Genomic DNA, 62035 nt, shown 5'->3' with positions numbered 1-62035 from the left:
TTTTATCTTGTACAAACTTGTTTGTCGTTGTGTTTGCAGTGTTTCTGACTACATTTGTACACAGACCTATAATCTATAAATAGCTCATTAAAGGCGATAAAGCATCAGTTTTCAATGACAGCACAGCTTTTCACAAATTTTATTAAGGTAAAGGGGCAGTTCAGTGCGAGATATTGTCTTTTGGTAGGCCTAATGCTATTGAAGCCACCACAGATCAGGGTGTCTAAAGCCTCGGCCAGATGACACCGCAACGCGGGTTTTTTTGAATCCGAGTTGCAATAAAGTTGCAACCATACAGCATGTTTCAGTAAAAGATCATGTCCTAATGACAACGACAGGCTTGCTTCAGAATACACATTTCTTTATGTGAAGTTGTTGAGAACGAAAGTGATCGCCCACTCTTATCATGCAAATGACCTGTCATGCAGGGAGTCCACCAGTCTCTGACAGTGCCAGAAAGTTTCACATTTTTTTAACAGACCCAGCGAATTTTGTTTTCGATCTACAGACATATGCCATGGCTTGTTTAAAAGCTGAAGATCTTAGCTTTTTATTACTAAAAACGATACATGTCTAGCCTCTCCCATTCCGAAGTTATGTCCATTTTAAGCGACGGATAGTTTAACAAAAAATAGCGTCATTTCCCCCCTTTGTAGGCTAATTAAAGCGAAAGACGGTTTTATTATGCGCTTTACTCTCCGCAAGCGCGTACATAGCAGGTTCAGAATATCAGAATGCGCAAGCTGCATAATTGAACATTACTATATGCCACAGAGACAAGTTAGATACAACAACAGACTGTACTGAATCATGCTGCTTAGCACCATGCTTCGTGAGTTGCTCTTACAAGAATAAGCATGCATGCTGCAACTTCTGGAATATTTTGGAAGACTGTTCGTTATTTATTTTTGGGGTCGCCGGAAGATGTCCACCTTTGATCGTCAAATTTTGCATGACCCTCCCCTAACGAGCTTCAAAACTTTGATGACCCTCCCCGCGACGCCGTCAAAAAAATGCATGACCCTCCCCTATGGAGAAGTAGTAAATAGCCCTATTCTACCTTATTTTTTATTTTTTTGACAAACGTTGATTGACCAACGCTGCTGCTAGCTTACTGGATGTTATTGTAGGCGCCCTCTTGAAAACTATAGTAGTCTACTTCACGAACGCGGGGGCATTTCATACATTTATAATTTGATTTAGCTTATGATAACTTATGATAGCTCTTCGACACAACAGAACACAACGGGGTATGAATCTGTGATCAATTTTAGCTAAATGGAGAAGCGTTTCTGAGGCTTTGTTACATCAAAGCATACAAACAAGGTAGGAATGCTTTTTTCTAATAAATGTCCCAAACATTTTTGGATGACCCTCCCCTAGCCAGCTTAAAAGAAATTGATGACCCTCCCCTCAGCAATGAAAAAAATGACGTGACCCTCCCCTATTTTCTTCCGGTGACCCCGAAAATAAATAACGAACAGTCCATCACCAGGGAGTTTACAGTCTACATAACTGGTTGGCCCTCACGAAGTTGTAAGTCTGATGTATTTACTCCTTTCATTAGTTAAGTATGATGTTTTGTATGCAGGAGTAGCATGTCAAGTTACTAAAGGTATTTTCAAAACCAGCATCGCATAGTTGTTATTTTTCATTATGCTGAAGTGAGTGCTACGTGGAAAAATAGCTACCAGCTTTGCGCATGTGGCACCTTGTGTAGCTTGTGGAGTGACTAGAGTAGCGAATCATTGCCATTTAGGCATCTGTTGATTGTGTTCTACACTTTATGCTGCTTTTTTTTAATTTGAGAAGTTTAAACTAAGGTGTTGAATACCAATACCGGGCAGGTATTTCTCCCTCCTCTGGAGGCTGCTGCGCGCTCACCGCTTCTCCTTCTCTTTCTGCCCATTACGCCTGTTTCAACTAGTGACATACATAATATGCATTGCTGATAACTGTTTGGGTGCGCAGTTAAAAGATAATATGAAGCTTTGCTTCGTGTTAGTCAGGGTTTTTTTTTTTAAGATTTTGAACACGAGTGACCCACACTGGGCAGTTTGAAACGTAAAATATTGACCGTGGTAGAAATGAAAGAGTCTCCACAGTCCACACAAACAGTTGTCTGATGATGCCATTGTGCATGGAATTAATGTTGTGCGCAAAGCTAGTGATCACTGTGAAGATACCTCACTGTTTTTGGCCATGTGGCTGTGACGCAGATGTAAACAAATCCGTTTCGCCTGTAACAATGGCAACGCAAAGGCCTGCGTTACTCGATTTTCGCACTCTGGAACCCATTATTCAAAAAACTCGTTTTGTGCCACGTTTCTGGTGGGTTTCATATGGTTAACCCAGGGGAACGTTGTCACTGGCATAGAAAATCGTTCCCATGTAGCTGGCCCCTAATGCAGACACATCTCTGCCTGTGACTTCAGTTAGGCCTATTCAAATGCAAATGCCCCTAGCTGTTGACTCACGGCTGACTGCCTTTGCTGCATCAGTTCTTGGCACGTGATGATTGGCCCTCACCTGAGCAGACCCACCCCCACAAAAATCCTGAAGAAAAAGAACCCCTCAAATCTGCCATTTGAATGGAGCTGCACACCTAGCCTACAGCTGACCTAAACTGCTGGTAAGACCACAAGCCATGTGAATTACATACTGTAGTGCATAGAGCATTGTTTGTGTGCTTGCTATAGATAGATTTCATGTTTACTAACAGCGCGCCTGCGCACGGCGACAAGGGGCAGAAATTCTTCTACGGCCATAGAAAAACAGTATACAGCTCTGTTAAAATCTATGTGTGTTACTTTTTGTTATTTTGCTAGTTGCTCTCTTTTAAATAAAAAACGACCGGTACACACTCTCCCGACCCGTCCCCAATCGTAATTTTGCCACCTAGAGCCTTTCCTAGGTCTAGGTTTCATGATTAAAAAGGCAGGATATTTACAGTGCTAATAGCATTACATCTGAAGGCTGCCAATGGGCTGACACTGATGTTGGTAAAACGTGCTTGATCAAAGGTGACAACGTTTCTTCTCCGATGTTTTTGTACACTACATTGAGGAAAAGGGGGGAGTGAGCGAAAGGGCAAAGGATCTTGCTTGGATGTAAAACGATCATTCATGTGCCATAACAGGAGTGCTTACAACTTCAGGCAGTGTGCTGTTTGTGCTTGGTGCAGACTTGACGAGATACATACAAAATGTATCTGCTTGTGCGACTTTTGGCAGATAGTTGTTCATAGAATATATGTTCATACACTTGATTAACCGGCATTTAAACGGAAAGGCGACCGTACCAAATAAATAACCTGGTGAATTTGAACATCTAATAACTACACGTTAGCTAGCTAGCTAGCAGCGAACGTTAGCGTGTTAGCTGGACAACTAACCACTACCTCCAAGTCAGACATGAGTCTCCCATCTTACATAAAATGTACATTTAAGTTGAAAGGGGGGTATTGTTGAATATACGACCTGACATATAAACCATTTGAAACAGTACAGCTTGCTAATGCTACCTACCGAATCTCAATAAGCCTTGCTAGCTAGCAAGCGCGCTACATTACCTGAACAAAATCAGCCCATTTCTGATGTTGCATTGCTACTAGATCTCAAGACTCTACTTAGAGATCTATTGTCCGTTTTTCATCTCCTTACAATTGAAATACAAAATGTAGATTAATCTACAATAACTTAAACATCTGTGTCATAACAACATTGCAATCGTTTATGCTAGCTTTCGCTAGCTAGCACCACCACCAGTGTGTGAGCTTGCTAAAGCAAGTTACCAGTTTTAAAACAACTAGGATCTAATTACAGTTGGAAGTTGGCAATTCGGTTATTAACAATATGAATGCCCTCTCCAGTGTGTAATCAATAGCATCATTAAGACAGTGCTTAAGTCTGTTACAATAACAATACATCAAAATGCTATGGTGCAACAACCTGCTTTATCACAAAAAAACCTTTAAACTCATTAAAACCTACATTTCCTAAAAAGCGGATGCCCTGTACAAGGTATACAAATCATCCCGATCACATAACTAACTCTGCAAGTACAGTTGAAAATAGATCAGCATCTTAAAATCCCACTTTCTTAGACAAGTTATCCACAGCGTCGATAGAAAACAATATTGAACTGCGCGGCTTTCTGCCCCTCGCATGCGCAGTTGTTACCTTTTGTTACCGTGTGACGTTGCCTGGAAATCTATCTATACTATATTTGTTGTTGAAAGACAGTTCTCAGCAAAGGACGTGACACTCAGTTGTGTGTGTGTGTGTGTGTGTGTGTGTGTGTGTGTGTGTGTGTGTGTGTGTGTGTGTGTGTGTGTGTGTGTGTGTGTGTGTGTGTGTGTGTGTGTACGGTATGCAGCAGTGTTAGGGGAGGGGGTGTATTTATCTTTCCTTTATTTATCGATCCATTTCCAAGTGTGTGTGTGCGTGTGTTGCAGCAGGCTGTGTGGAGCTAGAGTGGCATGGGGGTGGGGGTGTATTTCTAGTGTAGATTCATTTAAGTCTTTAACATGCATTGTAGTTCATTTTATCCATTTTAGTATACCAGCCACAGGCACAAGTTGCCATCAAACTTTCCTGCTTGATTGAATGCAATGCTACTGTCATACTGTGTATCTTCTTAACTCATCAACAGTTTTAATCCTGTGTGTATTTTTGTCAAGTATGGTTGTAAACTGAAATTGTGTGCTTAGGGCTTCCGTACACCGGCTCGGACAAAGTGTGGCGCACTTTTGCTTCCGTCATAATTCGGACCGCCAAACCAAATTTCACACGAACATTTATTGATAGTCAATGGGCGGCGCCGACAAAATGGAACTCGTCTCTAATTGCTATCCGACATCGGCCAATGTCCACGGACATCGGCGCCAGTGTGCGTGGTTCTATTGAAAACAATGGAATCGAATTTTAGCTGAGCAGTGCTCAGCACTTTGTCGGAGCCAGTGTGCGGAAGCCCTTACATTTATGTTGGTGTTGTAATGTTGTATCTAAATTTGCCCACTTTTCATTGCAACAGGTACAAATTGCTTGCATTATAATATTGCATGTTACTGCTGTACAGGCTGTACGAGACTCAGCAAGGAGAGACCAGGCTCAGGCCAACCGTAGCTCACGCCTTTCGTGAAGTTTTCACGAAAAAAATGGGGCAAATAACTACAAACTACGTGGTGCATTCACGTTATTGCCTGTTTTTCGTGGTTGGGCAACGGATAGGGCTCCTCAGGCAGAAGACAACACCATGGACCTCAATACATTCCACACCTGGTGGAGATGGACGAGTGACCTGAGATTTCATTTTCTTTTCAGATCTACACCTCCACCACCATCATGTACGTTTTTTGAGTTATTTGATGTGTTAACATGGGTTTATGTTTTGAAATTATATGCATAAGAAGCCCACTATAAAAGGAATGACATTAGTGTCATCTTATCCAGATATGTCAATGCCTCACAGCTGTGAAGCTGCCACTCCCTCCCTAACTCATGGCACAGTACCCAGCCATTAGACATCGGAAGAATTGTTTCGGAAGATTTTGAGGCACAAACATCATCCATTCAAAAACATATGGAATGGTTAAGAGGAGGGGACTTCTGGTATTGCTGGTGTTATAAAGTGTATGCGCTCCGTGTACTTGTTGATGTCCATACAGCAAAAGTGTTTTGAACTAAAATGAATTTCATCTCAATTCCACCTGTAGTCCTGGAGGAACAAAATAAGCCCCTTTTGAGGATAACAGAATTCATAAAGTAGTAAGTAGGCCTACTACACATATTCACATACAGTATGACGTGTATATTATGTTCCTACACTAAAATGAATTCTATCACAAATGTACCTAGCCATGGAAGAACACATGGGGCCAATGACAAGGAAGATGGAGGTTATGGAGAGGAAGTCCATGATTTTGAATTCTGCCATGGCTTTGAACCTGCCATGACCTGCTGTTGTTTCAGTACAGCAGAGTTCATGAGCTGGGGGAGCTAGACAGAAGAATGGCTCAACCAGAAATGAGGAACCAAATGGTAACTAGAAATGCATTCTCACAGAAAATGCTGGAAGCGGGCTTGCCTTTGGGGGCAGAGATGAAACAAAGTACTATTGAGAAAACAAAGCTAAAAGAAATCTTGGAAAAACTCCATCCACCCAGTCAGAAGTTATGGGCCAAACAATTCAGCCATCTTGGATTCAGCCATCTTGAAAGTGTTGTAGCTCTGCGTTTTGGGGATATACTAAATGACATACATGGTATTTTAAGTTGGCTAAGGAACACTGCATATGATATAATTTTGAAAATCAACATGGCTTCGAGCGGAATTCGAACTCACAACCTCCATATCTGTAATCCAACCCCTTTGCCATTGATATTAAATGACATATAATACATGATATTTGAAGTTGGCTAAGGAACACTGCATATGATATCATTTTGAAAATCAACATGGCTTCGACTGGGGTTCGAACCTCCAACCCCCATATCCCTAATTCAGCACATTTGCCATTCATACTAAATGACATACATGGCATTTTAAGTTGGCCAAGGAACACTGCATATGATATAATTTTGAAAATCAACATGGCTTTGACTGGGATTCGAACCCCCAACCTCCATATCTGTAATCCAGCACATTTGCCATGCATACTAAATGACATACATGGCATTTTAAGTTGGCCAAGGAACACTGCATATGATATAATTTTGAAAATCAACATGGCTTTGACTGGGTTTCGAACCCCCAACCTCAATATCTGTAATTCAGCACATTTGCCATCCATACTAAATGATATACATGGCATTTTAAGTCGACCAAGGAACACTGCATATGATATAATTTAGAAAATCAACATGGCTTTGACTGGGATTCGAACCCCCAACCTCCATATCTGTAATCCAGCACATTTGCCATGCATACTAAATGATATACATGGCATTTTAAGTCGGCCAAGGAACGCTGCATATGATATAATTTAGAAAATCAACATGGCTTTGACTGGGATTCGAACCCCCAACCTCCATATCTGTAATCCAGCACATTTGCCATGCATACTAAATGACATACATGGCATTTTAAGTTGGCCAAGGAACACTGCATATGATATAATTTTGAAAATCAACATGGCTTTGACTGGGTTTCGAACCCCCAACCTCAATATCTGTAATTCAGCACATTTGCCATCCATACTAAATGATATACATGGCATTTTAAGTCGGCCAAGGAACGCTGCATATGATATAATTTAGAAAATCAACATGGCTTCGGATGGGATTCGAACCCTCAACCTCCATATCTCTAATGCAGCGGCATGTGGGTGGGAGACGTGACGCCTTGTTTTTTCGTAACATTGGTTAAAAACCTACAAAACTGTTATTTTCCTTTAAAAAACAAATGTCAATGAAAGAAGGTGTGGTGCATTATGTTTCATATTAGTCATAGATGAGAAGAAACATTTTTGTTAAGATTTATGTAAAGGTTTATATGTCAAATTTCCTGCGGTGTGACTGTAACATTAATGAAACAATATATAATAATATATATATAAATTAACCAACAACATTTTGAATAATGTATGAAGCATTTGGCATGATTGCATAAATCTTAACTTTAGATTAAGATATGTGAATGTGGAAAAAACTCAAGACAGTAATATTAACTACAAGTTCAATTTCGTAACACAAATTGCGTCCTGTGGGGTGACATGTATGTCAATGTTTGTGAATGGGCAGCTGCAAGGCCAACTATAAGGGTCTTAAAGATTGGCTCCTAACCAGTCAGTACCTCAGTTATTGGAGAGTGCTGTGGAAGTTTAAGGTGACTCTTAACCTCTTAATATGTTTTCATATTGCAATCTTTCTGTCACGCAATGCTTAGGTTCATTTTATGGTGTCCTGTGGTGTGACTGCTCTTATAGGAGGAAAAAAAAGTTTTTTTATTAATGAAAACACATATTAAGATTAAACACAATATCATTATATCAAGTTAGCATGAGCTCAGATGTCAGTCATGTATACAAAAGGATTAAAATGGCCATAATGCAGTGAATTCCCTGTGGTGTGACTCCATTTTCCTGCGGTGTGACATGCCTATGCTTTGTGTTGATGCAGGACACATTTTCCCAAAAATGGTAAAAAAATAAGGTGAAATTCCACAGACCACTAAGTGCTTTATTTTTTTCATTTTTTTTTCCAATTTTTATCCATCATTTTTTTCAGGAATTTGAAAAACTTTTTTTTTTTTTTGCGTTACGCCCTTAAACGTCAACCACCCATGTATTACCACTAAGCCAAGCAGCTAGCTGTCATAAACAGTCCAGCAAGACTATATTAGATTGCATTGAAGAGCTGAACAATAGACTTCTAGAATGGCTGCTCGCACCTGCTCGTTAAGAATAGAATCTTGAGACAGTGGCAGTTAAGATGGAATCCTTCATTGGGAGCACCTGTTCTGATACTAACTGACAGTTAGTATTGAGCCTTTAACAGGGGAGAAAATGAGAATGAGTTTTTTGTCTTTACAACATCGTTGTAAAAAAACTAAAAGGAGTTGGCACGCGTCCTTTTCACAGATCGGAGTCATGCTTGTGATCTCTCTAACAGTCTTTGAATGAAGTTTATAGGTTAAATTTTTCAGGCACAAATGGACCTCCGTGTGGGACATGCGCTGATCTCTTGAAAAATGCATTTTTCGAAAGACTGGGATTCTCCATAGAGCCAGGCCTGTTTTTTTTACAAACCTGCCATTTAAAAAGTATTGGGAGTTGGGAGATGAAACTTTGACAATTTGGAGACATCCCATAGAGCTCGCTAACAACGCATCAACTAAACTTCTAGGTGAAAGTGTTGATGTTTTATGACCGAAAAAGCCTCCTACACTCTAATGTCTAGAGTGGCGGAACCTTGGTTCATGAAGGTTCCACCATGGTTTTCAATGGGGACCCAGGCTTTCACAAAATCGCCAAAAACGGGAAAACGACAAGAGACACTGAGAAGCCTATAACTATACGCGATCTCCAAGCCGAGCCGGTCATTTTAGTGTTTGAACGGTGTCTCTATCTCGAAAGGCGTAGGAGGAGATCCATTTTCTATTTTTGCTGCCCCTGCACAAGACCAATAATAAAATAAAGAAACAGGACTTAGAGATTACTATAATCGGGCCTTGCTCTGCAAGGGCCATGCTCTGCATGGTCCTTGCTCCGCAAGCCCGCTTAATAAAGAAACAGGACTTAGAGATTACTATAATCGGGCCTTGCTCTGCAAGGGCCATGCTCTGCATGGTCCTTGCTCCGCAAGCCCGCTTAATTATTTTGGCATAATTATGTGAATTATGTGTTGCTGTATATAATGTATAATGTACTGGTTTGTCTAATAAAGATAGACCACATAATGTTTTCCATATTAGTTTTCATATTTCATTTTCATCATCTGCTTTAATTTTTGTAGACCTCGGGAAAGCCTGGGATGGGCGAATACGGCAGCCGCTGTCCGCCGTGGGTGGCTACCCACACACCATGTCCTGGGACATTACAGCTTGAGGAGGAATAGAGCGTGCATGCATTCCAGAACCTGGCCCTTAGCAAAGTTATAACAGGTAAGATTAGCAGGTATATTCTCCTTAAAAAAATATCTGTGTAAATCTGTGTTATGCCAAGTTTGATTCAGATTTAAATGTGCCACCTTTCTTTACATCCATTTGCAGAGACCTACAGACGTAGAACGTCTATGTCCTGCGGGAAGCAAATATTGGGCATTGGGCATTGGGCATACTCTGAAATTTGGACTACAGAGATGGTAAATTAAACTTCAGTGTGTCTTTTATCAATCACTGAATAGTCACAATAAGCTAATTAAATTAAACATTGGTAGGCTACCAAGTTGGTTTAAACTTTTTGTTTCTTATTCTTTTTAGGTCAGCTGGTCCTCAAGACTGAAAACACACACCAACATTTTTATTTTCTGTATTTTATTCATAGTTTTTATTTATTTATTTATTTTACTTTGAGCCTTAATGGCATTTTATGATGAAATTGTAATATAATGTTGCACTGTTCTCCCCCATGTTGAATTCCTGATATTTGTCAATTAGGCATTCCCTCAGCCTCAAGACTGGAAACACATTATATGCACTCACATCCATTTTTGCCATTTTCATTCTTAATTTGTGCATTTTACATTGTTTGCTTTTGTTGTTTGTTTGTTTTTTGCCTTGTTTGCACTTTATTATGAAAAAACATTGTAATGTTGCACTGTTACCCTCTTACCTATGTTGTATTCCTGATATTTTCCTATTAAACATCATCATCCTTCAACATTTGCCTTGTCATTTCAAATGCATTCAACATTTTAATAATGAATTAGGCCTACAAACTACAGAAATATGACAATGTTATGGGCATGTCCCATTATGTTGTGATATGTCTGCAGCTTGTAGGCCTTATGGGAAATAGCCTATGCAAGAAGGTTACTATACTGTTGTGTACGGTTGGGGGAACAGCAGGAGCACGTCTAGGGAACCAAATATGTAACCAAAAAGGTTATGGGAACCACATGGGAACAGCAAGGGAACGAACATGGCATGAACACAAACAAAGGAACGGTGAAAAAACGTAGATGAACCGAACGGGAACCATACAAAAAAACGTTCTGGGAACAAAAAAAAAACTTTCCTGTTAACCAAATTATAACCATAACAGACCCAAAAAACAACGTAAAATAACCGGGAAAAAAACCAACGCCTCATGTTCCGGGAACATTCTCGGAACGGAAAATTGTTAGTAGGGAATCAATATGTGTGTAAGAACATGTGAAAAAAAACAAAATCGGTCAGTTTGTCAAAGAAGACACAAAAGATATGAACCACAATACACAGTATGCATCACACCGTGCTTTTCAATTATATAAAGAACAAATACTGACGGCACAAATGTCTCTTCCCTCAATAATCCCACGTCACATATCAATCAAGCAACTGAGCTCATGTGGCCACAAAGGGGCGATATTGTACACTGACACATTCGGAATCCTTCAACTCAGATACAGATAGCCAACCATAGTCTAGTCATGAATTACCTGGCAAATTGCTGCTAGGCTATTGCAATGGGATCGCTACACTAAAGAACTGTGTCCCATATCTGTCCCTTTCATATTCATAGATTGAGAATTGACAAATGAAATACTAATATTTTACTGCGTGTTTTAAAGGTGCCCATATGCTTCAAGTCTGTCGTTACAGCGCAACGACGGTCAGCGAGAACAGATGTGGCGATGTGAACACTCTTTCATTACACCTTTTGCATCGTTGGACATGTCTCCAATCTTTTTGCATGTTGACTGTGCCATCACCATTTCATGTTTAGGCAACAATGTGCACGATCAGAACAATGTAGGCCTACATATTGAAGGAACATTGTGGCATGATTAAAGTCAGGAACTTCGTACCACACATGTAGGTAGCCTAGTGCAAAAGGAAAATGCCTCATTTCTCTAAGCATACAGACACTGTGGATATGCAACATAATACACGGTGTGCAATGGCATATGCCCCTGAATGAAACGCTGACTAAATACTGAAGGCACAATACCTATTCAGCGAGCTGAATAAGCCTAATAATGTAGGCCCTAGGTCCATATCAGGGGTGAGGTAACATAGCCTACACGTGTAGGCCTATTCAAGGGGAATATTAAGGGACCTTGAACCCACAACCTGCTGAGTGGCAGGCATGGCTGCATCCAAGCTATGCGCTTCATGGTGTTTGACCACATATCTCGTCGTTGTGCACCCCATCACTTCATATGCCTAGGCCTACTTCAGGAATCAAGGACGTAATGATGCTGGGAGAATACATTCAATAGCATATGGTTTATGTAGATCTGTGCCCACATGTTAGGCCTATTACACCCTCCCATTCACTCAATTCATTTTTTGGAGCGAGAACAGGTTGCTTACAGACAAACGGACGGTGCCCACGCCGCTGTTGCTGTGCGAGGAAAACAACGATTGTCTCGGATGCTAAACGTGACCATTAAACGGCTTGCTGAACAAGAATGATATTTGCTGCGTCATGTCGAAGATAATCAAAGACATTCTTATCACAATGGGCTTTGTCATTCACTCATCGTTTCATCTCTCCAACATTGCCATGTTCACCGTGCAACTACCCTGACATGACAATAGGTATCCTATATCTTCCAACTACACATATGACACAGCAGCGCTTTTCATGGTGTAGTTTTTCTGGAAACAGTACACTTTACTGTCCCTTCAATATGTAGACCTACATTGTTCTGATCGTGCACATTGTTGCCTAAACATGAAATCCTGATAGCACAGTCAACATGCAAAAAGATTGGAGACATGTCCAACGATGCAAAAGGTGTAATGAAAGAGTGTTCACATCGCCACATCTGTTCTCGCTGACCGTCGTTGTGCTGTAACGACAGACTTGAAGCATATGGGCACCTGTAACACGCAGTAAAATGTTAGTATTTCGTTTGTCAATTCTCAATCTATGAATATGAAAGGGACAGATATGGGGCACAGTTATTTAGTGTAGCGATCCCATTGCAATAGCCTAGAAGCAACAGATTATTTGCCAGGTAATTCATGACTAGACTAGGCCTAGGCCTATATGTGGTTGGCTATCTGTATCTGAGTTGTAGGATTCTGAATGTGGCAGCGTACAATATCGCCCCTTTGTGGCCACATTAGCTCAGTTGCTTGATTGATATGTGAGGTGTGGGATTATTGAGGGAAGAAACATTTGTGCCGTCAGCATTTGTTGTCACGGCGTGATGCATACTGTGTATTGTGGTGCATATCTGTTTTGTCTTCTTTGACAAACTGACCGATTTATTTTTTTCATATGTTCTTACACACATATTTATTACCATGGTACCTTATGCAATAACACTTCACTTTGATGTGAATTATTTCCAGATGTACACCGTGAAATGTTATTCTTTTTTGGACGCATAGGCCTACAGCTGTGCGCCGTGCACCTAGTTAAGTTGTTACGGTGATGGCACAGTCAACATGCAAAGACATGACACATGCAAAAACATGTCTATGAGAAGTCCCATTGTGAAAATGGTTTTCTTTAATTATCTTCGAAATGACACAAGAATGATCATTCTTGTTAAACATGTCGTTCCATGACCAGGTGTAGCGTCCGACACAATTGTTGTTTTCCTCGCACGACAACAGCGGCGTCGGCACTGTTCGAAATCTGTAAAACCTGTTCTGGCTTTGAAAAAATGAATTGAAGTGAATGGGACCGTAAAGTCCAGAGTAGCTGCGGGTTCAAAATTCTAGCTCAGGATTCCAGGAGAGCAGTCCCCTTGTGGTATTTTCCACTGGACAAAAAGTAGAAAAATAGGCTACAAGTTGCCGAGACTGGTTGTCTCAGGGTAGTGAGTAAGTAGGCCTATAGGACTGGTGTCAAGCAGGCCGCAGCTTCCCGCAGCTACCCGCAGCTACTCTGGACTTTACGGTCCCATTCACTTCAATTCATTTTTTCACAGCCAGAACAGGTTTTACAGATTTCGGACTGTGCCGACGCCGCTGGTGTCGTGCGAGGAAAACAACAATTGTGTCGGACGCTACACCTGGTCATGGAACGACATGCGTAACAAGAATGATCATACTTGTGTCATTTCAAAGATAATTAAAGAAAACCATTTTCACAATGGGACTTCTCATAGACCTGTTTTTGCATGTCTCTCATCTCTTTGCATGTTGACTGTGCAATCACCGTGACAAGTTAACAAGGTGCACGGCGCACAGCTGTATGCGTCCAAAAAAGAAGAATAACATTTCACGATGTACATCTGGAAATAATTCACATCAAAGTGAAGTGTTATTACATAGGGCACCATGGTAATCAATATGTGTGTAAGAACATGTGAAAAAAATAAATCGGTCAGTTTGTCAAAGAAGACACAAAAGATATGCACCACAATGCACAGTATGCACCACACCGTGCTTTTCAATTATATAAAGAACAAATACTGACGGCACGAATGTTTCTTCCCTCAATAATCCCACATGTCACATATCAATCAAGCAACTGAGCTAATGTGGCCACAAAGGGGCGGTATTGTACGCTGACACATTCGAAGTCCTACAACTCAGATAGGCCTACAGATAGGCCTACAGTCATGAATTACCTGACAAATTGCTGCTAGGCTATTGCAGTGGGAGCGCTACACTAAAGAACTGTGTCCCATATCTGCCCCTTTCATATTCATACATTGACAATTGAATTGACAAATGAAATACTAATATTTTACTGCGTCTTTTACAGGTGCCCGTATTCTTCAAGTCTGTCGTTACAGCGCAACGACGGTCAGCGCAGATGTGGCGATGTGAACACTCTTGCATTACACCTTTTGCATGTTGTACATGTCTCCAATCTATATATGATTGACTGGTGCCATCTGCTGGCCTCATAAGGCTGCAGCGTAAAGCTCGAAGCAGAACGTGAAATGATGTCGCCCCTAGGCCTACAGATAATCATAGTTGTGGCCGAAGTATTTCTGTTGCATGTGATATTTTTGTGAATGACTATTATTGTAATTTCAGCAACATTCATTATTACTATTACGAGGAGTATTATGTAGCCTAGGTGGTCCTATGACTTAGTTTTGATTGAAATGTGCCGTGCGCTTGAGAAGCAGCAATATGTAGGTGCCCCCCTATCTGTCCAGCATGTCATTCAGGGACACTGTGTGGTTCGCACTGCGTGTTTTTGTGGTGAGATGTGTTCAAATTCGGAGGACTAAAGCATTTTTTGTGTTCTTGGTGTGTTACACGGTAATAGCCTACAGGTTGCGTATTACCATGTCGGGACAGTAAAGTTTACTGTGAAAAACTACAACATGAAAAGCGCTGCCGTGTCGTTGTATGTGTAGTTGGAAGATATAGGATACCTATTGTCATGTCAGGGTAGTTGCACGGTGAACATAGGCAAAGTTGGAGAGATTGAAACGATGAGTGAATGGCAAAGGCCATTGCGATGAGAATGTCTTTGATTATCTTCGACCTGACGCGGGAAATGCCATTCTTGATCAGCAAGCCGTTTAATGGTCATGTTTAGCATCCGAGACAATTGTTGTTTTCCTCGCACAGCAACAGCGGCGTGGGCACCACCCGTTTGTCTGTAGGCAACCTGTTATCGCTCCAAAAAATGGATTGAGTGAATGGGAGGGTGTAGGCTAATAGGCCTACCATGTGGGCACAGATCTACATAAATCAAGTAGGTAGGCTTCACTCAGGTTTCTTGATAACTTTTAAGGGTGCTGTCCCAAATGAATACTTAGAATCAAAGAAAAATAAAGAAAAGAAAAAAATTGATGCAAGGTGCGCCCCCCTTTTCTTTGATTTTGACTTTTAAGGGTGCTGTCCCAAATGAATACTTAGAATCAAAGAAAAATAAAGAAAAGAAAAAAATTGATGCAAGGTGCGCCCCCCTTTTCTTTGATTCACAGATCTACATAAACCATATGCTATTGAATGTATTCTCCCAGCATCATTACGTCCTTGCTTCCTGAAGTGGGCCTAGGCATATGAAGTGATGGGGTGCACAACGAAGAGATGTGTGGTCAAACACCATGAAGCGCATAGCTTGGATGCAGCCATGCCTGCCATTCTGCATATTGTGGGTTCAAGGCCCCTTAATATTCAATTTGAATAGGCCTACACGTGTAGGCTGTGTTACCTCACCCCTGATATGGGCCTACATTATTAGGCTTATTCAGCTCGCTGAATAGGTGCCTTCAGTATTTCTTCAGCGTATCATTCAGGGGCATATGTAGATCTGTGAATCAAAGAAAAGGGGGGCGCACCTTGCATCAATTTTTTTCTTTTCTTTATTTTTCTTTGATTCTAAGTATTCATTTGGGACAGCACCCTTAAAAGTTATCAAGAAACCTGAGTGAAGCCTACCTACTTGATTTATGTAGATCTGTGCCCACATGGTAGGCCTATTAGCCTACACCCTCCCATTCACTCAATCCATTTTTTGGAGCGATAACAGGTTGCCTACAGACAAACGGGTGGTGCCCACGCCGCTGTTGCTGTGCGAGGAAAACAACAATTGTCTCGGATGCTAAACATGACCATTAAACGGCTTGCTGATCAAGAATGGCATTTCCCGCGTCAGGTCGAAGATAATCAAAGACATTCTCATCGCAATGGCCTTTGCCATTCACTCATCGTTTCAATCTCTCCAACTTTGCCTATGTTCACCGTGCAACTACCCTGACATGACAATAGGTATCCTATATCTTCCAACTACACATACAACGACACGGCAGCGCTTTTCATGTTGTAGTTTTTCACAGTAAACTTTACTGTCCCGACATGGTAATACGCAACCTGTAGGCTATTACCGTGTAACACACCAAGAACACAAAAAATGCTTTAGTCCTCCGAATTTGAACACATCTCACCACAAAAACACGCAGTGCGAACCACACAGTGTCCCTGAATGACATGCTGGACAGATAGGGGGGCACCTACATATTGCTGCTTCTCAAGCGCACGGCACATTTCAATCAAAACTAAGTCATAGGACCACCTAGGCTACATAATACTCCTCGTAATAGTAATAATGAATGTTGCTGAAATTACAATAATAGTCATTCACAAAAATATCACATGCAACAGAAATACTTCGGCCACAACTATGATTATCTGTAGGCCTAGGGGCGACATCATTTCACGTTCTGCTTCGAGCTTTACGCTGCAGCCTTATGAGGCCAGCAGATGGCACCAGTCAATCATATATAGATTGGAGACATGTACAACATGCAAAAGGTGTAATGCAAGAGTGTTCACATCGCCACATCTGCGCTGACCGTCGTTGCGCTGTAACGACAGACTTGAAGAATACGGGCACCTGTAAAAGACGCAGTAAAATATTAGTATTTCATTTGTCAATTCAATTGTCAATGTATGAATATGAAAGGGGCAGATATGGGACACAGTTCTTTAGTGTAGCGCTCCCACTGCAATAGCCTAGCAGCAATTTGTCAGGTAATTCATGACTGTAGGCCTATCTGTAGGCCTATCTGAGTTGTAGGACTTCGAATGTGTCAGCGTACAATACCGCCCCTTTGTGGCCACATTAGCTCAGTTGCTTGATTGATATGTGACATGTGGGATTATTGAGGGAAGAATCATTCGTGCCGTCAGTATTTGTTCTTTATATAATTGAAAAGCACGGTGTGGTGCATACTGTGCATTGTGGTGCATATCTTTTGTGTCTTCTTTGACAAACTGACCGATTTATTTTTTTCACATGTTCTTACACACATATTGATTACCATGGTGCCCTATGTAATAACACTTCACTTTGATGTGAATTATTTCCAGATGTACATCGTGAAATGTTATTCTTCTTTTTTGGACGCATACAGCTGTGCGCCGTGCACCTTGTTAACTTGTCACGGTGATTGCACAGTCAACATGCAAAGAGATGAGAGACATGCAAAAACAGGTCTATGAGAAGTCCCATTGTGAAAATGGTTTTCTTTAATTATCTTTGAAATGACACAAGTATGATCATTCTTGTTACGCATGTCGTTCCATGACCAGGTGTAGCGTCCGACACAATTGTTGTTTTCCTCGCACGACACCAGCGGCGTCGGCACAATCTGAAATCTGTAAAACCTGTTCTGGCTGCGAAAAAATGAATTGAAGTGAATGGGACCGTAAAGTCCAGAGTAGCTGCGGGTAGCTGCGGGAAGCTGCGGCCTGCTTGACACCAGTGCCTATAGGCTAGCAACTCTAGCATGGAGTTAACATGAGTGAAGTATCATGTAAGGCATAAGGCCCCAGAGTACTTCATTTTACACATGCATGTTACACTGAACGCACAACCTCCTCACATTTCCCTGCGGATCATGTGATTCTAGCGATATCTTGGCTGGCTGGCTACATCGGACTGCGGCCGACTCCAGTGGTGCGGGCGTTCGTCCTTGTCCTTGGCAACACGCTGGGTTGCCATGAAAGATTCCTGGAGCTGCTTAGCCCTCGTGTGACCCTGGTGAGGGGGAACTCCCCTGAGGACAGCGACGTCATCCTGGCTTTCTGTCCCATCGTCTCCCGAGTCGGAACCAATATCGGAGCGGCGCTCAACAAAATTCCAGGTAGACTACATGATGAGGCAGTGTACTCAAATTGATTGATTGATTGATTGATTGATTGCTTTGTCCGTCACATGGAAGGCAGCCTGGTCATCTCTTTGTCTCCTCAGTTCAAACAGAGAGGAAAGAATAAAAATGTATTATTTCCTCTCTAGTTCAAACATCTTTCTTTGGAATTCTAAACAACTTTGCTAGACTCCCAACTGCTAGGCTCAAAAAGTTTCCCCTTCAGAACGGGTTACGAAAAAATCTAATTTGTGTCTGTTTTTTTTCTTCTTCAACAGAATGCAAACCAGCCGTCCTAGTGGTGTTCAAACATACCTTTGACAAAGACTATGTTATCCCAAACACTGGCCGGTTTACTACGGAGAGGAGGATTCCGACGGTGGACTGCCTGTTCAGTGACAGTGGCCTCCTAGCCACTCCTCAACATGATAAGGCCGTTGAAGACATGCTCACCCACCTGAAACCGTTTCAGGGTAGCAAGAGGGTACGTTTCGATTTTGCAACTAGTGCAATATTTTCTAGTATGGCCCAAGTACAGTCTTTTTGCAGCAAAAAAAATAAAAAAAATTCTGGAAATTCAAAGTGGCGGACTATGAAGATCCCCCTTTTCATGTAGGATGACTGCAATTTCCCCAGACATAATGAATAGTTAGAATTTGATGGTGGTGGTAACTAAGCATTCATGAAAAAGGTAACATTAGTGAATGGGTAACGTGAAGTCTGGAAATACACAACTAAAAATCTTACACAGTGCACCTTTAAGACAACTCGACAGCTATGGCACATCACATTTCCCCTTAGCCTGGCATGACCCGCCCAAGATACATCTTTTCATTCATATTCACAATTTTACTTTCTTCTGATAATATTTTTTTGGGGATTTATTTGAAAAAAGTTATTTTTCATCTCTATTAAATGGAAATGTAATTGTGTCTTGCATTTACTATAGCATACAAGAGCCTTCCCTCTGCACAAACAAGTGTATACTACAGATACATCCAGGGCTTTGTGCCAGAATTTTGTACACTGTCCAAATTTTGCACTCTTCCCTGGACAAACACACCGACTCGATCATGGAAGCAAGTAGCCTGGCAAGCCAGACTAATTGTGAGATTAGTTGTGAATATTTAGTCTGGCCCCAATCAATGAGACATCGGAAGATTGTTGATGGGAACCACCCGTTGTTTTTCAAACTGTGTCTGTGCCTTTTGGCCAACGCTTTGTCGTCACTCTCTCAAAACCCTGTCCGCTTTGCATCCAAAGATTCAAAACAAATCAAAAACTAATCTCCTGCGTTGTGATTGGTCTGCCAGTTTCAGGGCATGGGGCATTGTCTGAGGCTAGACCCACTCGCAGCCAGGCAAAAATCATTTTGGCCGCTGGCGGGTAGTTTACTAGGCTAGGAAGCAATTAGGCATCAGTAGAGAACTAACTGCAATAGAATGGATGAAAACATAATATACTGTAACACCATACCACCGTACACATTATAGTAACAACACATTTTTGTGGAGTCTTTGTTTTCCATGATATTTATTTTAGGTCGATCAGAACAGTTTCTATGTTCCTGTAACTCCTCTGCCTAAATGTACACTGTTGAATCACTCCAGATTATATTAATCTGTCAGATAGGCCTGAATTGTTTTTTTTTTTCTGGTCTGCTTTTTGCTTCACAGGGACGACACGTGTAACCTCAGAGGACAACCAATCCCAACTGGGGCCAGAGCCGATTCTAGGGTAAGCTGGGGCCCCAAGCGAAAATTCAAAAGAATGAACATTCGCAACAAATCGCCACTAATGTACGTTTGAAGTCTTAGCTATTATTCACCATTCACAGGCTTGGGAAGCCCCCAAGCAGCTGCCTGCCTAGCCTGATGACAAGATGCGCCTCTGACTGGGACAACTGAGACGCGCCAATCCTGCTAAGTAGAGATGGGATTTATGGCTCTTTTTCGGGATCCAGATCTTAGTGGCTCGTTCCTTTCAAAGAGCCGTTCAAAAAACTGGCTCTTTTGGCTCTTTTTTAAATTATTTATTCAGTGTTAAAAATGTAATATTTTGACTCCTCCTCAAGGTAATGTTGTCCAAACAACAACTGATTATTCTCCTGCTTCTAAAGACCGTTTTTGCCTCTCTTTGAGGCAAACAATTGTGTGTTTTCCCAAATTTAATTACTCTGGTCGAGGTCACGTGCTTAAAATGAATGAAAAATTAACGAAATAAAGGTCGAGTGGCTCCCCCAGCTGTGATCCGGTTCCCATCGTTCACTTCAGAGAGCCGTTCAAAAGAACGGATCGTTCATGAACGACACACCTCTACTGCTAAGAGAGAATAGATATTTATAGCAAAAAAAATATCATCACATTTGATTATTTTCACGTTTATGTGGTTACTGCACCTGAAAACTCAACATCAAGATGTATGGGATGCATAATATATGTCAAAAATAAAGGAGTTTCGAGTTTTCTTTAGAGTAAATTATGTTCAAAATGTATCATCGACATGTTTTCTTCATGTGTTTTTGCAATTGTTAATGCGCTATTAGTGTATAGTGCACGCATATACTATGTTTTATTTACTCAACCCAAAAGGGCCTATGCTACTCCTTTGATAATCTTGTATGCAAAAAGTAAAAAGTTATGGCTGTCAAAATGTACAATAAAAGTGTCTGCTACAGCCTAAAGTATGTGTAATGTTTTTTTTTTTTTAAATGTCCTTTTACATTACATAGCCTTAACAGTAAGCCATATACAGTAAATGTTTTAAATCCACACAACAAATAATAACATTTTACATTATTCTGGTGACAACCTGTGCATTTGGGAAATCTTCCACGTTGTACCTTTACATTGCTACTCAACCATCAACGCAGGCAGACCTTAGAGCAAAGTGGAGGGTGTTACTGAAAGTTGCATTCTAGAAGAGGCAAATGAACAGCATTTGTAAATAACTTCCCTTATCCTTTGAGCAATGTAGACTAAGCATCCAGTAGGTGGTGAATAACCAATACTCTTGCTGACTTGCACAGCAGTTAAACTGAGCATGGTACTTCACACCAGACATTTTGCTGTGTTAATTTAGCACTTCGAGAGTAGGACCAACCATATGTTTTTTTTTTTACTCAACTCTACAAAGTTGAATTAACACTGGCCACCACATTTACTGTGCATGTAGGCTACAGTATAAGCTACATGCATAATGTAGGCCTACAGGGACATGTTACCCAAATTCTGTCCTTGCTCAGCTGTCGCCCAGGAATTATCATCCTTTCATCCAATAGCATACACCATCTAGTCTGACGTCATCAGGAAGTAAGCGCTTTCACTTTCGATTTGACAAATGGCATTTCATTTGGATTCCCTTTAAATTCACGTGGAAGAAGAGAAGAGAAGAGAATTCTGTTTAAAGAGGTGGGTTCTTCTTCGCATATGAGATATGACTATGAATGGAAGGTTTGTTTGAGGTGGCTATGAGCTGCGCATGTGATTTTTAAGAATATTATAACGCAAAGCCGCTAGAGTCTACATAAACAAAAGCGTGTGCTTTTCTCCACAGGATGCCGAAAAAGAAGCTGAAAGCATTTGTAATTGAAATTGGTAAAACACTTGACTCTGGACCGCAGTTTGTGGAACGTCTGTCCAAACGATTGGAGGAAGTTAAGACCGATCAGTACGATGTTGTGCTTGCAATCTGCCCCATCGTTTCTCGAGTGGGTACGGACATTGAAGCTGCAAGGAAAGTTTTTGAAGGTGGGCCCAGGCTGTAGCCTAACTCCTTTAGGAGTGTTCGCAGTGAGCAGTTAATTTGGATTTCTATTAATTGGTTTAATAGTCAATAATGTCTTGCAATATTGAGTAAACTGTTTCTTCATTTATTGTAGATAAACGTCCCACTACAAAGCCCATCATTCTGGTGGTACTCCACCATACACTTGACATACATTATGTGATACCAGATTGCAGCAGATATGTAGGAGACCGCGTGTCATTCACAGTACATGCCCTGTTCCATGAAGATCACGGACTCCTCAAGAACTGTGATGTGAACACACAGGCAATAAATCACACATTGAAAGAACTAAAGAAGTTACAGGTAGGCATGCAGAGGATTGGGATTTGTCTGGTCTTTCATTTTAACAAAAGCAAACAAATCCTACCTGCATTTGCAGTTAGGCCATATGATGTGTTTATTTTTAAACGATATGATGATCATGAATCACTCAACTTCGAAATGAGTAAAACAAAGTAGGCTATATATTGACAAAGACAGGTTTTAAATAATATTACAATTTTGTAAAATGTGTTTTGTCATAGAAAAAGGGAAGTCTCTTCAAGAACATGTGCCCGCATATTTCATTCAGAATAAAGTGAGTTGCTTTTAAAATCTTGAATAACTACCCTTTAATGAGATTGTTTAGGTATGCTCTTTTAAACTGTCCATATTGTGTCTAAAGGGCCATCGTCATAAACATAAACATTGGTGTGATTCTGTCCTCAGGAGGGCGAAACCGAAGATGAAAGGGTTTGTAATTGAAAGTGGTAAAACACTCGACTCAGGACAGCAGTTTGTGGAACATCTGTCGTACCGTTTGGAAGAAGTTAAGGCAGTTGGTGAATGTGACATCATACTTGCAGTGTGCCCCATCGTTTCTCGAGTGGGCACAGACCTCGAAGCTGCAATGAAAGTTTTTGAAGGTAGTGGGCTGCCATTAGTTATTTCACACTGTGTCCATTTAGGAGTTGATTTTTATCCAAAGACCTGAATGAGAATCTTCTTAGACATTTTGTTATTGGTTGATGAAAACAATTATGTCTAACTACCTGACACGACTTATTCCTTCATGCAATTTTCATTGTTTCTTCCATTTATTTTTTGTAGATAAATGTCACTGTCCCACCCCAAAGCCCATCATCCTGGTGGTGCTGCATCATACATTTGACATAGATTATGTGGTACCAGATTGCAGCAGATATGTAGGCGACCGCGTGGAATTGATAGTAAATGGCCTGTTCCATGAAGATCACGGACTCCTCAAGAACTGTGATGTGAACACGGAGGCCATAAATAAGACGTCGAAAAAACTGAAGGAGTTTCAGGTATGTATTAAGGCAGGATAGGTTGTCTATTCTGCAGTTTTTGTCAGAACACTTGCTGTGTAAGGGTATGTATGTTTACTGTACTGTTCATCATGGGGGAAGTACTATTACATTAGAGTAGTTACACAGTTAATTGTGTTTTTATCCACACAGAAAGCGAAAATGAAGAAGGATGACCAGAAACAAGATAGTAGAGTAGAGTAACTTTATTGATCCCCGAGGGGAAATTCAGGTGTCAAGTAGCTTACATGCATGTAAATGCACATAATTCCCACATGGACATTTAAGACGCATATAACACACAGGTTAAAGGGGTATGCCACTATTTTGGGGCTTAATACAGTTAAAATCGTTGGCTGGGGTTTATACAGGTGGTAAAGTGTCTTATTTTTCATGTTAAGCGTTGTCTTGCTTTAAGACAAGTTAAAAGAGGGAATATGTCGCTAAGCTAGTGAAAGTCAATAGATCCGTGTAGCATCCTACAATGCTACACGGATACATTGACTTTCACTAGCTTAGCGACATATTCCTTCTTTTAACTTGTCTTAACGCAAGACAACGCTTAACATGAAAAATAAGACACTTTACCACCTGTATAAACCCCAGCCAACGATTTTAACTGTATTAAGCCCCAAAATAGTGGCATACCCCTTTAAGTCAGGGATGGGAAAAATAAAAGCTAGATCCCTAAAGACGGTGAATTATTCTCCTGTGAATTTTACTCCTGTGCATAATGTATTTGCAATCTATTTTTTGGAAATACATTTACAGCAAGTGTGTGTGGATGTTGACTTTCAAGAGAGGACTCCAAGACAGAAATACCTATACCATTAACACCTTAGCTTAGGTTATAAAGTTAAGTTTGTGATTTGTTTTCATACAGAAACTGAAAATGAAGAAGGATAAGAACAAAGATGAGAAACCCCCAAAGACGGTAAATTTTACTCCTGTGGGTTTATGGGACGACAATCTGAAAAGGATACATATTTGTAGTAACCTGCCCTCCCATACGTGTAGCTGTTTTCATCTGTTGGTCAACGTGGAGTGCAAAAGCCTACTATAATCTCTTGAGATACAGTATACAGTGAGATATTCTTGAGATACAATATACACTATTATTGAGCTTCTCACAGTCCTATCATTCTGTGGTCAGTTGCATTTGAGTTACCTTATACTGTAGTAGTAGGAGAGGTTGACATATATTTCAAGAGACAAGATTTAACAGCAAATGAGCAACACAGCTGTCCTTCGGACTTGAAAATAGACCTTAGGCCTGCACTATGAAACAGTTTTACTGTGCTGTCAGGGTGTCTTGATCATGTGTGATATAACTTCCTGATCAACGCATACTACAAAAGTTTGGCAGGTTTAAATCTAGGTATCATGACGATTTACACTGCATCTCAAAACTCCTATGAGCAGATCATGTTCTTGATTACATTCCTGAGGATTAACTTTTCTCTTTTTTCACCCCCTTTTTCAAAAGTATTTTTTGGGGCCTTCCGGCCTTTATTAGGCTCGTTCTTGACGAAGTAGTGCTGCTTTTGCTAAGCAGCGAGTATGCACACTTTGCCAGTTTGATGCATTGTGGTTAGAAAGTTCTAACCAGAATGCATCAAACTGGTGAAGTGCGCATGCCCACTACCTAGCAAAAGCAGCACTACTTGGTCACAAACGAGCCTATTATTACAGGACAGTGGAGAGCAGACAGGAAATGATTGGTAGAGAGAGACGGTAGAGAGAGTTCCATTGGCCCATTGTTTCCGGGTTCTATTATTGCAAGGGGGAGGGGGGGGGACCTAGGCAGACCTAAGGCAGACCTAAGGACTGTTCTATTCAGTGCTAAGAGTATTATGACACGCCCCTTTAGGCAGACCTGAACCTGGTCATGTTAGGTGCCCATAGCAACCTATTACATTGGCATATCTCTATATACTTAAAGAATCTCTGGAGACGGGGGAGGGCCAGGCGCCCACAGCGGTTGAACTTGTCACATACAATAGCGCCAGCGTGGGGGCAAGCAAGGGCTCTTGAGTGTGTGTTCTCTTGTAGGCCTCTGATTTATCATGGAATCATTAGGCATGAGGGGACAATTGACTGTATGCACTCTAATTGGTAATTGGTTACTAATGATAATGCAAAAAAATGTCATGCTGCCCTGCTGTGGCTCAAAAGATAGGGCACTGTGCTGCTACGCCGGTGACTCGGGTTCAATTCCGCTCTGGGTCCTTTCCTGAGTCTCTCCCACTCGCGTCCTGTCTCCCTCTCATCTGTCCTGTCACAAATAAAGGCAGAAAGTCACTATTTTTAGAAAAACAAAATGTAATATAGTTTAATATAATGCTACACAACATTACAGGTCACATTTTTGATTCTTTTGAGGATAGAAATGGTCACAGCCTCCTTCAGCAATCCATCAAATAACTTTGAATAATCTTAAAATAATGATTCAATTAAAGACAACTTCACTGTCGTGCGCCTATTGTTTAGCCCATTAGGACTCGGAGTGTCCGTGGCAGCTGCATCGTGATCCGGACCGGACCTCAAATAATTCAGCAAGCTTTTTAAAAATATATATGAAAAGCATATTAAAATTAATAACAAAGCAAAACAAAAACAAAAAACTGGTAGCCAATGACTACCATCCATGTGTTATTACAACTTGCAGGCCTAATAGGCTACACCTGGCAGGCGTAGACATCGTGGACTGGTGCGCTCCGATTGCCTATCATACTGTAGGTGACTTGTAATGACAATGAGCGCATATTAACAATGCGGACAAAACGTTTTTTTTTAAGCAGTTGGATTGAATGCACCAAGGCTTTTACCACTGTGCAGTAACCTATAGGCCTACTTGAAGTAGTTCTATTATCTGGACAATGTAAATATCTCCATCCTCGAAATGTGTTATCTGCCTGCCTGCTGTTCTGTTCCATGCCGCCTGTCATGCCGAGGTGATTTGATGACGCGTCCAATCAAATCACCCAGCAACGTTCTAATGGCATTGTAGTCGTTATTTTTTCTTCCGGTGATTTGATGACGCTTCAAATCACCATTACTAAAACAATAAATAGCTTTTATATTCAATATAAAGATATTATATCCAGTGGCTACATAATCCCCTGTTATAATGTGGTCTAATACAGAGATAGGGCACAATATTGTTTGAAAGGTGAATTCCGCTTTAAGGGTGGATCAGAGCAGCTTTGCATGGTCTTGCAGCTATTTTTTCTGCATAAGCATAGGCTGTTGTATTACATTTATTCAGCAGATAATTTGTTTTTGCTGGTTTGCTTTTTTCACAGGCTTGACATTGATGCCCTAGAGGACAACCAATTCCAACTGACATCATAGGAGCACCAATGCAACTGAGAGCAAAGATATGCCGTAAAATCATAACTATTTTGTGGTTAGAACACCTGGGGCCTATACTACAGAGCTGGTTCAGGATAAGTTAAGGTTAAGTTAAGAGGTAAATCATCTAATAGAAGGGCCTGGAGTTCTCATCGTCTTAAGAAAAGCTCTTGTATTAGATGATTTACCTCTTAACTTAACCTTAACTTATCCTGAACCAGCTTTGTAGTATAGGCCCCTGATGACATACCTCGACATCAATGGCCTTTGCATTGTGATTGCATGGGCTTCTACCCAGTGCATGGTAATTTTAAGGAGAAAAAGAAGACAATCCGTACACTTCAGGTCTATTTTTGTGCAAAGAAGCTTTACTTGACTTGCAAGCCTTCGGTCCTTAGACCTTCATCAGGCAGCAAGTCAAGCTTGCAAGTCAAGTAAAGCGTCTTTGCACAAAAATAGACCTGAAGTTTGCGGATTGTCTTCTTTTTATACAGAAATTTCTACTGAATCCTGCACCTTCTAAACAGATGAGCGAAGGCCTATCACAACTTAAGGAGAAAAAGAAGAAACAGAAATCGTGTTTTCTTTGGGGACAAACTCCATTCGGAATGTATAATAGATGCCATGTCTTACGCACACGTATATATACGCACGCGTCAGTGAATATCCTCTGTTACTCAAATTGATCCCAGTCAAAACTTTGTAGCCTACCAAAAGTACTGTACCTATTTTGTTTTCATATTAAATAGCATAAACAGCAATATACTGTATATGAGACTGTTACTTTGAGCAAATTGTGTGATTTGTGTAAATCCAGACAACAAATAATCTTTGCTCAGATGACAGTTTACGAATAGGGAAGTCCTACACATTGGACTGGATTTCTATTACTGCTCTAGGCCTAATTAAGCTCAAATATATCTCAGGCTAAATGCTTTTGCAAAGTCACATGAGCCAGTCAGAGAGGCTGTATGTGTAAGACATTAAACTCTTAGAATCTCTACCCATGTATGCATGTTGTATATTTCAGCATTGTCTCTGTACTATTTATTCCTGTTTATATTGTTTTATATCCCATGTTACATGTGTTCTATGCTTGTAGCTTACGTATGTTAACCCTCTGAGGTCTAAGGCCTTTCAGAGGCTTTTAGGCTGCTTGCACCACCCTGACATTTTCAAGTATGTTCAACTAACAGTAAGCATCTATGCAAAAGTGGAATACCGGTATACATGTATGGTTGGATTCTGAAAAGCCTGACAAGAAATAATCTGAAAGAAAATTGGATGTCATACAAACATGTTTTATTTAAATTGAGTATAAACACAACTGTACAAAAAACAGGTTTCAGAGGTCTTCAAAAAGTGCAAGAAAACACACAATAAATATATCTAGCCAAGACTTTTGAAGTTTGAATCTTGTAAACAAATGTGTTGGCTGCATAAAAGTAAAATCTTCATGTGCTCTGATAGCACACACCCCTGTCACTCTCTTTGTCCTGTGGCAGGACACTGTGTTTTGCCTAGCTGAAAGGGGCGTGTTGTCACCTCTGAATAGCCACTCAAGCGCTGGTACTTTACATGTGAATAGCTATAGGTGTGGCTGCTACAGGCAGAGAGTACAGAATATGCGAAGATTTCTTTTCACTTTCTTTAAATTGGGCCAGCTATATAATTTATTTAATATATATATATATATGAAATCTGGAAGGTCTGAGGTTTCTAATGGTGTGACTTATATGTTTCAATGACAAAAACTCACAGAGTTACAGATTTGTTTTTGGAGACATGTCAAATTGCCCTCTGAAGGGCATTCAGTCCTCTGTGTGTTAAAGGACACCCATCATCTCCCTTGAACTGAAAAAAAAACGGTTTTCTCATGGCTACCAGTAAAGTAACCTGAACCTGAACCTAAAGCCTTATGTCCCTTCCAGGACACGTTCCAGTATGTTCCTCCAACACAAATTGTATAGCCTTCTGTTCTGCTCACATAGGTTGATCCTTGTCCAAATAGTTTTCTGTCCTTGTGGAAATGTTGTGGTGTGGTGGAACAAGCTACCAGATAGTGGCTACAGGGCCACCTCTATTCAGTACAGTACATTACACTTTGGATTTTATGCAAAGCGACTTACAGTCATTATTTTACAAGGTTAAAGTCCCTGGAGCATTGTGTGGTTAGGTGCCTTGCTCAAGGGCACTTCAACCATGGATGGAGCTTTGCAGTAGGAAGAGGTAAAGGTGGGATAATTGAAACATACAACACTGATCCCCTCCTGTTATCCTTGGGGTCTATTTGACCCCATTCAACGTTTAACATCTGAAAAAAACATGAAGTGCATAATTCTTTTGCTTCATCTTTGATGACTTTTCCTAAATACAGTATATGGAGTCAATGTGAAAAAAGTTGCCTGGTTAACACCAGACCTAATCACAAGTGAGATTAGGTCTGGGGAGTTGCCTATTGTAAATTCCATATGGGGCCGGAATACTTGGCTATTATGACACACTGCCCTGCTCTCTGATTGGGCAGAGAAACTGTTAAGGTCGGAATGCTTGGCCATTATGACACAGATCCCATGATCTTGTACGTTATGAGTCATCCTCGCCATACTGTCTTTCGGATCGAAACGATTGTGTAGAACTAAAGGCAGTATGGGAGTTCCCAGGCTATGAAAAAAGTGAAATTTCCACAAAAATGTTTTCCCTAAGTGCTGTACACGTTTTGGTTACATCTGTGTTCCTTGGGGTCAATTTGACCCCAAATTATTTTAAGTGTATTAAACATATATGGAACATCAATATTTTGCTAATACATGTTCCCATATGTCTAGATTATGTAAAATACATGAACATGAGTTATTTAGAACAGAACATTTTGCTTTATTTAGGGCTAACTAACAATATATGTATGATGTGGACGAGGGCCAAAACTAATTCAAGGCAACTTTTTGGCAGTTGTTGCACATTTTCACCTACATTACATTATTACATTACATTGCATTTGGCAGACGCTTTATAACCAAAGCGACTTTCAAAGAGGACATAATCAAGCCAACATCACAAGCAAATACAAAGTGCACAGGAGATATACAGAACAACAAGTGCAGTTGCAAAGAGGGGTTAGTTTAAAAAAAAAAAAAAATAAAGACACACACACACACACACACACACTAAACTAAACTAAACATCATGTCAAGAGTCTGCCCTGGGGCAAGGCCAGTTCAAGCATTAGTCTAGTAGATTCTCTCGAAAGAGGAAGGTCTTTAGTTATTGGTTCACTGATTTTGTAGACATTTAAGTGGCTGGCAATGATCACGGATGTAACCTACATCTGAGGATAACAGGAGGGCTAAGACCACCTCCCTAACCATTAGGCCACAGCTGCACCTATCAACCTTCAAAAAGTGTGTGAAGACTCATCCAAGACAGTTTTCCCCTAAAGCCTAATCATCTGTACTATCCTTAATTTGCCTGTGTACTCTGTATTTTTGCTCACACATCGAATGTTAAATTGTATGTAAAGTGTCCTCATTTGCAACTTGGATAACAGCAGAGTGTCTTTTTCAAAGTTCTATTGATGCATCCTAGACTGAAATAAAAGGGTAAATGCCCTGCTGTGTACACTTGTCTATTCCTTCGAGCACTCAATGCACTTTACAATGTATGCCTCACTCATCCTTCCATACAGCCATGGAGGAGGCTGCCACGCCACAGGGTAGGCCTACCATCCTGCTACCAGGCAGCCGGAGTAAAGGGGGGAGAACTAAACCATTGACACCCATTAATCTTTGTTATAAATGTTCATGAGCAGCAGCATGATGAAACGAAGGCAATGTATGGCTATTCAGTATGTGACTATATGCCGATGTATAAAAAGGGGGTCTCCTTCTTTTCCTGCCCTATTCTATGAGCTCATCTGAGCATGGCACCGTCCGTCACATTGCTCTGCCTCTATTAGCTTATCTGTCGCCGTACTGGATATGGACAGAGTAGATATGAAGAGTTCAGATGCAAAACTTTCTTAAGTGCATTGTTGATGAGTTAACAAAAACAGACTGTATTTCTATAAATTTAATAAACTTAAAAAAACAGACCTTCTAATATTGTTTGGGCTTGACTTGCCTTAGCCTACTGGATAATAATATTGGCTTTTTTGTGATAAATGTATTATTCATTATGGCTGGAGTTTGGACCTACCGTCACCATGAAGAATTCGCCACACTTCATCCTTTTATCCAATAGGCTAATGTTTTTTTTATATCTTTCTTTATTTATTTTATTGTAACAACACATCAAAGACAAACACTGGAAAGGCGGGGTATAGTGCAAAAAAAACCCTCAAACAATTAACCAAAAGAGGGGAAAAAAATATCCAATACTGTACTGTAGGCCTACTGCAACTCTACGTCTTTGACTTGGCGTCATGACGTCATCAACAAATAAACCAGTTTCACTTTCGATTTCGCGAATGGGGTTGTTTCACTTCGTAAACAAATTTGATGCGCCTCACAGGGATTGCACATGAAAAGGATTCCGTTTGGAGAAAAGGTCAGGTTTTTCAGATCTGAACTCCTCAAATAAGAAGGTATTCATTGGATGAATTCATAGATTTCGGATAGGTTTAGCAGTGCATATATTGAGACATTTTTACGTAACACGACGTTGCCTAAACATTCGTGTCATTGTTTTCTTCAGGATGGGAAAAAAGAAGCTGAAAGCATTTGTAATCGAAAGTGGCAAAACGGGACTGCAGTTTGTGGAAGGTCTGTCTGACTGTGCAAAAGTAGTTCAGAAAGTGAATACATGCGATGTCGTGCTTGCAATCTGCCCCATCGTTTCTCGAGTGGGTACGGATATCGAAGCCGCCATGACCTTCTTTGAAGGTAAGCCGCAGTTGAAAAAAAGTGAAAGTGAAAGCCCATTGGGAAACTCCAACTCCCATTGTCATTGTGACACAGCACTTCACAGCAAACAAGTGAACACTGCACACTGTAGGCCTACACAACGAAATTGCATTTATGCCTCACCCGTGCAATTGTTTTTTTTTTCCTGGCGAGCGTTTCAATTTAGTGGTTGATTCCCATTTCTTGTTTTGGTTAGAAAAAAATCTCTCAGATGTTTCTTTTTTATTTTGTAGATAAATGTGCTGCCACTACAAAGCCCATCATCCTGGTGCTGCTGCATCATACATTTGACAGAGATTATGTGGTACCAGATTGCAGCAGATATGTTGGAGACCGCGTGGTCTATTGTTGATAGTAAATTGCCTGTTCCATGAAGATCACGGACTCCTCAAGAACTGTGATGTGAACACACAGGCAATAAATCAGACACTGGAAAAACTGATGAAGTTACAGGTATGCTATGCAGCAGAGGAATGGGCATCCTGATCCATCACGGTGCTCAGGGCTGCTGCTAAGGTTTTGGAGGCACCAAGCATAATTACATATAAAAGTTATAATAATAATCTATTTATAAATACATGTTTTGCAATGTAATTTAACATTTTCATTACGTGTTTTAGTTCATCTCAATTTAAGAGGGCACAATCTTTCTGGGCAAAGTGGTTGGTGTCCCAAGCACTCCTAAGCACTCTGTGTACACTGCTTATGTCTAGCAGTGGCCCTGACTGTGCTACTGGGCACACTATTCTTCTAGTGTGTTAGGGTTAGTTTTGAGCTATTTAGGCCTGTCAGTCACCCAATGTCATGTGATTTGTACAGAAAGACAAAAAGAAGGACAAGAATGAAACCGATGACAGTGACGATGACTGCAAAGGGGAACAGGTGAGCTTTAGCCCCCTCTACATGGGATATTTTTTTTAAATTAATATGCGTATTGTGAAACTTTGTTTATGTGTGAACAAGAGGCCAACACGTTTTAAACAATATCCATATGTGTAAACAGCTTCTGAAAAAAATCTTTAAAACTACAAGTTACTGAAAGAATGTACAGGTCTAAAAAATAAGTTGGTACTGTAGCAGTGCATTGCATTTCATAGCTATCATGGCAATGCGATCTGTACTTGAAATATGTATTTACATAATTAAAATGCATTGGATATGTCAATATAATTTAATAATTCCTTGATTGATTCTCCTCTGTCATTTGTCCCACAGAAGAATGATGGGGCAGGACTGACACCACATCAATCACGGCCAGACTCTCAGGGCACACAGACTCAGGAATCAAGGTTAGAAGTCAATCAGGGCCGCGTTTCCCGATAACGATGGTTCTTAGCCTTACGTGTGTCGTTAACCAGTGATCCTACGAATGTTCTTAGATTTCCTACGACTGTTTCCCAAAGACACTCGTACATGAACGCGCGTGCACAGCCTCTAAGATCATTAGTAGCGTCGGTCTTAAGGATCGCTGTCCACATATGTGGTGCTGAAGTGTCCTCGGAGTGAACTGCGCCGTCATGCTGCTAAACCATTTACAAAATGTAAGGCGTGTGTCAGTATCAGAAGTTGTTTTCTATGAGGGTGGGACTACATTTGTAGCAGTTTGCAACTATCGACAGGAGTTATTGTTGGCAAATGAAATAAAATGCACACACACAATGAAACCATGCAAAACTATGAGCTTTGCCTTTAAACCAGACAAAGCGTGTGCAGTTGGCTACCGTGCTTAATATTTAAGAAGACAAGTAGGCCTAGGAGTTCCAAATTGGGATGCGCATTTGGGGAGCGGCGCGCAAAGTACCGCGCACTCAAGGCTTTAACAACTGTGAGGAACATTTTGCACGGCAGTCTGCTGTTATTAAAACAAAAAATCTACACGAATCCCCATCGCTGCCTTTTTTTATGTTTTATGTTTTTTATGTCTTTTCTGCGTCGCCTTCCCTTTCTTAGGGTACTTGAAAATGAAAGAGGGCGCAACGACTCGCTGACCGTTTTTCTTTTTTTTTAATGTTTCGGTAGTGGCCTTCCGACATCACCACTCTTGTCTCTGGTCGCCGAAGCCCCCTATTTATTTTGCGTGTGGATGCCTTGTTCTTGTTCACGAAGCACCCACACAAATTATGATTGATCACAGTTTAATAATGCCCTGATTTATCAAACACAGCTGAACTATATTACTTCTCTATACTCTCTCACTCATCTTTCCTTCACTGTTACCGTTATATTCTATGGTTTCAAAGCACCATTAATGACATTTTATATCCTTTGACAGTATCTAAAATCAACAGCAAATATTCATCAACAATGCATCAAAGTATACATTCTAATGGCCAATAAAGGAATAAGTAATTTGAATACACAATATGTAGGCTATCTAGTCAAACAACAAAACAAACAAAAAAATGTACTACCAGTTGTTTTAAAAGCTATTTCTCAGATATCTAGTCCTTTGGTGTGACCTGTTTGTCCTTTGGTGTGATACTCCAAAGTGTCACACCATAGGACTTTTACCATCACACCATAGGACTTTTGAGCTTTTGAGTTCATTTAAAGCCATGTCGTTGCCAACTGAAATACAATTTCACCTTTAGTAAGATGCATTTGCATACATCAACATAAGAAAAAAATATAAAAAATATACAGTATTGTCAAAATGTATTTTATGGCTGTCACACCAAAGGACTACAAAACTAACACATCTTGTGGTGGCAAAACGTAATTGATTGATTGAAAATCCACCCTTGCCATTGACTTCTTAAGGGTCTAAAGTCACAATTTATGCACGACTGGAGCTTAAACAATAGATAATTATCCACAGAATTACCCAAAAATGTGATGTCACACCACAGGATATTGTTTTCTGTGACAAAGTTTCATAAGTCCATATGGTCTCAGAATAACGGGAAAAAAATTAAACATTGCTTCTTGCCAAAATAGACACCTTGAAAAACATGCCAGGATTGTTTAGAGAAATGACTGAGCTTTGATTATTTATTTAAAAATGTTATAACATGGAGAACCAGGCTTGCCTCAGTCACACCATAGGACAAATGTGGCATTTGATTCAAAATTAAGTATACTTATTTAAACTCTGGTTTTATTACACATTACTTTTTCACAACATGGACACTAGTTTGATCATTTAAAACATTGACAATTTCGAAAGCATGAATTTACTTAATTTTAAGAGCCTGCGACAGCAAAATGTTCACGTCACGTCATCTACCCATATCTCCGTAACGGTGAGAGGCATTTTTTTCTAAGCTTGCCGGTTGACATGTGGCGTGACTACAAAACCCCGCATGTGGCTAGGCTAATTGCCTGCGAAAGGCACCAGGCACCAGTCCTGTTGTTTTAGTGAAAGCCCATTGGGAAACTCCAAGTGAAAGCCCATTGGGAAACTCCAACTCCCATTGTCATTGTGACACAGCAGTCCACAGCACACAAGTGAACACTGCACACTGCACACAACGAAATTGCATTTATGCCTCACCCGTGCAAGGGGGCAGTGCGGTGGGACGGTACCGTGCTCAGGGTACCTCATGGAGGAGGATGGGGGAGATCACTGGTTAATTACTCCCCCCCATCAACCTGGCGGGTCAGGAGTCGAACCGGCAACCTCTGGGATGCAAGTCTGACGCCCTAACCGCTCACCCATGACTGCCCCAAGCTGTACAATAGCGCAAGCTCAGAAAATGTGTCAAACTCGGATCACTCGGACATTGATATGCCCTATTATTAAATGCGCACACGGTTCACCAGTGCTCCTCAACGTTTTCCAAACTAGTGCTGTGAGAAGGAAGGGACACCACAACACACCTCTCTCTTCCTCTTAATCTCTATTTGCGCTTATGCGCCCAAGAGAGGGAGTCATATTTATCTCTCCAATCGCAAAAGTTCACAGACAACAGTGTTTCGTTACCAACTTTTTAGTAGTACTTTTATCAGAAAAAAGTAGTTACATTACTGCATCCCAACACTGATAATGTACCTTTTAGGTACCCCTAGAATGACCCATGTTTACCTATTCTTACCTGTCAAAAACTCTGCACCGCGCATGGGGGGACACCCCTCTTCCGCACCAACCCCCCCCCCTCTCGGTCGCTTCGCTCCGTCGACCACTACGCTATCATTTCATCCTAGCTAGAACCCTGTGTTGTATCTGCTGATGTTGCACAACTTTTGGGATGATATTTGGAGGATGTTAAGGATTTTTTTTAATGTAAACGAATCCATGTCCCCATTAGAATAGCCAGTATATCTGAAAAGACTGGGGGGTGGAATGCAGGGCTCATGGGATACTGACAAGTCAAGGGTAGTTCAAGCAATAATACTGCATGTTGAAATTGACAGAAATTCTCCTTCAAGTTGCTACAGTAGGTTCCAAACCCAGATATGCCTGCCTAAAGCCTTCAGGATTGTACAGGTAGCTGTTAATACCTGCTGGGCATTGCTGCCTGTCGCACCTCCTCTGGTGCTCATGGGTCAGCGAGAGAAAATAAGACTTGTGACACAAACATCTTTATTGTATCAATTACTAGACAAACATAGGGAATACACATTCATAATGTATGCACAGGAGGTGCCCTCCTCAACCACCTTCGCAGGTAGCTGTAGCCTTATGCCAGAAGCAGATGTTGTCAGGTGGTGTCCAGCCTTCTCTACGGTGTTTCGGCCCTGAACCACAACACCGCCAACTCCAGCCGGTGGGCCAACAGTGACAGTTAACATCACTGTCATTCCAGGCCGCCAGAGAAGGAGAAGAAGAATAATAAGAAGAAAAAAGAAGTTGAAAGCATTTGTAATTGAAAGTAGGAATCACTCAAGATAATGGAAAAAAGGAGGCGCACACAAGACTTGTGTGAAAAAGTGTATTGAAGCCGAAATTAAACAGCAGGTTAACTGGAGGAGCTAGTCCATTCTCAATGTCTCCAGTACTTTGTTGGTCTTTTGTCATTCATTGGAAGTGGGAAAACGCTAAACGCAGGACAGCAGTTTGTGGAAGGTCTGTCCGAACATGTTATGTGGAGGAAGTTAAGACAGTGGATTTTGATCATGATCGCACTACTCTGTCATGTCAACATGGAGCACTGTGGCAAAATAAACTTTCCAAAAAGGGCATTTTTTTGTCCATTAGGGCAAACAGGCAGGTTCTTAGCACCAACTCGTCCCTATCTGTGCATGCCTATGGCCTGGTCTGTCGTTTTAACAAAACCAAAATCCTACCTGCATTTTCAGATATGTGTTTATTTTTAAACTACATGATGAAGTTGATGATGATGATGATGATGATGATGATGAATCACTCAACTTCTAAATAGATAAAGCAAACTAAATGCTTATTCACACGGACAGGTTTTAATTATTACAATCTTGTAAAATGGGTTTTGTCATAGTTCTTCAAGAACATGAAGCACATTTCATTCAGAATAAAGTGAGTTGCTTTTAAAATCTTGAATAACTACCCTTTAATGAGATTGTTTAGGTATGCTGTTTTAAACAGTCCATATTGTGTCTAAAGGGCCATCGTCATAAACATAAACATTGGTGTGATTCTGTCCTCAGGAGGGCAAAAGGGTTTGTAATTGAAAGTGGTAAAACACTCAACTCAGGACAGCAGTTTGTGGAACGTCTGTCATACCGTTTGGCAGTTGATGAATGTGACATCATACTTGCAGTGTGCCCCATCGTTTTTCGAGTGGGGACAGACATCGAAGCTGCATTGAAAAAAATTGAAGGTAGTAGGCTGCCATTAGTTATTTCACAGTGTGTCTATTTAGAAGTTTATTTTTTCTTGTTATCCAAAGACCTGAATATCAGTTACAGTGAGTCCAATATGTATTTGATCCCTTGCTGATTTTGCCCGTTTGCCCACTAATAAAGACATGATCAATCTATAAATTTATGATAATATGTATTCAAACATGGAGAGACAGAATATCAAAAAGAAATTCCAGAAAATAACTTAAAATAATATATTTTAATTTATTTGTATTTAATTTAGGCTAATAAGTATTTGACCCATCTAGCTAAAGAAGATAAAGTGCTTTGTGGCAAAGCCCTAGTTGTCTAGCACTGAGGTCAGATGCTTCTTTTAGTTGATGACAATGTTTGTGCATATAGTAGAAAATATTTTTGCCCATCTGTCTTTGCAGATTATCTCCAAAACATTAATAGTTTGTGGCTGTACCTTGGCAAACGGGAGGTTCAGTTCCCTCCATAGAATTACTATAGGGTTAATATTTTGAGACTGTTTAGGCCACTTCACGACTTTAATATGCTTCTTATTGAGCCACTCCTTCGTTGCTTTGACTGTATGTTGTGTATTATTGTCATGTTGGGAGATCCAAAAATGGCCCACCCTTCAGTGTAGTGGTGGAGGGAAGGACGTTTGCCCTCGGGATTGTACATTACATGTCTCCCTCCATCCATTCGTTGACGATGTGAAGTTGTCCTGTGCCTTGGCCAGACAAACACCCTCAAACCATAATGATACCACTTTCATGTATGATGGTGAGGAGGGTGTTCTTGGGATCATAGACAGCAGTACTCTTTCTCAAAACACATTGAATTGTGTTAATGCCAAACAGCTTGATTTTGGTTTCATCTGACTACAGCACCTCCTTATCATATCCTAAACCAGCCTGATGTCCGTTGGCAAACCCCAGGTGGGACTGCACAGGTTCCTTCTGGAGTAGAGGTACCATGTGTGCACTACAGGATTTTAAACCTCTGTGGCATTAAGTTCTACCAGTAGTTTTCTCAGTGATTTTGGTCCCAGTAGCTTTGATATCATTGCCTAGTTCATCCCGTACAGGTCTAGGGGACTTTCTTTCTGTTCTCATGGTTATCAAATCCCTACAAAAGGTCAAATCTTGTATAGAACCCCAGACAGGCTGATGGATAGTCATTTCGTATTCCTCACATTTTGGAAGAAATGCATCAACAGCTGGTTCATTAATACCCAGTCTCTTTCTTGTGGCTTTGCAGCCCATTTAATCTTTGTTCAGGTCTAAAATCTTGTCCCTGATATCATTTGACAGCTCTTTGGTCTTTCCCATGATGGTGAGGTTGGAGTGTGACTGATTCACTCATACTATGGACTGATTCTGCTGATTAAATGTGTCTTTTATGCATGTTAGTATGTACAGGTGTCTTTCATTCAGATGACAAGTTGATCGGAAGTGCCCATCTGGTCTGTGGGCCCGGAACTGTAATCAGTTGGCAGGGGATCAAGTACTTATTTTGCTCGATGAAATGGAAATAAATTCATATATATTCTCTTAAGTTAATTTCTGGATTTTCTTTTTGATATTCTGTCTCTCCATATTATAACACATATTATCATAACATTTATTGACTGATCATGTCTTTGTTAGTAGGCAAACCAACAAAATCAGCAAGGGATCAAATACTTATTTGATCACTGTATGTCTAACTACCCGCCTTGACTTATTCCTTCATGCAGTATTCATTGTTTCTTCATTTTTTGTAGATCAATGTTCCACCACAAAGCCCATCATTCTGGTGGTGCTCCACCATACACGTGACAGAGATTATGTGGTACCGGATTGCAGCAGATATGTAGGAGACCGCGTGGCATTGATAGTAAATGGCCTGTTCCACAAAGCTGAAGGACTCCTCAAGAACTGTGACGTGAACACACGGGCAATAAATGACACATTGGAGAAACTGAAGGAGTTTCGGGTATGTATTAAAGCAGGATTTGTTTCTGTTTTTTGATGTACAAATCCTAACTCCGGTGAAGTTGGGACACTTGGTAAACTGTAAATCGAAACTGTACATCGAAATAAGCTAAAAATAAGCTAAATCACAAGCAAGAACATTTCAAAATGAATTTACACCGATTGACAATATGGTATAAGACCATCACACAGAGGCTGAGTCACTCAGAATTGAAGATGCAGAGGGAATAATTACCATAGTTATTACATAAAGTTTTGTATTCCCTTTGTTTTACCATGACGTATATATGAAGAGCTTCTTTCCAAAATGAGATATCCACCATTTCTGACTATTTTGCATTTTAATATTGGAATTGACGGTTAAGAAGTCATATCATCTACGTGTATGTGTAACTTCCTGCCATTCAGATGTTTTGAGAGCATACTTTTTAAACCTCTATAAAAATGCATTTTGCAATGCAAGTCAATGAAATGCCCAATATAAAAATGTCAATTTCCCAACATTCGAATCTACAAAATGGATATACAGTTGAGGACAATATTATTAGCCCCCCTCCTGAAATTAGACATTTCTCTTGATTTCTCAGTGAGAATGGCCATTATGAACCGTTTCTGTTATTCTGGAAACAAATACACTGATGGAAATAATGTCCAATGAGTTGAATTAGCATTTTTTTTATTGTTACAATGAGTTTAAACAAAAAAGGGAAAAAATGAAAGGACAAAATTATTAGCCCCCTAATCATTAATAGTCAATATGACGCCATTTATGAACCAAAACTGACAACAGGCATTTTGATCAGTTGTTACCTAGGTTGGCACATACCCCACTAGGGATTTTGGCCCATTTCTTCACTGCAAAGTGTTCTACAGATGGTGTCACTTCAATCTGCTCACAACATTACCGTACCGTGGCAGCGTACCGTGGTCATTACACCCTGTGGCCATTCGGAATGCGGGGGGCAGTATAGCACTGCTTTTGCAGAGCAGCGTCTGCCTGTGTTTGTGCGTCTGTTTGTGCTTCCGTGCTTGTCCCTCCCCAAGTTTTAGTAGTAGTAGAAATACAGTCAGCAAATTGCATGTTTTATTTAGCATTGGGTATTTGATAGGGCATTTGATAATAACACAAGTGTGAGCCCTAAACAAGACCACCACGTGAATTTAAACTCGACTTTTTTTCTGTCTTGCATTCACCGTCTCCCAATCCGCCCCTAATTTATTTCGGCACTATTCAAGTCAGGAACGGGTATCCTCAGGATACAGAGTTTGCATGCCTACAATTTGAACCGGTAAAGACAATTAAAACCGAGTCAATCAGACAGGAACACCATTGTAATTAAGTGTGTCCCGTAACGCCAGCATGAGAGAGATCGAATTTTAAATTTGGCGACGACATTCTGTCTTCAAAACTGGCATCGGCCGCTTCCAATTTAGGACCACCATTATTCAACCGTTTCCACAACCTCACTGATCACAGTTGCTTCATCTCTAACGCCAGGGCTAAGAATAACGAAAATAGCAAAACAGAGTAGGCTAATAAACCGTAATGGAGAGACTGAGGAGACATGAAATCAAGCGGCGGAGTTCGGACCATTTTGAGTGGACCGATGTTGCTTGCTTTGTGTATCAAGCAAGCCTGTCTCATTTGTGCGATGAGCACAAAAACACAAATTGAACCACTCGTATAGAACCTATATGTGTGTGAGTCAAACAGACATGAACAACATTGTAGCCTAATGAAGTAGTGCCCCGTCACGTCAGCATGAGAGAGGTGATTTTACATTTGGCGACGACATTCTAAAACTGGCGCATTGGCCGCTTCCCCTATTGCAGGCTATTACCTGATCTACACTGTCGCTACCACAAAAAAACAAGGTAGCACAACTTAATACTATTACTAGCCTATATATCTAGTAAATAGTAGGTTGAAGACGGGGTATTATTGGTGCACTGCTTTTTTTGCGAAGCAGAGTAATCTGCTTCAGTGTAGCTCATTGTACGTTGATCCCTCCCTCAGTTTTAGTAGGCTACAAGTGGAAAGAGTCAGCCAATTGCGCGTTGCACGTAACATTGGGCATTTGATAATAACACAAGCGTGATCCCTAAACAAGACCGCCAGTCGACAGTGTTTTGTTTTTATTATTCTGTCCTGCATTCACCGTCTCAATTCCGCTCCTAACTTATAAGTGATGACTGTTAATTATTTCTGCACTAGCCTATTCAAGTCAGGAACGGATATCCTCAGGATACGGACTAATAGGTTGAAGACAGGTTTTTTTATTGGTGCTTGTGAACATTTCATCCTTTCAATGCGCTGTTGTGCGCGATCGACGGGATTCCGGTTAACTGGGGATGTGATGGACTGCACACGTGACAAGACATCTGTTACACCAGGTGTGGCTAATCATCTGTGATTAGGACTGCAAATTCAGTTGCTTCGGTGGAGATTCGAACCAACAATATGACTGGGGAACTATGACTCCTTCTTCGGAGGCTGGATAACCTGTCACGCCACGACATGTCACAAAAGGCTGTGCAGTGAGTCCCGTGCACTGCACTGCACTGCTGTAACCCACCCCCTCCCCCACAGACAAACATTCATGTTCTGAAAAGTTCAACACGTTCTGAAAATTTTAGCCGCTTTGCATTAAGTTTTCGAGCAGACACTTGTCCACGGTGACGCAACATCGAAAGAGAAAAGCAGAGACTGTTCACAAATAACTGAATAAAGATTTCATTTAAAAAAACCCACAGCATTTGTATGAAAATGTGCTGGGTGACCACACTGCCTATCCAGATGCACGTATAGCAACAATGAGAAAGAGAGGGAGAGACGGAGAGAGAGAGCGATTAGCGGCGTATCTGTGTGTGTGTGTGTGTGTGTGTATGTGTGTGTGTGTGTGTCGGGGAACATTTGAAGTGAAAAAACAACCCTCCCCCACTTCAGCATCAGATGTTGGTGGTCTACCACAAGTCAATCCTTGTTTACCCGACTATCTTGTAGCCTAGTATTCATGAAGTTCATAAAGCCATAGCCTAATATCGTTATATATAGGCTAAGATATCAAAAATCCCTCCGCATTTCTGCATTGCCTGAGTTCATGTAGGCCTAGGCTAAAACAACTTTATTTAGACCTGACTTATTTAGCTTTAGCTTTTAGCTTGGTATTAGCCTTATTTATTATCGTATTTAGGCTTTAACGTAGGCCTATTTTACAAAATATCGAAAGAAGGAAAAGAAAAGACAGACAAGTTGAGGCTTACTGATCGTAGCCTATTACAGCAAATCGAACATGCGCTTTATGAACACACTAGCCTGAGGGCAAACATCTTGTTGGCACGATTGAGATAACCAGGCCATGCCAGGAATTCAACTACCTTGGCACACACTAAAATACTGACAGGTTACAATTGCTTCGATCTTCGGAGCGCAGTGGGTTTCGTGGGTCCGGGGGGATGGGTGGTGATGGCACGCTTGATGTATTTTTTCCCCACCCCTGCATGCACGCACGCGGACACACAGGGTCGGGACATTCACCACCACAATACCATGAGCAAATGACTGAGTGCGGCTAAATATGCCTGTTGCATAGCGTAGCCTAATTATTCACACATCACGTCAAGTCACAAATTAGTAGTCTCTTGCAGTTGACCTATGCCAAATTAACGTCCTCCCTGTAAGGCAGGTAGAGAAGTCGGCTTAGCCTATAGCCAAAGTCTATAAAATGTAGCCTATTTTTTTGTAATTTCCAATTATCTAGGCTATGTTTACGATAACGATTTGTTGCGCTACGACGGTGCTCAAGACAAGTTGGATCATAGTCATCTCAAGTGCTCCCATTAAAAAACGGCTGGGGTGTTACACCGGGAAGACCGCCGTCTTCTCTTTGCTGCCTAAATTGTAAGTTTAAATGCCTCACCTCCAAGCAGCACAATCGAAACTATTGGCTATCTAGCTTGTGAGTTTGGCTGGTATCCAACAAGGAGAGTCAATTGGCATTAGGTCTTGCGAAGAGTGGAAAGAGTTACGTTACAGGCTACGTCGCGTGTGTGTGTGGGCGAGAGAGGGAGAGAGAGAGCGAGAGAAAGAGGCGCTTCCCCGCAGAAAGGGCATAGCGATGTCTCCAAATATTAGACAAATGCAGCTTATTTTAGTTAAGTAGACATCAGGGAAGTATTTTGCTTAAAAGCAACGCCGACCTGATTGGTTCGAGTCAATTGGCATTAAGGTCTTGCGAAGAGAGCAAAGAGTTACGTCGCATGTGTGTGTGGGCGAGAGAGGGAGAGAGAGAGAGCGAGAGAGAAAGAGAGAGGCGCTTCCCCGCAGAAAGAGCAAGGCCCAAGTATAGCGAGCGCTCCCAAGTGCCACCTGGCGGTTGTTTGGGTACACTGCAGCTAGGCCCGGTACGTACCGAGGTAGACGACGTGGCATTACCTCAGCAAAGGGTGTGCATTGTAGGGGGACCATCTGTAGCTGGTCCAATTGCATGGATGCTGAGCATAGACAATTGCCACAGACTCTCAGTGGGATTGAGGACTGGACTTTGAACGAATCATTCCAGTATCATGGTTTTAGTGTCCTTGAAGAACCTCTCAACTAATTTAAATGTTTACTTTGGGTTACATTGTTGTTGGATGACCCAGCAATTCAGATCCAGACCCAGACTCCCTGTGTCTGAGGTTGAATAACAGTCTAAAAACTTGATGCCCCCACCACTATGTGTAACTGTGGAAACTGCTTAGTCTTATTAGACCAAAGAAGCATTGGACACCTGCCTAGATGGTTGTTATTGACCTGCCTCACCGGGAGGTTTTATTTCAAGAAAGACAGCTGTTAGGGCTTGTCATCATATTGGGCTTTGGGGCCATCATCACAGAAGAACCCTTTTACTAAAGGCGGTGCATATCTGTTATTGAGCTTTACCTATGAACATTTCAAAGTCAAAAAAGAGTTTTGAAAGCCTCTTCTTTCATCTGATGAGATTCAATTGCACCTGCTTTGATGCATGAATTCTGCTTCTGTCAGGTGAAGAAAGGGATAGTCCTTAAAACTTTATAACATGGTTTCCACAATTAAACATGGTGGTGGAAGCATCATTCTGTGGCAGCCTCAGCCACAGGAAACCTTGTTTGGGTGTACGGCACCATAAAAACAGAAGATTATGATAGGTGACCATGCAAAAATATGCTCATAGAGGAAGCTAAGATCTTCACTGGATCTTTCAATAAGATAATAACCCAAAACTTTCATCCAAAATTGTTCAAATGTTCTTCAAGGTTACTAAAACCATGATCATGTTGTGGTTCAGATCTCAATCCTTTAGATAGTCTTTGAGGAGTGCTGAAAATGAATGTCCATCCTCAACATCCATGCAATTTGGACCAGGTTAACTATTTGCAATGAAAAAATGGGCCAAAATCCCTGGTAGGGCATGTGCCAACATAGTTAACAACTAATCAAAGTGCCTGATGTCAGTTTTGGTTCATAAATGGCTCTCTATTGACTATTAATGATAAGGGGGGTATTTTTACCCTTTTTTGTTTAAACTCATTGTGAAAATGGAAAAATTCACTCATTGGACATCATATCTAATATCTCCATCAGTGTATTTGTTTCCAGAATAACAGAAACTGTTCATAATGGTCCTTCTCACTGAGAAATCAAGAGAGATGTCTAATTTCAGGAGGGGGGCTAATAATATCGTCCTCAACTGTAACTCATTTTGGAAAAGAGCTCCTCATATATACAGTCGGTCCCCCTACAATGCACACCCTTTACCGAGGTAATGCCACGTCATCCACCTCGGTACGTACCGGGCCTAGCTGCAGTGTACCCAAACAACCGCCGGGTGGCACTTGGGAGCGCGCTCGCTATACGCTTTACCACGTGGTAGTCTCTCTCTCTCTCTCTCTCTCTCTCTCTCTCTCTCTCTCTCTCTCTCTCTCTCTCTCTGGCCTACAGCTTACCTATTGCAGCGCTCCCGTGTGAGCTTGGACGTCCAAAATGTTTATTACCATATGGAATATTTTACGATGCTGACGGCATATTAATATATGCTCATATTCACCAGCACGCACCGATTCAGCGGATAACAACATGCCTATAAATTGTGTGAGAACACCTCCAGGAAGTAGGAAGAGTCATAAAAAGAATAGCCTAAATAATGTAATGAATTTTATTTATTTTTTTTAAATGATGATCGGATGAATTGCATTAATGTGCAAGCTCTGACAAAATGCAAATTGAGTGTAGCCAGAAGCCATACCGATTATCGCATCGCAAGATTTGAAACGTCTAATATTGCAACTCCAGACTTGTTGTCTGGCTGTGGATACTTTTTTCGTTTGGTAAAAATTACTGAGAGTGCAATACACCTCACCGCAGTAACCTAACAGCGCTTCGTTTGAGCGTGTAAGCGTTGGCTTTTTATCTCACATCGCCAACAGCTGGGGCGATAACCTAACCTACACTTCCCTAATGAATTTAATGTTGTCACATTGGCAAAAATTAGCAAGCGACTGATATTGCTGTTTTCGTGCTCAAATTAAGTGTAACCAACTGTCGGGTTATGTGTCGCAGGTGAGAAAGTGCGCATTTTTCCAGCGACACCTCTCCTTGTTACCAAATACCCTGGAGAGTACTGTACACCACAAATAGGCCTACGCCAAGACACAAATATTGAGTTTTAAAATAATATTTATTAACTAACAGAAATCTAAAAGAGTCCCGGGGCACCCCAAATCTATACAAGTCCGAAATTCCAAATTTCCTTGGAGATCCCCCCCACAGTCATCCGTTCCGAAGGAGGCAGAGGAGCGGTGGCCAGGTGTCCATCCATTGCGAGGCTGGGGAAACAGGAAGAGCTTGGTGACAGTAGGCTTGATTCCATAGGCAGTCCAAATGACACTCACTTCCATAATTAAGTAGGCTACGCAGGTAATCGCTGCACTTATTCCACGTGATTTACAACACTGCACTCGCTAGTCTAGGTTAAACGTTAGGGGTGAAGTTGCACAGCACTCGCACACGGCACGGCTCACTGCAAACAATGTGTGCTGCGATTCACCTGGGTAGGCCAGCGGTGTTAAAAGTGAGTCCAAGTACAACTGGGTTTGGAGAGAGAGAGAGAGGGGAAATATATGCTGGGAAATATATGCAATGTCATCTCATAATCATGGAGTTCCTCATGCGATTTAATCTGGGTCAGTCAGAAATGCATGCACCTTGCGCACCGGGAAGTGTGTTTTTTCAAACAAGAAAACTGGTTCATCATATGCATGGCTTAAACTGACTTTAATGTTTGCCAACGTGCTATAGTTTTCCTCTCATAATAGCACCTGGCGACTGTGACCACAGTTAGATGACCTCGCGCGCGTAAACCCATTAAAATATAGCCTAGCCTTCTGTGGCTATTCAGAGCAATATGAACCAATCAGGTCGGCGTTGCTATTAAGCAAAATACATCCCTGATGTCTACTTAACTAAAATAAGATGCATTCGTCTAATATTTGGAGACATCGCCTTGCTCTTTCTGCGGGGAATTAAGCGCCTCTCTCCCTCGCTCTCTCTCTCTCCCTCTCTCGCCCACACACACACACACACACACACACACACACACACACACACACACACACACACACACACACACACACACACACACACACACACACACACACACACTGTTTGGAGAGGACGCATTTAAACTGTAACAGTTTAGGCAGTAGGGGAGAGCAGGGACTCATGAAACTCGGGACGAATGAAACACTGCGATTTACTCGAAAACTTTAACATAGCCTATCCGAAAGTATGAAAAGTCAAAGTTGTCAGGTTTACAGGCAAAAGGGATTTAAGTGTCAGTAGACACTGTCGGGACGAATGAAACACCCGTTTCATCCGTCCCTCTCGCCCATTGACTTAAAGCAGGATCAAAATAAAATGGGAGCACTTGAGATGACTATGTTCCAACTTGTCTTGAGCACCGTCGTAGCGCAACAAATCATTATCGTAAACATAGCCTAGATAATTGGAAATTACAAAAAATAGGCTACATTTTATAGACTTTGGCTATAGGCTAAGCCGACTCCTCTACCTGTTTGAATTAGTGCAGCCTTACAGGGAGGACGTTAATTTGGCATAGGTCAACTGCAAGAGACTACTAATTTGTGACTTGACGTGATGTGTGAATAATTAGGCTACGATATGCAACAGGCATATTTAGCCGCACTCAGTCATTCATTGGGTGAATGTCCCGACCACAGACATCATATAGGAAGACTAGATGCGTCGTCCGCGTTCCCGTCATGCAAGCCGAACGTCCGCGCATGGTGGCCATGTTAAAGCAGCCTTCTGGCTCAACCAGTTGCAGTGAGTTTTGGGTGTTGTATACTCTTCAGATGGCCATAATTCCCTCAAATTTATATCGATTTTCGAAAGGGTTGTTTTTTTATACAGTATAAAAAATTCCAAACGAAAGTATATGTTGATACTGCATAGTGATGAATATTCACAATATTATTATATTATATTACAGTATATTATTATGTGCATAGGTCTAAAATCATGTATAATATAGTTCAGTAGGCTTATTCATGTAATTAGCCTAAATAGATCCCATAAACAAATGCACAACGTAATCTTTTATATTTTCAGTAAAATAACAAATAAACGTTCACTTGTAGTATATGCTTTGGTTTCGACAGCTCCACCCTGTGTTCAAAATCAGTCGTGACGCTAAAGCCATCCAGATAGAATGAACCTGTTGCGCTGTACATCTCTCTTCCAGTACGTCATCTCTGTCGTCTTTAATTTGGTGCAATGAATATATCCATGCCGTCAACGTAATGCACAGCAATGGTTAAAATGTGTATTTGCTGTAGGTCTATCTAAATGTTTGGACAAATAGGTTAAGTGGGAAGCATAGGTCTATTACTCTCCTGGGCGTTTTACCCCAGTCTACACTTAAGTTTTAAGGAGCCCTACCATTTATAAACACGTGTCAATATTTCAGCGAAGCAACAGAATACATTTTTAAGTATCCCAACGTTTCAACTCTTCAGTTTACTTCAGGTGTAACGGAGGGTCTGTGGAGAATTTAGGCTGCTCTAATATGGCCGACCTGCGCGGACGCGCTTGAAAAACGCGATGACGTATCTAGTCTTCCTATATGATGTCTGTGGTCCCGACCCTGTGTGTCCGCGTGCATGCATGAGGTGGGGAAAAATACATCAAGCGTGCCATCACCACCCATCCCCCCGGACCCACGAAACCCACTGAAGATCCAATCAATTGTAGTCTGTCAGTATTTTAGTGTGGGCTGCAGGTAGTTGAATTCCTGCATGGCCTGGTTATCTCAATAGTGCCAAGAAGATGTTTGCCCTCAGGCTAGTGTGTTCATAAAGCGCATGTTCGATTTGCTGTAATAGGCTACGATCAGTAAGCCTCAACTTGTCTGTCGTGTCTTTTCCTTCTTTCGATATTTTGTAAAATAGGCCCACGTTAAAGCCTAAATACGATAATAGGCCTAAATAAGGCTAATAAAGTGAGCTAAATAAGTCAGGCCTAAATAAAGTTGTTTTAGCCTATGAACTCAGGCAATGCAGAAATTTGCGGAGGGATTTTGGATAACTTGGCCTATAGGCTACCGATGGCTTTATGAACTTCATGACTGGGCTACAAGATAGTCGGGTAAGCATATTGACTTGTAGACCACCAACATCTGATGCTGAAGTGGGGGAGGGTGTTTTTTTCACTTCAAATGTTCCCCGACACACACACACACACACACACACACACACACACACACACACACACACACACACAGATACGCGCTAATCGCTCTCTCTCTCCGTCTCTCCCTCTCTTTCTCGTTGTTGCTATACGTGCATCTGGATAGGCATAGGCAGTGTGGTCACCCAGCACAAATGCTGTGTGTTTTTTTTAAAATGAAATCTTTATTCAGCTGGTTGTGAACAGCGTTTCTCTTTCGATGTTGCGTCACCGTGGACAAGTGTCTGCTCGAAAACTTAATGCAAAGCGGCTAAAATGTTCAGAACGTGTTGAACTTTTCAGAACATGAATGTTTGTCTGTGGGGGAGGGGTGGGTTACAGCAGTGCAGTGCAGTGCAGTGCACGGGACTGCACAGCCTTTTGTGACATGTCGTGGCGCGACAGGTTATCCAGCCTCCGAAGGAGTCATAGTTCCCCAGTCATACTGTTGGTTCGCATCTCCACCGAAGCAACTGAATTTGCAGTCCTAATCACAGATGATTAGCCACACCTGGTGTAACAGATGTATTGTCATGTGTGCATCACATCCCCAGTTAACCGGAATCCCGTCGATCGCGCACAACAGCGCATTGAAAGGATGAAATGTTCACAAGCACCAATACAAAAAAAAAAACGTCTTCAACCTATTAGTCCGTAGGCTATCCTGAGGATATCCGTTCCTGACTTGAATAGGTAGTGCAGAAATAATTAACAGACATCACTTAGCCTATAAGTTAGGAGCGGAATTGAGACGGTGAATGCAGGACAGAATAATGAAAACAAAACACCGTCGACTGGCGGTCTTGTTTAGGGATCACGCTTGTGTTATTATCAAATACCCAATGTTACGTGCAACGCGCAATTGGCTGACTCTTTCCACTTGTAGCCTAAAACTGATGGAGGGATCAACATACAATGAGCTACACTGAAGCAGATTACTCTGCTTCGCAAAAAAAAAAACAGTGCACCAATAATAGGCTACCCCAGTCTTCAACCTACTATTTAGGCTACCAGATATATAGGCTAGTAATAGTATTAAGTTGTGCTACCTTGTTTTTTTGTGGTAACGACAGTGTAGGCCTAGATCAGGTAATAACCTGCAATAGGGGAAGCGGCATGCGCCAGTTTTAAAGACGGAATGTCGTCGCCAAATGTAAAATCACCTCTCTCATGCTGACATGACGGGGCACTACTTCATTAGGCTACAATGTTGTTCATGTCTGTTTGACTCACACTATACGAGTGGTTCAATTTGTGTTTTTGTGCTCATCGCACAAATGAGACAGACAGGCTTGCTTGATAGGGCTACACAAAGCAACCCAGGTAGCAAATTTATCTGGCCCATTGTTGGCCTGATCCTTTTTTCGCGAGTGATAACAGTCGGCCCGATGTTGGCTTTGTCCGCGGCCCAATAATGGTCCTATTACCGTATGCCGACAGTGTCGGCTCAGTGTTGGCTCAGTTACTGCATGAGACTGACAGTTATTTTCAGTGGCGGCAGAGTGTTGGTTCAGTTACTGCATGAAGTGACAGTTATTTTCAGTGTTCTATGAAGTGTTGGCTGAGTCACGGTAACCAGTGTTCCAGCCGAGCCGACTCTCAGCCGACAGTGCCGACATTCTGCGAAGATTGGGCCGACTGTTCTTAACGGTTTTTGCTACCTGGGAAGCGACATCGGTCCACTCAAAATGGTCCGAACTCCGCCGCTTGATTTCATGTCTCCTCAGTCTCTCCATTACGGTTTATTAGCCTACTCTGTTTTGCTATTTTCGTTATTCTTAGCCCTGGCATTACAGATGAAGCAACTGTGATCAGTGAGGTTGTGGAAACGGTTGAATAGGCCTATGGTCCTAAATTGGAAGCGGCCGATGCCAGTTTTGAAGACAGAATGTCGTCGCCAAATTTAAAATTCGATCTCTCTCATACTGGCGTCACGGGACACACTTAATTACAATGGTGTTCCTGTCTGATTGACTCGGTTTTAATTGTCTTTACCGGTTCAAATTGTAGTAGGTATGCAAACTCTGTATCCTGAGGATACCCGTTCCTGGCTTGAATAGTGCTGAAATAAGTGAGGGACGGATTGGGAGACGGTGAATGCAAGACAGAAAAAAAGTCGAGTTTAAATTCACATTGTGGTCTTGTTTAGGGCTCACACTTGTGTTATTATCAAATGGCCTATCAAATGCCCAATGCTAAATAAAACATGCAATTTGCTGACTGTATTTCTACTACTACTAAAACTGGGGGACGGGCAAGGACGGAAGCACAAACAGACCACAGACACAGGCAGACGCTGCTCTGCAAAAGCGGTGCTATACTGCCCCCCGCATTCCGAATGGCCACAGGGTGTAATGATCACGGTACGCTGCCGCGGCCCGGCACGGTAATGAGCAGATTGAAGTTACACCATCTGTAAGATATATTTTTGTCATTCAAATATAGGTTCATGACATCATGAAATATATATTGGCTGTAGTCTTACTCTAGCACCCCAACAGCTATTGAAAACTTGACTATATTAAGAACACTTCATGTTTGCAAATGATGAGGGGTTTAACATTCTCCTATGCACCCGCAATGACTTAAAATAGACCCAGAAGACATGGGAAACTATCCTTTGCTTATAGAAGTAAACAATTTCCTTCTTTTTGAAAATAATACAGACTTGCACATCCTGTGCTACAGTGGGCAATGGGCCCTCCAACTTTGGTTAGTGCTCACTTCAAAAGTCAGCCTGCATGATGGCATGGGGTGCAGTAGTGCATTGCCTAAGCTGTTCTCACTCATCTGTAGAGTTAAATACAGTGCTGAATGATATATATATTGGTTTTAAACAGCATAGAACGGACATCTTCAATTTTTGCCACATAGTAAGCACAAATTGCATTCTCTACTACAGGGGTCTCAAATCTTTTCCAACTTGGGGCCCACTTGAAATTTTCACAAAGGTTCGAGGCCCACTTCTGACCCAATAAACAATAAAACCCAAATAAACCAACAGCAACACACACAAAAGTACGATATTGATTTTTAGAAAAAATTCACAGAGGTTCGAGGCCCACCTCTAACCCGATAAACAATAAACCAACAGCAACACACACAAAAGTACGATATTGATTTTTAGAAAAGCATTTGAAGGCCCACTTGGAATACCTTCAGGGCCCACAGTTTGAGAATCACTGCTCTACTTTAACAGTTAAGCTCCATCATACGGACCAGCAGGTGATAAAAAGGCCGACCTTTGGGTCAAGACCTGTCACACTGTAAGCACTACAGATAGGAAAACATGGCAAAACATGGCGAATAATACTTCAATAATATTAAGAATACTTAAATATTATTAATAATAATATTTAAACTGTTGAAATCACGTCCAAGATAGGAATCAACACTGTTTTTTATATAAAATCATCTCATCAGTTAGTGTAATTAACTGTTAAGTGTGTTGTCCGTTGTTTTGCTTTTGATCTTATTCGACATTTGCTGCCTTTTATTCTCCCCATCTCAACTCTTTTGAGAAGTGTTATTTTTTATATTCATGAAAATCCCCCAAAACAATAATTTTGGTCAGTTTTGATGGCTGACATGCTTTCTTTGTACCATTATCTAATATAGGAATCAGACGTCTTGAAAATGACAGTATTTTGTTTAGTATTAACAATTTACCAGTGTCCCAACTTCAATGGAGTTGGGGTGTAAGTACGCTGAGGGTTCTTTACAGTATGCATACTCTCGTCCTCCCTTGCTCACTTGCCTCCTCGTGGCCTTGTGATGATGTCACAGACAACAGCATTGTATCTTTAATGTCTTTTTCTCATTTGCAATCGGTATGATGAATGAAGAATATTCCCCCAATAGTTGTTGTGGCTAGGCTGACAGCAGGGAAACATTATTGTTTTCTCTGCGGAGGTGGTGCTACAGCAATACACGAGGCCACTAACACAGGCCAAGGACAGGAGTCTGCACATTGGAATCCACCCTTACTGTTTAAAGGTGTGTATGCTTACTGTATGCCAAGGGAGAAGTTCCATTACTACTGTTACACACACAGTTGTGTGGTTTTCGTACAAGATACAGAAGATTGAGCAGAGACAAGATAAAACGGACTGTAGGCTAACATGAAGAATGCAGTCTAGTTTAATATTTATAATTTACTGTTATTAAATATATTTCAAGACAAGACAGAAAATTAGCAACACAGCTGTCCTACAGGCTTGAAAATAGACCTTGGGCCTGCACTATGAAGCTGTGTTACTGTGCTGTCAGGGTGTCTTGATCATGCGTGACATTCCCAATTAACCCGTACTATGAAAGTTTGTCAGGATTAAACCTTGGTATGCGGCCATGACGATTTACACCGCATCTCAAAACTGCTCTGATGCTATCAAGCTTAAAAACAAAACAAATGCAGAAATGAGTGGTGTAATTGTGAAGTTTATTTACAGAATTCATGCTGCCCATTCACTAAATGTTACCTTTTTCAGAGATACTTACCACCATCATCAAATTCTCATCAAATAGACATTTTAGACATTTCAAGGTGCTGTTGTATTGCTCACGCTACCCTTGACTTGTCAGTACCCGGTGACACTGCATTTTTTGGCCCAGCCCTTTGAGATATGAGCTACCGGTATTCGAATGGGGGCAACTTTTTACATTTCAAAAAATTTATTCCCAAATACATCCAAAAGGTTATGCAACATCAGCAGACAGCTAGTAAACAACGATGCCTTTTGAGAAAATATTTGGAGTAGGTCTATGTTCATTTTTTTAAAAATGTAAACAAAAGTTGCCCCCATTAGAATAGCTCATATCTCGGAAAGGGCTGAGCCAAAAACTGCGGCGTCACCGGGTACTGACAAGTCAAGGGTAGCGTGAGCAATACAACAGCATATTGAAATTGGCAGGAGTGTTCCTTTAACGGTGGACCAGAGCCGCTTTGCATGGTCTTATAGCTATTTCTCTGCATCCTTTCTTCTTCACTTTTAAAAACGTATAATATTAACTTTGCCGTGTAAACTTGACATGATATTTCTGATGGCTGTGATATGTGGATTCATGTTGATTGACTTCCTCATAGAATATTGCACAGGCCCCCAGCAACACTGAAACCACTAAACTAGGCAAGTCTGTAATTTATATATACAATGTCATTAGTGCCAAAAACATACAACACACTTCAGAAACAGTTGGTAAAATGCTGTTATCCTATAATGAAAGTTCAGTGAGCCATTTGCTTCACTAAGCTAATATCCATTTTTACTGTTTAAGTATAGTGGCTGTATGCTTTTATGACAAGGCTGTATAATACTATGAAATCATGTATACTTGTGTGCCCTTTAAAAATGTTCACCCAAATGATACAGTTTAAAACAGGGGTGCGGAACCGTTTTCATTCGAGGGGCCATCCTCCAAGGGCCATGAAAATCCTCCAAGGGCAGTACTATGAACACAAACCAGGATTTCGGCACTTTACGCCTATATAGAAGGAAATCACCTTAAAAACAGACCCCACCTTCTCTAGGTCCCCCGAATATAGCATAATTGTAATGTAAATGTAATTTCTAAGATTCCTTAGCATAGCATTAAAGTCATATCGGGGCCAGATAAAATGGCCTTTAGGGCCGTTAACGGCCCTCGAGACATAGGTTCCCCACCCCTGGTTTAAAGGCATTCATACCTACTTGGAATGAAATATACCATACTGTACATCTATGTACATTTTTTCACTTCAAAGAAAACTGTTTCTAAACACATCTTAATTGTCTTACATTCCCACTGTCTTAAATTCCCTCTCATTGTTCTTGGATTTGTAAATAGTTTTGGTAATATAATCATGAATCACTAGAAAACAAGAGGGGTCTAATCTAATTTACTGTCAAAGAATTTGGAAAAATATTGTGTATCTTTACACAGAGTATACTCTATCTCAACATCTGATTTCCTCTGTATTTATAATGGAGTTAAATTAACTAGTTTAAATTTCCACTGTCCTATAGGCAGTAAGGGCATACCTCCCGACCTCTCTAGAGGAGATTCTGTGTATGGCTCTGCATCAGCATCCCATTTAGACTCAGTGGAGTCCTTTAGGCCGCTCAGCATTGCTGCCTCTACTCAAGGCTCTGGGGTTAGCACGAGTAGAGGAGCTGCTGGAGATGGAGAAACCAAGGAAGAGCTCACAGCAGGACAACAGAAGTCATCCTTAAGGGAAACAGGTAAGTGTACCTTGCTATTGTATTCATTTTACTAGCTTCGGCTTCAGGCTGTTACTTTAGATCAGTACAGAATCACCCAGCTGGGCATTGGGCAATGTACTGTAATACATGTAAATAATTTCAATTTACCTTATATTATATCGTGACTGTTTCCTCCCTAATCCATAAATTACTGTGTATTGCTCTAATGGTACACTATTTGTATTTTTCTCTGATCATTTGTCAGACGCAGGATATCCATTTGTGGATATTTCCACAATAACTTATAACGCTGAACGCATTGGAAAGGGCAGCTATGGAACAGTTTACAAAGGGTCATACCTCAACACTCATTGTGCTGTGAAGATCATACCAATAGGACAGGATCCAGGGATAACAAATGAGTTCATTTAGAGGTGCTCCGATTGCTCGGCAGCCGATCATGCTCGGCCGATAATGGCCAAAAATAGCCTGATCGGTGATCGGAAAAACATGCCGATCAAAAAACCGATCCAGAGATATTAAATTCCTCACGCAACCATTTCGCCTTTACACCTGGCGCTGCCTGCATGTAGCCTAGGTGCTGGCTCTGCACAGCTGCTGCACCAAAATAAGGCATCTTTACTTGTCTTTAACTTTTTGGAATTCCCTCCTTCATTTTCACCATTTATAATCATATCTGCATCAACAATGATCTGATTTTCCGATCCATGCGCAGTTTACATGACGCTTGTGAATGACGTGTCAGTCTCGCCATGTTCACTATTTTGAGTTACAGCCTGTCAGCACGCAACAACTAAACGTTTCCAAAACAATCATCAACTGTATTGTTTTTAAAGTTGTAGCCTAATGGACAGCCAGGTCATTAGTTTTGTAGTCGCTGCAACACCAAACAGCAACTAGGGAGAATGGACGGTGAAACTCAATGAGTCTGTGCAGGGAATTCTACATTCTATGACAGTGTTACAGAGAAAGAGCTTTCCTCGCAGACACGCTGTGTTGTGCGTGTTCCCTGTTCTTTCAAGTGAAGTTTTTTTTTCTTGTTTTGTGTATGTAGAATCTCAAGTGTTTCAGTCACAATGTAATTTGCGATAGACTACTTCTCGCCCGTTAGCCATTTTACGTTATAACCTGTGTAGTTGCCTCGGTCAGCACGCGACAAGTTCACGTTGTCCGCACAAGCATGCCAACGTTATTGTTTTCAAAGTTGTAATTGACAGTCAGTCGATTAGTTTGATAGTCGCTGAAACGCCAAACGGCGACAGAAGTGAGAGGGAGAGAGCAGAACGGTCGCGGAGCACTGCAGCTGTGGACAGTGAGTGACAGAGAGGGGAGGGGCTCTCCTCACGAGGCTGCTCATTTAAAGCGACAGGGTTTTTTCTCGTATGCAGAAGACGAGAGACTGAGATCCAGGTGTCTGAGCTTCAATTCAATCTCAAATAGTTAAGTAATTATATGCAATAACTTATAAATTGATGTAATGTTTCAGTTTCAATTCAATCTTAAATAGTTTAGTAATTATATGCAATAACTTATAAATTGATTAATACTGTAGACTTACTTGTAGGCTATATTACCAACACTAGTCTGAAAGAGCTGAAAGATAATAATAATAATAATAATAATAGCCTAATAATAATAATAATAATAACAATAATAATAATAATCATAATAGTAATAGCCTAATAATAGGCCTACATTGTGAAAGCGACATGTGCAAATTAAGATTGATTGGTTTATGGGCAGAAATATTCAATAAGGATAATTAATAGGCTATTAAAAAAATAGGAAATAATTTCTGTGATCGGCAATGATCGGTGATCGGCAGATAAAGATTTTTGGTGATCGGTATCGGTGATCGGGCCAAAAAATGGTGATCGGAGCACCTCTAAGTTCACTATTCCCTTGTATGAACTTACATGATTAACTAGACAGACTATATAATTCTATTAACAATAATTATATTTCTGATTGATATTTAAAGTGGTATGCCACTATTTTGGGGCTGAGTACTGTTAAAATCCCTGCCCTAGGTTTAGTAAGAAGGAAATTGGTCCTATTTTTCACGTCAGTGGCTGTCTTGTTTAAGACTCGCGAGAGCGAGAGTCAATGTAAACACGTAGCACCACCCACTACACATGATTTGAGAAACATTTTTTTTACTCCTATGACTCGCGATACACGCTTGTTTATACCGAGTACACATAACAAAAAAGGTCTCCTAATTGCCGTCTTGGCAGTTGGGATTGTTGGGACCGTTTTTTGCTGAACGCAGCCGTGCGGACTTTTACATGCCGAATTACTGCTGCTCCACAACAGCGAGCTGGACTGACAAGGAAGTTGAATCAGCTGCTCACGTTTGAATAAATGTAGGCCTATATACATTTATATGTATTATTTATTTATGCAGTGTTACCATGTAAACCGTATAACATAGGAGGCAATTGGCCATGCAAAGATATTATGTGACCCATCACAATTCGACAAACTAAAAAATAAAGTATGTGGCTGGCATGTTTGACATTGCCACACCGATTCTGCAGCTGCATCCAAACTACCTCTTGGCTGAACCGAACACCACCAGAAGTTAGCACGGAGAACATCACAAATTACTACTGCTCCACTAGCTGACGAGCTGCTGTCAACAAGGAAGTTGAATCAGCTGTCAGAGTCAGCTAGACACTCCAGAGGGAGTCTAAAACAAAGACAGCCACTGATGTGAAAAATAGGACCAATTTCCTCCTTACTAAACCTAGGGCAGGGATTTTAACAGTACTGAGCCCCAAAATAGTGGCATACCCCATTAATGATGAATAATTCATTACTTTAACCTATATCTGTAACATATATTTTTTTATTTAAAAGCTTGCATTCCAAACACATTTTTCAGGACATTGTCTCATCCCAACATTGTGCGGATGATAGCTGTGGCCAAAAATGAGACCGAGATCCGTATTGCTAATGAATACATCCATGGCGCCAACTTGCATCATGTTCTTCACAAAGACACCCGTATAAAGGTACTTCACTATTATTTTAGTTAATTACCAGCAGAAATGAGAATCCATAGATATTTTGTAATAATATGCAATTATGTGCAGCATATTAAATATTGTGATGAAGATGTCTTCGTGAAATATGTCAAATATCACAAAATGGCGTGAACATGCCCTGTAAGCTTTATTTAGTGGTTATTACACTACAAAACATGAGGTCTTGCTTATTTCTCTAGTTTCAGGCAATAAAATGTAAAAGTCTTTTTTTTCACTATAAACTAGAAAAATAAGCTTGCTAAGACATATTTTCGCATTGTATTTTGCATTGTACCAGTTACCATAAGGAAATGTCACGTTTTCCTTTTAGTTGCAAAAAGAGGACAAGCTGTTTGTGGCATTGGACATTTCCATGGCTGTTGAATACATACACTATAAAGAGATAATTCATCAAGACTTGAAGCCAGAAAATATAATGGTTAGTGCACAAGTTCCTGCATGGAGAAATTACTTTCCATGACAGTTCTTAATTTATGTGTGGAAGTTGCATCTTGAAATACCAAATACCTCTAATATAACTTACTACTGATAATGCCTAAATTTTGTTATTTTCAGATTGCTGCAGATAACAAAAAAGCCTACTTGATTGACTGGGGTTTGGAAAATGTGATGAAAACAGTTATGATGTCCGGTGGATTTGGTCAAAGAAGGACTTATTGTGGTGCCCTGGGAGGAACTGCAATGTACATGGCCCGAGAGTGTCTAGTAGAATGTAAGAAATGCACCACCATGTCTGAAATGTGGTCTCTTGGCATCACTCTCCTTGAGATGTTCACAGACTCTAACCCGTGGTCATTCAAGACACCAGAAGAGCTACACGAGATTCTTTTTAAAGAAGAAACTCCCCATGCTATAGATAAACTACAGTCTGAGTCTGAGCATGATATTGTGATGTCACTGCTACAATATGATCCCAAGGCTCGTATGAATGCCAAAGATCTTGTAACACTAATAAAGAAAAAAGTTGATTTCAGCCAAAGAGATGGGTCTGGGTGGTAGTTAGATACTAGAGAATGTTGTAGATGCATCAGATGAATGTTATTATGTTATTATATTTTTGTGTGAGTTAAAGGAGAGGATTGTGCACATCCCAGGGAAAGGTGCAGGACGAAGGTCAACTGTAGTTTTCAGAGTGAGGAATCTGCACACTTAGAATCCTCTTTGTTGTGTTTTATTTTTTCATGGCAGAATAACGTTTCGACCTCAACAGTTCGGACCTCAACAGTCAACCTGAAGAAGATTATTGAGGTCGAAACGTTATCCTGCCATGAAAAAATAAAACACAACAAAAAGGATTCTAAGTGCGCGACCTCCTCACTCTGAAAATTATATTTTTGTGTCCCTCCTAGGCTAAGCTATTTTATCATCTGCCATGTGTTACTCCTTTATTTTAAATTGGAGTGATCAAATGAGTTTTCTTTAGAGTAAATTGTTCAAAATTTGTCACCTACGCCTATGTTTTATTGATGTGTTTTTGCATTTGTTTATGCACAAATATACAGTAGTGCACTCATACAGTATACTAGACCTACGTATGTATTACTCACTGAACCCTAAAGGCCCTATGTTACTCCATTGATAACCTTCAGCATGCACACAGTTATGGCAGTACAATAAAAGTCTCTGCTACTGCCTAAAGTAGGCCTATGTGTCATGTAATGTTTTGATTTCCGTTTACTTTACATAGCCTTAACAGTAAGCTTTGTGACCATTTAACTTGTTTGTTTAAATCCATGCAACAAATAATAATCTTATACACATTCTGATGGCAACCTACGCATTTGGGAAACCTTCCACATTGGACCCGATCTGCGCAGCCCACAAAGCAGGCAGACCTTACAGAGCAAAGTGGAAGGGGTGATACTCAATGTTATGAAGATGTTTTAATTGCAATAAAAAAAATAATAATAAAAAAAAATGTTCTGAAGATGCATTCTAGAAGAGGCATTGCATTTACAGAGCTTTCCTTCTTCGAGCAATGTAGGCATTCTGTTTGCTCGTCAATGTAGGTGGTGAACTACCATTCTTACTGCTTTAGCCATTAGATAAACTGAGCATGGTACCTCACACCATAGGCACACAGTACATTTTTTTTAATTTAGTAGTAGGCCTAGGGCAAACACTATGAGTGTTTACCACAACTCTACAACGTTGACAACACTGCCACATTTACTATGCATACAGTAGGCCTATAGGCTACATGTGTACAGATACCTATAAATAATAAATAGCCTACTGTGCATGCCTATAGGCTACTGCCACTGTTGATTAGCTGTCGCCCAGGAATTTTCTCACCCGTTCATCCAATACATGGATTCTCACGATGATGAGGAGGGGCAAGACACAAACAGGCTGACCATCTAATTTTGTTTGAGCCTGACTTGCTGTAGCCCACTGGATACGAATATTTACTTGGCTTTTTGTGATTAGGCCTAATGTAAGGTGGTGCATTCCCCAGCGGTAGGAGCTTCCAACCAGCAAGTCATTGCTGTGTTGACGTCACGATTTCGAAGTCGGGGTGATATGGTGGTAGGAGCTTCCTAGTAGGCAACAAGGAGGCAGCTACCTCCCACTTGAAAGCGTTCCAACCAGCAAGTCAAACAGACTACAAACATGGAGGGACAAAAACTACATATCCACTTCTCAAAGATGTCAGCAATGTAAACAACATCATGCGTTATTTTCATTTAGCCGCATTTCATCTTTGAAAGACGAAATGTCAATATAACTACACCTAAGAAAAGTTAACAGGCTGTTTTGCAACCGTTAATCTGTCTGAATCAACTTTATTTGTCCATAAAATGGTGATGTGCAACATAAACTATTCCTAACACTGTGCGCTGCCATTGCTGTGATGACATCACGATAGTCAATGGGGCGAAGTCGGTTTGCTTCGCTTTTGCCCCAGCTCGCGACTTGAACATTCCACTTCAACAGGCGTTCCAATATATTTCAGAATGTTGGAGGTCAGAAATATCCAAGGAGGTCTACATATTGGAAATATCCCATCCCCCACCCTCGGAGAATGCACCAGTAATGGTGCATTCCCCAGAGGTAGGAGCTTCCTAGTAGGCAACCAGAAGGCAGCTACCTCCCACTTGAAAGCGTTCCAAACAACAAGCCAACCAAACTACAAACATGGAGGGACAAAAATACATATCCACTTCTCTAAGATGTCAGCAATGTAAACATTGAGGTGTAAACAACACCATGCGTTTTTTTCATGTAGCCTTATTTCATATTTGAAAGAGGCAATGCCAATAACTACACCTTAGAAAGGTTCATGGGCGGTTTTGCAACTGTTAACCTGTCCAAATCAATTCTATTTTTCCATAGAATGGTGATTGTTAAGTAATGTGCAACATAAACTATTCCTAAGACTGTGCGCTGCCATTGCTGTGATGACATCACTGTTAATGGGACGAAGTCGGTTTGCTTCGCTTTTGNCCCAGCTCGCGACTTGAACATCCCGCTTCAACAGGCGTTCCAATGCATTTCAGCAGGAGGTCAGAAACATCCCATCTCCCACTCCTGGGGAACGCACCATAACGCCTTTGACTTGACGTCATCAGGACGTCGCCAAGAAATAAACCACTTTCACTTTCGATTTCTCGAATGGGGTTGAGCTCACTTGGTAAACATATTGGATGCGCCTCACATTGATTGCACGTTAAAGCATTCCGTTTGGAGAAAAGGTCAGGTTATTCAGATCTGAACTCCTCGAATGAGAAGGTATTCATTGGATGAATTAATAGATTTCGGATAGGTTGAGCAGTGGCTATAGCCTAATGTGACATTT

At 41.0% G+C, this 62035-nt stretch overlaps 1 protein-coding gene across 2 annotated transcripts; it reads left to right on the top strand.

Moving 5' to 3' along the window:
* Positions 1-21488: 21488 nt before the first annotated feature.
* Positions 21489-26752, top strand: LOC134469419 (uncharacterized). Of its 2 annotated transcripts, none has more exons than XM_063223667.1 (8): positions 21489-21573; positions 21719-21912; positions 22044-22255; positions 22477-22529; positions 22661-22857; positions 23042-23259; positions 24143-24193; positions 26565-26752. In XM_063223667.1, exons 2-8 carry the CDS (start codon positions 21720-21722, stop codon positions 26568-26570), a joined length of 930 nt encoding a protein of 309 aa, XP_063079737.1. In that variant the 5' UTR covers positions 21489-21573; position 21719; the 3' UTR covers positions 26571-26752. The 2 variants fall into 2 exon arrangements, with proteins under 2 accessions (XP_063079737.1, XP_063079736.1); XM_063223666.1 differs by having other exon boundaries at positions 21559-21615.
* The last annotated feature ends 35283 nt before the right edge of the window (positions 26753-62035 follow it).

This window comes from Engraulis encrasicolus, chromosome 18 (assembly GCF_034702125.1).
Source record: "Engraulis encrasicolus isolate BLACKSEA-1 chromosome 18, IST_EnEncr_1.0, whole genome shotgun sequence".
In the NCBI taxonomy this organism is placed as follows: Eukaryota; Metazoa; Chordata; class Actinopteri; order Clupeiformes; family Engraulidae; genus Engraulis; species Engraulis encrasicolus.
Note: the sequence above shows the minus strand (reverse complement) of the source record. Positions and strands in the feature narration are given on the sequence as shown.

What these genes read in the sequence shown, in the direction of transcription:
- LOC134469419 (XM_063223666.1), top strand. An exon ending in TGCAAGGAAAGTTTTTGAAG is followed by an intron (nt 21,913 to 22,043) that starts GTGGGCCCAGGC and finishes CATTTATTGTAG; the next exon opens with ATAAACGTCCCACTACAAAG. An exon ending in CATATTTCATTCAGAATAAA is followed by an intron (nt 22,530 to 22,660) that starts GTGAGTTGCTTT and finishes TTCTGTCCTCAG; the next exon opens with GAGGGCGAAACCGAAGATGA.